A 62,556-nucleotide genomic window follows, 5' to 3' on the forward strand; every position below is an offset into this window, starting at 1 on the left:
ACTGTAATTAGCATTAGTAAAGGGGGCCTCCCATTGTAATGAAAAATGTCTTTCTCGATTTTACTGGCGGAAAGCAAGGGAGCATGCAATTTTGGTCAAATCTCCCCATCTCGATTGTGTCTGTCAGTAGGCAAGTGTGCCCGCCATTATAAACATAATTCCCCAACTAGATTATGGCATGCAGTACGCAAAGTGGTCAGCTATTATAATCGAAACTCCCCAACTCGACTGTAACTGGCAATAGGAAAGATGACCAGTCGTTATAAAGAGTACTCCCAACTCGACTGTTAATAACAGTAGGAAAGTGTGCCTCTCATTATAATGAAGACACCCAAATTCGATTGTCACTTGTAGTACGCAAGGGCCCTGCTATGATAATGGAAGCACCTCAACTCGATTGTGACTTGCAGTATGCAAGGAGGCCTGCCATTACAATTAAAACTCCCAATCTGGATTGTAACTGTCAGTAGGCAAGTGTGCCTCCTATTAAATCAAAACTCCCAACTCGATTGTTGCAGCCATTAGGAAAAGGGACGTGTCATAATGATCAACACCACAACTGGAATGTGTGTGGAAGTAGGGAAAGGGCCCTGTCATTGTAATGAACACTCCCCACCTCGATTGTGAATGGCAGTAGGCAAGTAATCCTTCCGTTATAATTGAAACTGCCGAACTCAATTGAATAGCTACGTGCAGAAAAGATATAAGTCCAAAAGAGCATTTTTCTGGAAAACATAAAAATAATATTTTGGAATAATATATCACCCAAATCACATTTAAAACAAGTGCGTTAGGTAGGTTACACCTCAGTTATAGATTGTTTAAAAAAGTGTCGATGTTCAGCTACGTCATTTTCCATTTAGAGGCCTCTTCTGAACAAATCACAAACAAAAGTGAAAATATAACAAAAATGTGAAGGTTAATACAATCATGAATTTTAAAATGTTAATCAGATACAATCAATATGTTTCAGAGTTACAATTATTGATTATTGTAAGATCTCAACTTTTCTGAGTCTCTGGACTAAGGCCCCTTCTGCAAAAGTCACCTATGGATAGCAGCACCTTGACTTTATTGGGAAGAGGCCAGAGTCTGTGACTGAGGGCCTTTTACCTTGAATAGTGTTAGTTGACTCCTCGTTTACTGACTACCATGAAGCCGGACTGAAGCCATTTCAGCATGAATACATGCATGTACTGTAGGATTGTTCAGAACGTCAATATAAAAAATTTATTTTCGTAAAAAGTGGACTGAGGCCCTTTCTGCATACAACGATTTAATTGTGAATGGCAGTAGAAAAGTTGGCTTGCCATTATCATGACAACTTCACAACTCACAGGTTACATGGGAAACAACGTATGGGGACCTTCCCGTGACGTTTCTCAGATAACGCTAAGAGACATGCAATGTAGTAAAATCTTACTCATTGCGTGTACAGTAATTTACGGAGAAATCCGTATACAATGTAGAATACCATAGTGAAGCACGGGTATATTTGCTAGTTAGTTGATAAATCAGATAGCTTGCCTACATTTGTATAATGTTTAACTTATTGGCTCTTGTGGGATACCAGGTAGTACGGGGAACGAACGGATCGGAGCTGGAGATTCCCGCGCATTCAGACGGAGGCACCGAGTACAACCGCAAGTGAAATCGCGTTTCCTCCGAAACCTCCATTTCACTCACCGTTTCCTTTATCTAAGTAGTAGAGTTGCTGCATTGTCACTTGAACGTTACGTACGTGCTGTACAACGTTTTAGAATGCAATTCTGATGAATGGGTGTGGGCTGTAGGGCCTATTAGCAAATTATAAGAAATGAGGTTACAACTTGCAGTGATGTGACAACACATATTTGATGTTCCGAGTACTGACTTTTCTTCATTAATGTCTGTCTCCTTGCTGGCCCTTGATCACAGGGGTCCCGGGTTCGATTCCAGGCAGAGTCGGGAATTTTAATCATCATTGGTTAATTCCGCTGGCACAGGGGCTGGGTGTATGTGTCGTAATCATCATTTCATCCTCATCACGACTCGTAGGTCACTTGCGGGAGTCAAATCAAAAGACCTACACCTAGAGAGCCGAACAAGTCCACGGACACTCCCGGCACTTTAAAAGCCATACGCCAATTCACTTCATCATTTTTTCATGAAATACTAATAATATAATTTATTGACTGAAGGCAGATGGTTACCGGTAAAAGAAATTACAGTTTGAGGAACATAAAAACATAAATAATAAAACTCTATTCCGCAGATGCACCAAGTGATAGGCCGACGTACGGGATTAACAAATGAATAATAATAATAATAATGGTAATAATAATAATAATAATAATAATAATAATAATAATAATTGTTACCGAGTTTTGTGGATGTGCAGAGGTGAAAGAAGGTGCGGGGGTGAACAGGTCTCAAAATACGAAATTAAAGTTAAGATAAAGTTTAACAAGGTTATATTTTCTTTGCAAAATCAAGAAATAACAAGAATGGCAGGTACAGAGTAGCAAAGCAAACAATCGGGAATGTACAATTACAGAGTTACAGGATTTGGGCTCCGAGAGCCAGACACATAATTCTTGAGCAATAAGCTCAGCCTTACGCTATACAAGATTCAACCAAGGGGCAGAAGACCCCAATCATGCCCAGGAGCTCTTGCTCCCAATTACACAGTAAAGCCTCCTCGAGGCACGCAGAAACAAATTTTAAGAAAGAGCGACCCGCTCTTAAGTTCGAGCCTATCAAAGGCCACACCAAACTCCACTTTCAAGCTGTCCTCCAAGGACACATACACAGGGTTAAAAATACCCAACCTACTGAGGCCTATTCAGAGAAGAAACAGAAATATTACATGGCCTCTAAAATACCAACTTGAGAGGAGGCGTTTTTGCAATCCTAATATACTTTATTTAAAACCTACTTGGCGCTAGGCCTCTAATGCAAGGGCTAATCCCATACATAAAGAGGTGACTTATAGAAGGAGACAATTTACATTACATTAAGGAAGAAACGGTTGTGAAAATAAGTTCACCTCAACGCAATATGAGTAGGAGCTCGAGAGGGTTAAGCACTCTCTATCCCAATATGTAGTTTAAAAAGATAGAATTGGTACCAAGTGTCTTTACATTTTAGGGAAAATTACATGGTAAAAGGCTTCGGACCTGCCCCGAGAGTTAAACTGCTGAGCTAGCAAGAGACGAAGTTATTAAACGGCCATTACCTGGTGGTTGAACTGCTGCCCGAAGAAAAGAGGCGCTTCCCGCCCCCTGCTACGTACTTTACACACTGATAGATGTTACTGAAGTGGCGCGGAGACCCGAAAATCAGCAGTTTATATACCCTCGTGGAAAGTTCGAGGCGTTTCAGGAATGAGAACACCCTCCCACAAGAATTTTATTGGCTAACAACGAAAACCCCTACACAAGATGAAGAAGAAACACATTATTGGTGGAAAATTAATTACAGAAATTCCTTATTGGTCAAATTCAAAACTGGCGGAAAGAAAGGGTTAATATTGCCAACTTAAACAATAACTGAAAGAAATTTAACAAAGAACAAACTTATGAATTCAAAATTTCTCCAAAAAACACAGTTCTTTCACTTCGCACTAGGGTGCATAATTGTAGTTCTTCAGTAGTGCCATCTGGAAGAGAATGTCCACACTTCTTACTACAGGCAAACCAAAAATACATCGAAAACGACCCAGTTCAGAAACTTCAAAATTTACAAGTAGGGACATCTTCTGAGAAACTTGAGAATTAACACAGTAGATAAAGTTCAGACTTCCTCCAGTAGACGAGTTTCAACTGGCGCAAAGTTTGAATTAGCGGCGTGGAGGTGTACCGCCCGGTACAATAATAATAATAATAATAATAATAATAATAATAATAATAATAATAATAATAATAATAATAATAATAATAATAATAATAATAATAATAATAACGAAAACCTAAAACCTGTTTTCCAGTCATTGACCGGGTCAGGGATGTAATGAATGAATGAATAGGCTATTAGTACGATAGGGTTGCCATTCCCAAAGTGATTTATTAATGACTGATAGATACTATGAAATCAGAATGGAGAATGTTGCTGGAATGAAAGATGACAGGGAAAACCGGAGTACCCGGAGAAAAACCTGCCTCGCCTCCGCTTTGTCCAGCACAAATCTCAAATGGAGTGACCGGGATTTGAACCGCGGTATCCAGCGGTGGGATGCCGACGCGCTGCCGTCTGAATCACGGAGGCTAATAATAATAATAATAATAATAATAATAATAATAATAATAATAATAATAATAATAATAATAATTTTACCGGAGGTACACCAACTCTGTATATTCAAACTAAGCGCCTTTTGGAAGGCCATCTGTTATAAGAACAGTGAAACTTATTTCTGAAGAAGTTTCGAACTTTCTCCAGATAACTCTACCATCAATTTGTGTGCTGCCTCTGGTGAGAGGATGGACAATTAAATTCAAGATAATTTTGTATTCATAGGTTTTCAAAACTGAATAGTTTTTGGGGTGCTTTTGGTGTTCTAAGGTTACTAGTTCTTCTATCTCTTCCCGCCTGCTTAAAATTTTAGCCAATCGGGAATTTTTGATATTTATGGAATCAACCAATAAAAACTGTGGGGGTGGACAGGGCTTCGGCCCAGAGAATTCTGGAACCTTCCTCTCCACTATAAAAGCTGGGACCTTTGGGCCATATTGTCTTTCGATCGCTCCAGTCAAAAGGCATAGAGTGTGTTTATGGAGGAGGCAGATGGCTTGCCTCGTCCACCTCCAGAAGGCCCACCAGCTCAAGGTAATGGCACATACCTTTTAATCATGTAATAGTCTCAGAAAGCTAATTCGAGAGGAAGGTTTCAAAAATCCTATCTTAATGTAATCTTTCAATGTAACTTTTCAATCAGGTCTAAAGGCCTTAGTCTAAAGGAATAAAGTCTGTGAACCCTTTGTATTCCCTTTCAACTTAGTATTGAGGTGACTATGACTTCGTAAAAAAACAAAATAAAGGCAAAGTCACCTCCATACAGGCCATGAAGGCCCTTGGGGGAGTGAAATGTAAAGGCTTCCACCATTGTTAACCTCAGCACGTGATGGGGTAGAGTGGTTAGCTCTACGCCCGGCCGCTTTTGCCCCCAGGAATTAACCTGGTACTCATTTTTGGTGTAGGCTGAGTGAACGTCAGGGCCATATGCACCTCCGGAAGTGGAAATCTCGTTTTTTAAATTTTACGACTTCCTGACTGGGATTCGAACCCACGTCCTTCCGGGCGAACCAAGCACACCTTTACCGCCTCGGCCAGGCAGCCCCTATGACTTCGTAGACATTAACATTTTTCTTTTGTAATTTAAAGCCTTTTTAATATGCTATTTGTTCGGGGAGTCGACCCATGTGGATCTTTTGCCCCTAATTTAAAGCTTTCTCTCCATCAAGTCACCTCCGTAGTATAGGCTTAGCCTCCGTAACTTACTTACTTACTTACTTAATCTGTTTATTGTCCAGGGTTGGCTTTTCCCTCGGACTTAGCGAGGGATCCCACCTCTACCGCCTCAAGGGCAGTGTCCTGGAGCTTCAGACATCGGATCGGGGGATACAACTGGGGAGAATGATCAGTACCTCTCCCAGGTGGCATCACCTGCTATACTGAACAGGGGCCTTGGTGGGGGATGGGAAGATTGGAAGGGATAGACAAGGAAGAGGGAAGGAAGCGGCCGTGGCCTTAAGTTAGGTACCATCCCGGCATTTGCCTGGAGGGGAAGTGGGAAACCACGGAAAACCACTCCCAGGATGGCTGAGGTGGGAATCGAACCCACCTCTACTCAGTTGACCTCCCGAGGCTGAGTCGACCCCGTTCCAGCCCTCGTACCACTTTTCAAATTTCGTGGCAGAGCCGGGAATCGAACCCGGGCCTCCGGGGGTGGCAGCTAATCACACTAACCACTACACCACAGAGGCGGACAGCCTCCGTAACTTCGGGCCAAAAGATTTTCAAGTGAATTTCAAAGGGTGCAAGTATTCGCCTCCTAACAATTTGATTTACAGCCAATAACATCAACCTTTTCTTTTTCACTAAGGCCATGTAGAATGAGCACTTATTGCCTCTGTTAAAGTTAACTTCTCTTATTTAATTTCCTATGTAAATGTAACTTAGACTGTTGAGCGGGTAAGACAATGGAAACTGTTTGTATTGATCTTATGTTAAAGTTAAATTGTGCCTTGGAGATGCTTGAATCTTGTAAATTTTTTCGAAAGTAGCCTCCTAGAAATTTAAGTATATGGAGCGAAGACGTTCTTTCGGATGTGCAGGTAGTAAATTTTGGAACTCAGTCTCCTAGAGGAGTAATTGAATGGAGTAGTGGTGCTCTTGTAAAAATTGTAACTTGGGAGCTTCAAGCTCATTCTGTTAAATCGTTGTTGCTTGAATGTTCTAGGTTTTTCTAAGATTGTTTCTCGATCTCAGGAGCTAACCTTTATCTATCCTATTGTTATTTATTATTGCTTAGCAAAGTTTAAAATCTGAAAAGAAAGAAAAATATCAAGGAAAAAAATAACATTTCAGATTTTAGAGTTTTAAATTAAGATTTGATCTTTTCTCTGTCCACCCATACATGCCCGCAACTTCTTACACCTGTGCGTTTTACAGAATCTCCGGAATAATAATAATAATAATAATAATAATAATAATAATAATAATAATAATAATAATAATAATAATTGTTCCGGGGTATCTGTGGAACGCAGAGGTGAAAGAAGGTGTCGGGGTGAATGGGTCTAACTACAACATCAAAGTTAATTTAAAACTGTAACAAAGGTGATATTTTTTCTCTTTTAAAACAAAAGCAACAAGTAACAATGTCACAGGTACCGGTAGCAAAATAAGTCTAGTAAAGACAAGATTGGTGGTATAAACAGAACTTGGGCTTCAAGTCCTCACTTAACAATTCCTGAGCTACACACTTAGCTTTACAAAGATCACAATTTTATGCCAGGGCAGAACACCCCTCAATACATGGAGCACTTGCAACCAATTTTTAACATCAAGCCTCCCAGAGGCACTTTTACAACACTAGAAAAGAGCTGATACGCTCCCAGTTTTTCAAACCTATTCAAGGCGATATCAGAACCTTACAATTACTGTCCATCAAGGCACAACTTACACAAACGAAACGGGGGTATCTCGTACCCAACCTACAGGGCCTTCGCAGAAAAAGAACAGGTTAAGTAAATGGCCCGAAACACCAAGTTAAATGGAGGCACTCCTAAACCTAAAAGGCACTAGGCCGATGAAACAGGGGCTATTCCCAAACTATGGAGGTGACCCGTATAAGAAAGAAATTTAAAACATTAAGGGAGAGAAAAAAATCAGTTACCAAAACGTAGTCACCTCAAACCAAAATGAAGGGGAGCTCGAGAGGGTGCATCACTCTCTATCCCAAAATTTTATGAAGTTTTTACCTAAGCCGGCAGGAAATTACATGTTTAGAAGAGTAGGTTACATGGAAAAAGTTTCGGACCTTTCCCGCGGGTTAAACTGCTGAGCTAGCAAGAAATAAAGATGTTAAACGGCCATTACCTTGCTGAAGAACTGCTGCCTGATGAAAGAGGCACCACCCGCCTCCTGCTTCACATACACACACTCATATGTTGATCATATGGCCAAGAGCCGTGAAAATCCGCATTTTATAAACCCTGGGGGAAAGTTCGAGACCTTTCGTGAATAATCAAGCCACACCCTCTCACTTTTATTGGCTAGCTTAAAGTTACACACCAAATCGAAGAAGAAGCCTGTGATAGGCCAAAAATTAATTACAGAAATTGGGGATTGGCTGAATTCAAAACTGGTGGAAAGAAAAGATCAATATTGCCAACCCAAAAATGAATGAACATAATTTAGTAAAGAACAAACTTATGAATACAAAATTTATTCAAATAAAGTTCCTTCACTTCGCACCAGGGTGCATGATCATAGTTTTTGTAGTGACATCTGTTGCAGTAGTCCAAACTTCTTGCTAAATGGTAAACAAAAACAAGTTGAAATTCATACAGTACTGGCAACTTCATAATCACAAAATTACGGTAGTGACATCTTCTGAGGAAACGTTTAAGTAGGTCTAGTTCCAAGTTCTGTATTTCTCCTGTAGGGGAGTTCTAATTGGCGCAAGATTTAAATGTGCGGCGTAGAGGTGTACCGCCCGGTACAATAATAATAATAATAATAATAATAATAATAATAATAATAATAATAATAATAATAATAATAATAATCATTCTCTTAAAGAATTAACCAAGTATTATATATAAATTAAACGGCGTTAAAATGAAAGTTTCCAATATTTTAGGTGTCTCGAAATATTAAAAAAAAGTCTAATAAACATGAGTTCTGCAACACAAGTTCTGAGATCTGAACACATGTTTATTGGAGGTATCTAATGTGCTGTCATTCATGGTAATGTATTTATCAGCCCTACAATAACACCAAACTACCAGATAATCATAGTTGACTTCCTGAAATGGAATGAAAACAATCTGATTTCTTACCAATGCGGGCGCTGTTCGAATACCGGCCAAGGTGTTTGGGTTTTGTTATGTATTTAGTTTAATAATATAAACAAGTAATAAGAAATACAGTATTGGATTATAAGCTGTTACCTAGGTCAAGTTTTTTACAAAAAGAACATCGCGTATGTAACATATCGAACGGTGGGTGCTACAATAAAATCGATGGTAAAATCCAAAGAGATCCCTTCTCTTCTGAGGTTAAGAGGGAGAGAGAAGGCAGATATTAAAATTCTAAATCTCCTCTGCCTTCCTAGTCCTAATAGAGTGCCGCAGGCTGCAGGCCACAGTCGGAATCGGCTGAAGTGGGAATCAAGATCTGGTTGTCGGTGTCGCTGGTAGAGTTATTATTATTATTATGGTTGGTCTTCTTTTCTGGATGATGTAAATGTAAGAGCACGAAAACTGTAGGCGTGTCTCTTGAACTGAAGGACCGCATGATTTCATCTGGTCGATATATCTTCGCCACAATCGGCCATTGACAGATATCGTGTAGTTCAGTGCTCTACCCTTATTTAGGACTGTACCTATGGCCCATTTTTATCGGGAGACCTGTAGTCACGAACGGCTACCCTTTCGCCTTCGGAGAAATATCTATCGTAGAATGATTTTGTTTTTCTTATTTTTCAATCACGTCCTTAACGGGATCCGGTTCAGGATGTCCAGTCTGGACCTTATCTCACCTTTCAAAAACCGTTAATAGACGGGTACATCTTCTTTCTTGTCCAGATTGAGCTGGTTGGTGTGAACACGTTTCAAATTACATGTTCCTCAGCCTGTTGCAAAATGAACACACACACTTTACATTTGGCCCATTTTTTGTCTGTCCCTCGTACGAAGAACAACCAAACTACAGATTCATATCGCGGCATTTAGTCGAAAAATGCCGTCACCGGACAGGGCTCACTTGCGTACTAACCGCTCGATTCCTCCTAACTTCCTCCCTCAAAAAAGTAATTGTTTCCTTTAATTGATTGAAAGAATTAGCTGCATGTGAGTTGCTTTTATTCACAGCATTTTAATCTTTTTTTACCTATTTCTGATATTGATTGAAGCAAACATAGAAAGGTGGAATGAACCCAGCCCTCTTTGATTATTCTATCTGAAATACACAGTGTCGGTGACATGGTAGCTATCAAATGCTTTGCGTGTAAGCAAATCACATATTCCTTCTTAAGTCGCATTTTAATATATGATAGTAAAGTAACCTAAATTAAATCCCCTTGTGGGTGGGGATAGTGGGATAACACTCATGGTACACCCTGCCTGTCGTACGAGGTGACCTTGGCAATGCACTGGATTACGGCTATAGAATTGTGAATTGTACCCCGTGTGGTGGGGGAAGGTTAAATAATCGACAGGTAATCCCTGCTTATCGTAGAAAGCGACTAAAAGGGCCATGTGGCCATCGGTTCTCTCTCGAGGGTTAGCTGTAGACCGGTCCAAAATTTAATGTGCGTGCTGCGTTGAGAAGGATCTATTACATGTGCAACTACGCCCAAAATACCCTTCTACCCGTCCTAAATTATGCATGGCTAAGCCCTTTTGTATCAGGGTCGTGGAGTGTCTGAATGAAGTTTTGAATCTAACTAAAACTCATTCTATAAGGACAGGTTCAAAGCAAATAACTGTGAATGAGAACTATATCGAAGTAAGGGATAAAAATTTAGTTTGTTATTCTAAGAAAAAGAAATCAAACTCACGCAATAAAAGAAATATAAATCACTGTACAAGGGCCAAAATCATGTCAAAATAGTATGGCATTAGGCCCCCTCTCTCATTCCTACATTAACTCTTACTTCTTGGAGACTAGGATACGTTATCACATGGACGCGGAAAACAAATACGTCTTTCAAGTTTTGTCCGGAGACTAGTAATGAACGATATGTTTATATAAGAAAAAGGAATAATATTTCGCATCCAAAAGAAATTCTCCCGCCGTACACGGTCATAGCAAATTACATAAGTAAATACACCCTAGATGTTGTAACCAAGGTTGAGATTTACAAAACACAACTTTATTATTCGCTTCAAATGCAAAATACACTATTTACACAAATAAAAATGAAATTTAACTTGAAGCAAATGAATTAGGAATTTTGAGAAAGAGTCTATCTTTTGTACACTATATACAAGTTTACAGTATTTACATCCACTTCTATCTCGAAAAGATAGTCCTTGATATGAAAGTCGATAGTCGAAAACTATCAGAAGTACTGACATAAATGTTTTGGAAAGTCCTTCCTTGTTGAGTTCATAAAGGCAAGTTCAATGTTGGAAGAATTCTTACTTGGCGAAACCAAGGGAGCTTGCATTAATTAGGGAAATATAACGGTATGTAATAGTATGACTGGATATGGGCAGCGGAAGAGGAGCGGTGACCAGAGGTGAGACCTCGTACTGCCAGAAATTCAGTCCACCTGGTCGAAGCACATTTTCAAGAGGAGTAGCCTCCGTGCTCGACGTAGGGTGTATTCTGGAGCTGGACACCGGGGCAAGTGGGCCTCAGGACAGGCTGGGAGTTCCTCTTTATAGTACACACACGACTGTTCAGGCACGCGCACTGAGGGCTGCGCGTCGAGGCTAGAAGAATGACACTTGGCGCGCGTGTAGCTGGCTGGCGGAGCGAGAAGGGAGCGCCGGACATACAACACCCTCCCCTCCTAAATACGCCGGTACGGCGTGAAACGGCGGCTGCGCTGGCGGCGGCGCTGGCGGCGGCTGCGATGCTGTGCCGGAGCTGCTGATGTCTCTGGTGGATTGTCCGGAGCTGGGACCGGGCGGAGTGGCGCTGTCTCGTCCTGAAAGGAACCCATTGTTATTAAATGGTCTAAAGCTCGTTCAGCAATAGATTTATCTGGCTGAGCAATAGAATCAATAGCTGGACATGGGCGGTAGCGCAGACGTATCTGGTCTTGATGGCGGCAGATACGTTTCTCCGTAGTCTGTATTTCGTAGAGACGATGACCCAAAGATCTGCAGATGACTCCAGGTATCCAGAGTGGGTTTGACCTGAATGTCCGGGTGTAGACCTTGTCATTGACTGAGAACTTCGTTGGTGAGATCTGAGACTGGGCCGGAAGAGGCTGCAACAGAGAAAGCAAAGTTCTGTGAGGTCGTCCATGGAGCTTCTGTGCAGGAGTGATATTATCAGCGCCGGGCAGAGTTCTGTAGTTGCTTAAGAGTTGGAGCAATGCTTGGTCTTTAGTTAAGCCTGAAGAGACAGCTTTTTTCATACTTCTCTTAAATGTTTGTACAAAGCGTTCAGCTTCACCATTAGATTGAGGGTGAAAAGGCGGTGCTAGGATATGACGAATGCCATTATATGTACAAAATTTCTTAAAAGCAGTAGCTGTAAATTGAGGTCCGTTGTCCGAAATGAGTACTTGAGGTAAGCCTTCTGTAGTAAATATTTTCTGTAGAGCACGAATGGTAGCTTCGGTCGTAGTAGTCGAATGCATATCCACTACATATGGAAAGTGCGATAGTGAGTCGATGACTATTAACCACATGGAATTGAGGAAAGGACCTGCGAAATCGATGTGAACTCGTTCCCATGGAGTAGTAGCAGGAGGCCATGAAGCTAGATCAGAAGACGGGGCGTTCTGATTCAGTTGACATTGTTCACAATGACGGATGAGCTTTTTGATGGCGGCATCAATACCGGGCCAGTAGCAGTGTTGACGTGCTAGTTGCTTCGTTCGGGATATACCCCAATGGCTTTGGTGTAATAATTCGAGAACTTGTTTCTGTAGGCTAAGTGGGATAACCACTCGGAAGATGGTGCCTGCTTCTAGGAGTACGACTCCAGCACGAGTCGTGAGACGATGCTGCATACGATGATAAGGTGCAAGGTGGGCGGGAAGATTGCTCTGAAGAGGCCAACCGTTGCGGATGTAAGTACGCACAGTAGCAAGTGTACTATCCTTATCCGTAGCTTGAGCTATGCAGGTAGCATCAATAGGAAAACTGGAGACAGTATCTTCAAGTTCTATGTCCAACTGAAGACATTCAGATTCTTGAGAATCGAAGGCAGTATCAGGACCAACTGGTAAGCGTGAGAGGGCATCAGCATTACAATGCTGGGATGTGGCTCGATAGACAATCTGATAGGAATAATCAGAAAGGAACATGGACCATCTTTGAAGCTTTCTGAGGGAATTCTCAGGGATCTTATTACCAGGATGGAATAAGTGTACGAGAGGCTTATGATCAGTAATGATCAGGAAATGGTTGCCATAGAGATATTCATTGAAACGGCGAATACCAAAGATGATGGCTAAAGCTTCTTTCTCTATCTGTGAGTATCGACGTTGATGGTCATTAAGTGTTTTCGAAGCGAAAGCGATGGGGCGTTCCCGTCCATGACGATCTTTCTGGGAGAGAACGGCACCGACACCGTAGGCTGAAGCGTCAGCAGCTAGCGTGAGGAGCTTGTCGGGCTGAAAATGAGTGAGTTGTATAGCTTGAATTAAGGCGTTGTTGATGGTTTTCCATGCCTGTTGGCATTGCGGAGTCCATTGAAATTTAACACCTTTTTTACGTAGAGCGTTTAATGGAGCTGCCACTGTAGCGAAGCGGGGAATGAACTTGTTATAGTAGTTCGCTTTGCCTATGAAGGACTGGAGCTGCTTGAGGTTTTGAGGTGCTGGCATGTTGACGATAGCTGAGACATTCTGTGCACTAGGGCGAATTCCAGTCTTATCAAGTATATGTCCTAGGTAGTGAACTTGAGGCTGAAAGAATGTACATTTAGCGAGATTCGCTCGTAGGCCATTGTCTTTCAATTTCTGTAGAAGGAGGCGTAGATTGTTTAGATGTTCCTGATGATCTTTTCCCGTAGCAATAATATCATCCAGGTAGTTAGCACAACCGGGAATGGAGGCAGTGAGTTGAGCTAAATAGCGCTGAAAAATAGCCGCTGAGGATGAAACACCGAATGGGAGCCGCTGGAGCTGGAGCAGTCCGAGAGGAGTGTTGAATGTTAGAAATTTCTTAGAGTCTTCGTCTAAAAGTAGCTGGAGATATGCTTCTTTAAGATCAACTCGAGAGAAGAATTGTCCACCAGCGAGACGACGGAATAAGTCTTCTGGACGTGGAATAGGAAAGATATCTGTGTCGAGTTGTGCGTTGACTGTAGATCTAAAATCGCCACAAAGTCGAACATTACCAGCAGGTTTCTTGATTACCACTAGTGGAGTAGCCCATTGACTAGAAGTAACTGGTACCACAATTCCAGTTTGTATCCATCTGTCTAATTCTTTCGTGACCAGGTCTTGAAGTGCTAGGGGTACTGGACGTGCTTTGAGGAAGCGAGGCTTAGCTCCGGATTTCAGCTGTATGTGAGCTGTATAGTCTTTTGCTGTTCCGAGCTGAGAGTCGAAGACTTCAGGAAACTGCTGTAGGAGATCGGTAACGTCAGAAGTAGGATGCAATGTAGATACAACGTTAATGTTGTCATGTATCTGGAAACCAAATAAGTTAAATAGATCCATGCCCATAATGTTGGATGCAGTGTAGTTGTTAACTACGAGAAGAGGAATGGCCTTCTGAATTCCTTTATAACTAGCCTGAAGCTGGATTTGACCTTTAATGTCAATTTTCCTTTTGTTAAACGTCACAAGCTGGATGTCAGCTGGAGAGCATGAAGGGGAACCTAAGTCATGGTAGGTAGCCAGGTTAATAATAGAGACAGGTGATCCAGTGTCTAATTGAAAATCGACAGATCGAGTAGAGAATGAGAGAGGAACGATGATCTTGTGAGAATTCCTTGTGGGAAGAATAAGATTGATCTGATCAACTTCCATGTCTTGGCGGGGCTGTATATGCTTCGGGCGTGCTGCAGGAGTCTTAGCAGGGCGGAGCGAACTCCGACATACAGTCTTAATGTGTCCAAGTTTATTACATCGTTCACAAGTGGCTTTGAAAAAACGACAGTCACGACGTTCATGATGCTTGAAACAGCCTCGGCAGGAAGGCAGGAGTTTCGAGGTGCTTTTAGAATTGGGCTTCCTTGTAGCATTACGAGAGGGAACCTGGCGAGAATGCTTGGTAGAGAGCGCCTTATCTGGACGGTTCACTGTAGCAGAGGACTTGCGGGCCTGAGTCGAGACTTGAGCAACTTCGTGTGGAGAAGCTATGGCTGCGGCAGTCTTGGTAGTAAGCTCATAAACCGTAGCAATACGCTGGACGTCTTCTAAAGAAGGGTTACTCTGCTTGACAGCGTCAAAACGTATCTTGTCTTCAGGAGTATGTAAAATTACCATGTCCCGAATGAGAGAATCAGTGTAGGGTGAACCACAACCGTCCTTGGAGCATATGAACTGGCAGGGTTTAGCGAGACCACGCAATTCAGTTATCCATTCAGTATGTGTCTGATGGGGTTGCTTTCTGCTCTGAAAAAATTTATAGCGAGCAGCCACTATGTGAGGAGCTTTGGCATAATGTTCAGTGAGACGGGCCAGGAGCTGTGCGAATGGTACCTCAGAAAGGTTTTCTTCTGGACCTAATTTACGTAGTAATTCACACGTAGCATTGCCAACTGAACTAAGAAATAGTGCTCGGCGGCGTTGATCATCTGTGACAGAATGGCAGATGAAATGCTGTTGTAAGCGTGCTAAATAAACTGACCATTCTTCCTTAGCCGGATCAAAAGCAGAGAACGGAGGAATAGCTGATGGCTGTGTAGTGACAGAAATAGCTTGAATAGCCTGAATTAATGCTGCCTGTTGTTGTTGCATAAACTGTTGTTGTTGCTGCTGTAAGGCTTGGAATACCGTAGCGAGTTGCTCAGCTGTAGCCATTGCGAGATGCGTGCAATAAAGAGCAAGGAGAGCTGTGTGTCAGAACTGGTTGTAGGCGCGACCTTGACCGGTATATGCTGGGAGTGAGAGAGAGAGCAAGCAAACACGCTGGAGCGTGCCACACAGGTGGAGCGCACGTCAGAGAGCTGTGGAATGTCTGTTGAGTGGGCGACACACTGGGCACTGTCCGGCTCCATGGCTAAATGGTTAGCGTGCTGGCCTTTGGTCGCAAGGGTCCCGGGTTCGATTCCCGGCAGGGTCGGGAATTTTAACCATAACAGGTTAATTCCGCTGACACTGGGGCCGGGTGTATGTGTTGTCTTCATCATCATTTCATCCTCATCATGACGCGCGGGTCACCTACGGGTGTCAAATCAAAAGACCTGCATCTGGCGAGCCGAACTTGTCCTTGGGCACTCCCGGCACTAAAAGCCATACGCCATTTCATTTTCACTGGGCACTGATTGACTTCGTCGCCAATGTCTAAGGGCCTGTACTACGACTGTCAGATAAACAGCCAGATACGTAGGCTGCAGTTTTGCAAACTAGAAGTTAAATATTTTCTTGCGTACTACCAACGGATTTTAACGGCGGGATTGTAATGCGGAAGATGTAGTAACATTTTTATTGGGTTGGTAATAAGGTTACTGAAAATATAGTGAAATTTAGCACGGTGGTATACGTGTTCCCTGGTGTTTTCGTTTGTTTAGCTCTATTCCTTTTGAAATCGTATTACTAGAATCCAATATCAGACTCTTATTAAGCTATAATGTGGAAGTCCAGGTCAAAAACAGAATTAGGACTGAAATATACACATACGAAGAAATGTTAAAATTAATTAACTGTATAACGAAACTGAAACTGTTATAGAAAATAAAAAGACTGAAAATGTAACCTGGACGCAAAAGTTAAGATTCAGGTTATGTATCTTTTTTGTCTAGTACTATTTACGAGGTTGCGCGTTACGACGAAAGTAAAGTTTATATTCGTAATTAATGCCACTGATGCAACGTGGCATCATTAATTTTATTATTAATTCAATGTATTGTTTGCTCATTGAATAAGTAGTTAGTTTCTTTCTTTTCAATACAATGTGAGAATAGTAACTGGCAAGCATTTATCTCACTTTAGCGTAAATACTTTTGTAGCAAGTTGTTATGAAGTAAAAGAAATATAATTTCCTTAACATCCTCATTCGACGGACGAATCGCCATCAACAACGTCGTATACCTTTACTCCATATGTGCGTCGCGGATAGATTTGGAATAGAACCCACGCTTTTGACACGCATTTTAATGATTAGGAAATGTGTACTATCACCTCTAGTAACCTACCGACTACCATTTACAATGGTAAAAAAATGTTTGACTATTGGGACTCGAACGCACGAAAAACTACTTAACAGCAAACTTCGATGCCCTAACGACCACGGCTACCGATGAAACTTACGGTTGACTGCTTGTGTACTACTCATACTCTCAGTAGCAACAACTTACTAGCTTGGGAAATTTTTAAGAATTCTGTGATAGCTGGACAGGAAGCATGACATACTTTATAAATATATACATAAATTACATTGTAACAACTTAATTTCGCACAGCATCATGCAGATGTAGATTCATCTTCATGAGTAGCCATCTTGATTCTTTACAGCAGCGTCCCCGATAAGAGCTAAGTCCCAGATAAGAACGTTAACAGCCTCTCCAACTTCGGCATAGCTATACTCGAGAATATTTTCCCAGATTGCACATAAACGAAAGTCGTAGTACGCGGATTCAACCGAACTTCCAGATAAATGTCCAAACTGCCAAATAAATTTATACCGCACTTTTATCTGGCTGTCGTAGTACAGGCCCTAAGTGTATGAGGGCACTGAGTTTGCTATACCTCGTTGTGAAGGAGTGGATGAATAGCAAGTTATTATCTTGTCGCCACAGAGTTGGTGACTGGGGCCGATGAATTGGAGTGTTTTTTGCGTTCCTTTTTTTTTTTTTTTTACCTCGTCGCCATAGAGTTGTGTTGTAACCAAGGTTGAGATTTAAAAAACACAACTTTATTATTCGCTTCAAATGCAAAATACACTATTTACACAAATAAAAATGAAATTTAACTTGAAGCAAATGAATTAGGAATTTTGAGAAAGAGTCTATCTTTTGTACACTATATACAAGTTTACAGTATTTACATCCACTTCTATCTCGAAAAGATAGTCCTTGATATGAAAGTCGATAGTCGAAAACTATCAGAAGTACTGACATAAATGTTTTGGAAAGTCCTTCCTTGTTGAGTTCATAAAGGCAAGTTCAATGTTGGAAGAATTCTTACTTGGCGAAACCAAGGGAGCTTGCATTAATTAGGGAAATATAACGGTATGTAATAGTATGACTGAATATGGGCAGCGGAAGAGGAGCGGTGACCAGAGGTGAGACCTCGTACTGCCAGAAATTCAGTCCACCTGGTCGAAGCACATTTTCAAGAGGAGTAGCCTCCGTGCTCGACGTAGGGTGTATTCTGGAGCTGGACACCGGGGCAAGTGGGCCTCAGGACAGGCTGGGAGTTCCTCTTTATAGTACACACACGACTGTTCAGGCACGCGCACTGAGGGCTGCGCGTCGAGGCTAGAAGAATGACACTTGGCGCGCGTGTAGCTGGCTGGCGGAGCGAGAAGGGAGCGCCGGACATACAACACTAGATGTGGGGCCGTACCTGTAACCCCCACAAAGACTCATAAAAGCACAGAAGGGACAAAACACAAGACTTTCAAATTCGCATGGCGCTCTCAACCAAACCATGAACAACTCGAATAAATTAACAAATACACCACACAAGCAACACATAAATGAGATGAAAATTACCGAACTCAACACCAAATCCATACCAACACCTGCAATAAAAATACATATATGGAAAATTACATCATCTTGAGAATAGGCGCATGGGTCACGAACCCTTGTCCTCTTGTTCGTTAGCTGGGCTTCGTCCTCGGTCCAAGCAATGACTCTTATAGTTACGACATCCCTTTTAATTAATCAAGCTGCTGTTAGGTTCAGTAACTCAGATTCCTTTCTGCCAACCGGCGTGGCAAGGTTAGGTTAAATTCCTTCCGCTGGCATTTAAGGGCCGGTATTATAATGAAGGTTTAAACTGAAGATTGAGTTAAACTGTAACTTGAGTTTAAACCGATGTTGAGTCTTATAATGGCCGGCTTAAGTTAAACTGAGGTGAAGAAGGAAATATACGGTCTTGGTAGCAGTGACTTGCGAGAAAAGATTACTGTCGATAATGTTTTGCAGTGACTTGCAAGAAAATATAACTATCGATAATGTTTTGTTTACTTCTTGTAGGTAAAATGGCGAATAAAAACAATAAACGTTGTCCTAATTTTACTTGTAAGGAAATAGAATTGCTTGTGCAATTAGTACAGAAATATTTACTATATAAAGGAAATTACTTTATTTTCTAAAATTTACACTTTTGACATTCAAACAGTTCAAAAAGTCATGTTTACACTCTTACCTTTTCGTTGCATATTTTATTCTAGCACCTATTTGCTGAAATAGGGTTATGATAATCTGTTTTGTAAGCCTAAACCTATTTAAAAACTCTGTTTCGTTCCATGTATGAAAGTGACGTGCTCTTGCTCGAAACACTCATGGTGCCCGTGGTTGTTCAATAATTCGAACCACTTCTTCATCATCGCTTAGTATTTTTTCAAACATCTCAAAAATATCTTCGACGTCCATTCGTTCTGCCATGTTGTAAGGTTATTATTATTCTTAAACTTCAGTTTAAACGGTAGATGAGTGGCAGTAAAATGAATCTCTAGTTAAACTTACGTTTTATAACACGCGACTAACAGATAAACAGTTGTTTAAACTGAACCAACAGTTTAAACCTCTAGTATAATACCGGCCCTAAATCATTCAACTCATCTGGAGTCTCCCCTCAGCCAAACACGCCCCACAAAAAGCACACACACATTTAACATGTCATCAGCAGTATTTCAACCTGTGTATTTTTCTTTACTTCCTCAACCGATTCTCAGCAATTTATTATTCCCATTAACTCTATTCATGGCGAGTGCGTCAATACTCGATTCGCTATCTCGGCAATGGCCGGCATTTATATATCTCATGGAAACATCTAATATTCACTCCACCAAACATCATGGCCTTATATTACTTGCCATGGCTTTATCTCATCTGGACCTCAACATCTACTCTGACTCTTTCTGGTTCGACCACAGATTCCATCATTGGACTATTCACCCCTTGGAATTCAAGAAGACCCTCATTATTCATAGATGTATGATAGTAACAGTTCGTTTCCAACAATACCTGCAAATCTCATGCACTACAAAAGATACGAAATACACATGCACGCACTGAAGTGAAATGGATGCGTGTTCTATTCCCTGTACGCAAGATGACTCTGTAACTGTACGCAAGTAAACATTTTACTATTATCTATGACAAACTAGAATCCAGTGATCTCACATAAAACAATCCTTATTTAACTTTGAATACCCGCATAAGGCAAACCATAAAAAAGAAAATCACCCTCTCTAAAAACATGTATTTCCGGCTCAGTTCCGGTTAATGATCAAAAGACTTCGCTGTGATGCGTCCTGAACACTTTATAACTACATATTTACAAAACTGGCTGCGGAAAACAAATCTCTTACTTGTTTGGCCGTCTGTCAGTAACGTTGATCCGTCTGCCGCCACAGTACAAGAAACATAGAATGCCACTGTCTCTCAACACACCTCTTCGGTAAGTTCTGCGTCATTGGGCAAGTACTATGTGTGAATTTTTCTAAGGCATTATCCGTCCCTACCGAAGGAATCGTAGTTCTACTCCTGAGCGTCGCTAAAGTACCCTACCGAATTTGATCGGCTTCTTTCTTTCTCCACTATATTCAAATGATCTGTTAATTATTATTTTAGTAATTATTGTTCTATTTCAGTACATATAGTGACACGTACAGCTCGCAACTTTTTCCCATACAAGACCAGTAGTTGATTCAAACCCCACTATCGGCTACCCCGAAGATGGTTTTCCGTGGTTTCCCATAGTCATACCAAGCAAATGCTAGGGTTGTGCCTTAATTAAGGCCAGGGCCGCTTCCTTCCTACTCCTAGGCCTTTCCTGTCCATTCCTATCCCATTGTCGCCATAGACCTATCTGTGCCGGGGCGACGTAAAACACATTGTTTTAAAAAACACGTGAAATTTGTCTCTATGTCCATTTATTTTTTCCAGTGCCAGTGATCCTCCTTCGAAACTTATGATGTTTTTACTTTAATGTCCTTCCAATTGTTATAGATTTTAAGAGACGCCAGGTCTCAGAATTGGGTCTTACACGAGTACTTTAACGTGCCAGAAGACAGCGACACGGAGCAGTTATATTAAACACCCTCAAATACTACGATCTCTGCTATTCTAGACGATGGAGTGCAGACTGAGCTCAATTTCATGGGTCCGATCCCTGCTCACTCCGGTGGTATTTGAAAGTGTCCAAATTACTCAGCCTCGTGAAGGTAGATTTACTGGCACGTAAAAGAACTCCTCTAGGACAACATTCCGGCACCTCGCAATCTTTGAAGACCGTAAAAGTTGCTAGCGGGACGTAAATAATAATAATAATAATAATAATAATAATAATAATAATAATTATTATTATTATTATTATTATTATTATTATTATTATTATTATTATTCGTTTCGGCCGGCTGTGGGCCACGTTATTTCAATCGTTTGCATCCTTGAGCTTTAATTCTTTGCCAGTATTCCCGCATTCGCTTTTTGTGAGCCTCCTTTCTTTCATCAGTCCACTTCTTGCCTATTTTCAACTTCAGCTTTTCTTGGAATCGCTGGTATGCTCGAACTTTCTTCTGGAGAGGAACACGTTCTTGGATGTCTTTATATGTGATCCCTATTTCTTGAAGGTCTTTTTCAACTTCGGTGAACCAGGGTCCGTTGATTTTCTTGTTTACAAAGTAGAATAAGATCCGGTTGGTCAATCTCTGCGAGTTCATACGTGTTATTTGGCCATAAAAATGAATCCTCCGTTTCCGAATGGTGTCCGTTGTCCTTTCCACATGCAGGTACACTTCTTTGTTATGCCGTCTCCTGTACTCACCATTTTCTCTGATTGGTCTTAGGATCTTTCTCAGGATTTTTCTTTCTTTGGCTTCTAACTTTTCAATTAAACCCTTCCTGTTCAATACAAGGCATTCTGCTGCATAAAGGGCCTCTGGACGATTGACTTTAACAATAATGCCTAAGCTTGGCCTTGATGGACACTGATCTTTTGTTGTAGATATTTCTAGTTAGTTGGTATGCGACTTCCATCTTGTTGACTCTAGATGTGATTGCTAGTTTCTCAGAGTTGTTAGGTGTTATCCACTCGCCTAAATATTTAAACTTTTCTGCTCGTTTTATTTTACCCTGTTCTAAAATTAACTCTCTAGGAGCTGACTTGATATTCGTTATAAACTCTGTTTTTTCAGTGGAGATCTGAAGGCCAGCCTTTGCTCCTTGGGTTTTAAGTAGGTTGATTTGTTTTGCAGCGGTATGTAGGGAATCAATGCCGGCCCCGTGGTGTAGGGGTAGTGTGCCTGTCTCTCACCCGGAGGCCCCGGGTTCGATTCCCGGCCAGGTCAGGGATTTTTATCTGGACCTGAGGGCTGGTTCGAGGTCCACTCAGCCTACGTGATGAGAATTGAGGAGCTATCTGACGGTGAGGTAGCGGCCCCGGTCTAGAAAGCCAAGAATAACGGCCGAGAGGATTCGTCGTGCTGACCACACGACACCTCGTAATCTGCAGGCCTTCGGGCTGAGCAGCGGTCGCTTGGTAGGCCAAGGCCCTTCAAGGGCTGTAGTGCCATGGGGTTTGGTTTGGTTTATGTAGGGAATCAGAGAATATTGCAAGATCATATGTAAAAGCTAGGCAATCTATCATCAAGCCAGTTCTCTTGTATCCTATTTGAAGTCCTATCCCGACCTCTTCCTTGGACATCTCTTTGCGCCATTCGTGAATTATTTTCTCCAGTACACAGTTGAAGAGTAGGGGCGATAATCCGTCTCCCTGCCTTACATCTGTCGAAGATGTCCGAAATCTCTCCCCTGAATTTCACTCTAGAGGTTGTGTTGGTTAGAGTCTGTTGGATAATTGCTCTCGATTTGTTGTCTAAACCCACCTCCTTTAGAATTTGGAGGAGTGAATGTCGATCTATAGAATCATAGGCTTTCTTGAAGTCGACGAAGGTAACCACAAACTTCTTATTTCTGAGACTCATATAGGAAAGAACAGACTTAAGATTCATGATCTGCTCTGCGCATAATCGACTTTTTCTAAACCCTCCTTGATATTCACCCAACTGTGAATCGAGCTGCTCTTCTCCCCGGGTCTGAAGGGCTTTCGAGAGAATTTTGTACGTTATCGAAAGGAGGGAGATGCCAAGGTAGTTGTTTACATCTGCTTTGTCACCTTTCTTATGAAGGGGATTAATCAGGGCTGTTGTCCAGTCACTTGGAATTCTCTCTGTTTCCTAGATCTCGTGAATGATCTCTATTAGTTTGTCGATCGCCTTGTCACCTGCGGTCTTCCAGAGTTCAGCAATTATTGCATCTTCGCCAGGTGCTTTGTTGTTCTTTAATGACTTGATGATCTGGTTGATTTCCTCTTTTGTAGGTGGAGAAGAGTCTGGGTTGGGACAAGTGGTTTCTTCAAAGACAAATTGTGATTCTGGTTCTTCACAGTTGAGAAGAGATGCAAAATATTTTGCCAAGATCTGACAGTTGTCCTTGTCGTTGTAGGCAAGTTTACCTTTGTGGTCACTGAAATGTAGACTTGGAGGGGTGTGTTTTGTGAGGTTGTGCTTGAACGTTCTATAGAAATCCCTGGTGTTGTTATTGAAATCCTGTTCGATCTGTGTCAGTTGGCTCTTGTCAAATGAGCGCTTTGCCCCACGGATGACCTTTGCTACATATTTTCTCACTACCAGGAAATCCTCATATCTATCTTGATTCTTCTGTGAAGTCCATCTTTGCCAGGCGAGTTGCCTTTGTGCTATTGCTTCATCACATTCACGAGTCCACCACGAGTGTTTCTTTAGTTTTGTTAGTACGACCGTCTCCTCAGCTGTTTTAACAATGGCGTTTTTCAGTTGATCCCAGTTCTCTGGATCCTAGGACTCATGGTTATGAGTGCACTTCGCTGATAACGAAGAATTAATCCAACGCCCTATATAAACCGACAAACAGAGCATGATGGCCGTGCGGTTAGGGGTGCTCAGCTGTGAGCTTGCATCCAGGAGTTCGAACCACACTGTCGGCAGCACTGAAGATGGTTTACCGTGGTTTCCCATTTTCACACCAGGCAAATTAATTAAGGCCACGGCCGCTTCCTTTCCACTCCTTACACTTTCCTATCCCATTGTCGCCGTCACACCTATCTGTGTCGATGCGACGCAAAGCAACCTGTAAAAAAAAAAAAAAAAAAAAAAAAAAAAGTCAACTACTATAAATGCACAAGGAAACAGTGAATGATGTCTCTTGGTACTAAAATAAATTACAACAACAACAACAACAGCAAAAACAATAATATCAACTCGTAAATAAGGAGTTATTATCGCTTGACCTCAGTAACACACTTCTGTACTGGGAGTGAGTAACTTTTTCTTACTAGTCACAGTCAGTCATTTGGAGTGCTGATAACCACATTTTGATTCAAGCACGCTGAAGATCTGGCACGTTTATTCTCGTTTCTTGTCCCACCCAGGTATATAAAGTGACCTGAATTCAGAAAGGAACCATAATCAGCTGAATAGACCAACAACAACCACCAGGATGAACAAACTGTTTGTAATTGCAGGTATGATTTTGAAGTACCGGTACCCAATATTAGACTTAAGTTCTTTCTTGCAAATCTCAATAAAGGGACAGTTAACACAGCGCAGAGTTTAAAGTGCTGAGTTCAAGGCTATTTTAATCGAAATAACAACCACTTTTGTTCTTAATTCTTATTTTTGAATCAGAAAATATGCCCGAAGAGTTTCTTCAAGACCGAGCTCGATAGCTGCAGTCACTTAAGTGCGGCCAGTATCCAGTAATCGGGAGATAGTGGGTTTGAGCCCCATTGTCGGCAGCCCTGAAGATGGTTTTCCGTGGTTTCCCATTTTCACACCAGGCAAATGCCGGGGCTGTACCTTAATTAAGGCCACGGCCGCTTCCTTCCAGTTCCTAGGCCTTTCCTATCCCATTGTCGCCGTAAGACATATCTGTGTCGGTGCAACGTAAAGCAAATAGCAAAACAAAAAAAACAAAAAAAGTTTCTTCAAGGGAAAGCTGGACAGAGTGGCTCAGGCGATTGAGGCGCTGGCCTTCTGACCCCAATTTGACAGGTTCGATCCTGGCTCAGTTCGGTGGTATTTCAAAGGGCTCAAATAGTGTACGTTGGCCTCATGTCGGTACATTTACTGGCACGTAAAAGAACTCCTGCGGTACTAAATTCGGGCACGTCAGCGTGTCCGAAAACCGTAAAAGTAGTCACTGGGACGTAAAGCCAATAACATTATTATTAGTTTCTTCGTGCAATGTTGTAAGGCAGGGCCTCTCAAACGCCCAAAATCTCACGCGTGCAAATCGAGGCGGAAGAGCTCCGTGCACTGTGCATCAGTCCCGCTCGGCTCGGACCAACGCTTCGTCTCTGGGCTACTCGGCTAAGCTCGGCTCAACTCGGCTATGATTTGGAGCGCTACGGAGCAATTCAGGAAGAGGAAGACAGGGGGAGCGAGCGAGACAGGCGTGTGGAAAGAGAGAGAGAGAGAGCGCTATTGCTCCAAATCGAGGAGTGGGGTTCTGCACTCTGGTTAACCAAGCGAAGTCGTCTTTTGCACCGTGCGCAGTGCATGCGCTTGTAAGGTGTTAAAATGTTTACATCCTATCTTTATTTTCAGAGATATTATTTTCAGTGTATTTATTTATTTATTTATTTATTTATTTATTTATTTATTTATTTATTTACTTATTTATTTGTTTATTTATTTATTTAATTATATCTATGTAATTTATTTCGTTTTATAATTTACTAGATATTTCACCGAGCGGAGTGGCCATGCCAAGCTCTGCATTCGGGAGACGTGTGGATTCGAAACCCACGGTCGGCTATCCTGAGAATGGTTTCCTATGGTTTCACGTTTTCACATCCAGGAAAATACCAGGACAGTTCCTATTCATGGGCCACAGTCGATTCCTTCCACGCCCTCATCATCACTCATTTTATCTTCATTAGCTCAACTGAGGCTGGCGTCAGGAGGGGCATCCGGGCGTAAAACATGCCTTGTGAATTCATCTCACCTCATCCCCGATCCCGCATCAAGAAACGGGACTATGGGTTAGACGTACATGCAACTGACTACATCGTTCGAAAAGAACGATCACTTACATCAAAATATGTTAAGAATAGTTTCAAAAGATAAAAAAATATTTGTTGGCACCCTACAATTTTAACTCATTTCTGTTTAAAGATGAGCGTCTGTGGCTCAGGCGGCAGCGCGCTGGCCTCATATCGCTGGGTTCCGTGGTTCAAATTCCGGTCACTCCATGCGAGATTTGTGCTGAACAAAGTGGAGGCGAGAGAGGTTATTCTCCTGGACTCCTGTTCTACCTATCATCTTTCATTCCAGCGACACTCTCCAATATCATTTCACTTCATCTCTCAATCATTAATCATTGCCCCCAGAGGAGTGCGACAGGCTTCGGCAGCCGGCGCAATTTCCTATCCTCGCCGCTAAACGGGGACTTCATTCATTCCATTCCTGACCCGTTCGAATGACTGGAAACAGGCTGAGGATTGTCCTGTTTTCCTGTTTAAATATATAACAAGATATTCAGGGTGAAAAGACTGAAAATGTGATTAACTCGCGATTCAAACTCGAATTTCCCATTCTCCCGACGGATTGGGATAAATGATGTGTGTGAGGGGAGGGGGGTTGAGTTTTAATGGCTAGTCCACACCAAAGTTAAGCGTTTAGAATTAAGTTTGGATAGAGCACTTATGTCAGAACTTTTAATTTATGATGTAGCAGGCTTTCAAAATTTTCTTCAGAATGTCCCCACATGACTTTCAGTTCTTGTTGGCAGTAATTGGGTCCGAAATTACAAGAAATGATACAGGTTATCGGAAGCCGGCTCCATTAATGAGGCTAGTTTTTCTTATTATTATTCTTTTTTTTTGCTAGGGGCTTTACGTCGCACCGACACAGATAGGTCTTATGGCGACGATGGGATAGGAAAGGCCTAGGAGTTGGAAGGAAGCGGCCGTGGCCTTAATTAAGGTACAGCCCCTGCATGTGCCTGGTGTGAAAATGGGAAACCACCGAAAACCATTTTCAGGGTTGCCGATAGTGGGATTCGAACCTACTATCTCCCGGATGCAAGCTCACAGCCGCGCGCCTCTACACGCACGGCCAACTCGCCCGGTATTATTCTTCTTCTTCTTAATCTGTTTACCCTCCAGGGTCGGCTTTTCCCTCGAACTCAGCGAGGGATCCCACCTCTACCGCCTCAAGGGCAGTGTCCTGGAGCTTCAGACTTTGGGTCGGGGGATACAACTGGGGAGAATGACATGTATCTCGCCCATGCGGCCTCACCTGCTAGACAGTAATTTGCACTCCGAATACTGCCGATCTCTATACGAAACTGTTGGTTACTGGGCGTAAATAATTATTTTTCGTTAAGCTGTGCTTATAATGTGAAGGAAGATGAGACAGCTTCTATCTGTGTTTCGTCTCAAACTACATCAGTCACCGCCAACCTTGACCGACATATACTCAGTGGTCAAGATAGCTTAGGTAAGCACGTGTACATACAGTAGTTACAATACATTCAACTTGGAACTGTTTTATTGTTGTTTATTATTCCTTTTAGAGCGTCAATACAGTTTAGGTTATTAGACATAAATGGTTGTGTGTTTAGTAACTGTTTTAGTTGTGGTGTTGTGGGATCTACTAAAGTGTTTGCAAAACGTAGGCCTACAATTGAGGACCATTTCTGCAAACCATGCTTTGTGAATTTTTTCATGAGACACAGAAAACTATTTTCGGCCATTATACTTGGCTTTAGACCGGGACCCAAAATATTAGTACGACATTTTTTTAAATAATTTTGGCACTGCAAGAATTATCTTGGTTTTGTCATCAATTAAACATAGTAATTTTGCAATTAAACTATTACAGTACATCATTCTTGCAGGTGTTGGCATGTACTGGTACACTCCTTACGAATATGAAAGAAACCAAGAAATGAAAGAAAATATGATTCTTGTTTTATAGAGTTGGAGACACCAATACTTATCCACTTTTTACGCCATTTCTCCTACATCAGAGTCTTCAAAAAATTGAAACATTGCTTTTGTTACATACTTCATCGCTCTTTTGCACATTTTCATAGATATATTTGGCATCATCTAAAACCTCAAAAATTCTCATCCATTCTACACCTCCCTTGCTTTTCATGATTACTAGCAGTTTCCCGCAGGCTCCGCCCACAATGTACAAAGTATGGCGCTGTTCGTTACTATCCTCACGGATGTATTTGCAAAGTTTCGAGTTAATGAAATAAAGCACGTGATCTGTTGTGGGAATAGAACGTAATATTATGTCAACAAAACACTTGGGAATACTTCACACAAATAAATTGAATTAAACATTCCTTGGAACAGCACTACGCGCCGAACTGTTAAAAAGTCCTTCAAAGATCTTCGTCATGGAGACAAATGTACTCATAACTTTTCTCAGAATGTACCAATTTAAGTAATTGTTGCCTTAAAAGAATGCGCTTGATCCACTGGTGTTTTAGACCAAAAAGAATTGCGTACCTCAATTAGAACGAAAGATATGATTGCTTCAATGAGAAAAAATGTTGAAGAAATGAGACGTCAAATTGAATGTGCACTCATAACTTTCCTCATAATCAACCAATTTGAATAGTTAAGAGCTGAAATGAAACAGCTTGATCCACTGAGTGTTCTTAGGCCACAACGAACTCCGTACCTTAATTAGAACCAAAGATATGACTTCTTCAAAGAGACAAAAAAATTGATAAAATCAAATAAATTGAGGAAGGCGGAAGTTAAGTGATTTATAGTACCTGATGACAAATCTGTGCATAAATCATTCAATTAAAAATGAATGAAGGAAATCGACCGGATAGAATGGCCGGGCTGTCTGACTTTAGTTTTCATAAAAAAATTAATATATAGACTAGCAGATTCCCCGCTAGCTCCGCCCGCAGTGTACAAAGTATGGTGTTGTTCGTTACTTTTTCTTTTTTTGCTTTACGTCGCACCGACACAGATAGGTCTTATGGGGACGATGGGAAAGGAAAGGTCTAGGAGTTAGAAGGAAGCGGCCGTGGCCTTAATTAAGGTACAGCCCCAGCCAGCATTTGCCTGATGTGAAAATGGGAAACCACGGAAAACCATCTTCAGGGCTGCCGACAGTGGGATTCGAACCCACTATCTCCCGGATGCAAGCTCACAGCCGCGCGCCTCAAACCGCACGGCGAACTCGCCTGGTTTGTTGGTTACTGTCCTCACGGATGTATTTGCAAAGTTTCGAGTTAATGAAATAAAGCACATGATCTGCTGTGGTAATAGAATGTAATATAATGTCAACAAAACACTTGAAAATACATCACACAAAGAAATTGAATTAAAACGTTCCTTGGAACAACACTACGCGCCGGACTGTTAAAACATCCGTCAAATATCTTCGTCATGCAGACAAATGTACTCATAACTTTTCTCAGAATCTAGAAATTTAAGTAGTTACTACCTCAAAAGAAAGCGCTTGATCCACTGAGTGTTTTTAGACCAAAACGTACCTTAATTAGGACGAAAGATTTAATTACTTTAACGGGAAAAAATGTTGAAGAAATGGGACGTCAAATTGAATGTGCACTATAACTTTCCTCAGAATCAACCAGTTTGAATAGTTAAGAGCTGAAATGAAGGATTTTGATCCACTGAGTGTTCTTAGGTCAAAACGAACTCCGTACCTCAATTAGAGCCAAGGATATGATAGCTTCAAAGAGACAAAACATTGAAAAATCAAATAATTTGAGGAAGGCGAAAGTTAAATTATTTATAGTGCCTGATGACAAATCTGTGCACGAATACCTTTCAGTTAAAAAAAATGAAGGAAATCGACGGCATAGAATGGCCGTACTGACTGACTTCAGTTTTCATCAATATTTTTAATATATAGACTAGCAGTTTCCCGCTGGCTCCGCCCGCAATGTACAATGTATGGTGTTGTTCGTTACTATCCTCACGGATGTATTTGCACAGTTTCGAGTTAATGAAATAAAGCACATGATCCGGTGGTAAGGGAATGTATTATTATGTCAACAAAACACTTGAAAATACATCACACAAAGAATTTGAATTAAACGTTCCTCGGAAGCACTGTTAAAAAGTACTTCAAAGATCTTTGTCGTGGAGACAAATATACTCATAACTTTTCTCAGAATCTACCAATTTAAGTAGTTATTACCTCGAAAGAAAGAGCTTGATCCACTGAGCGTGTTTAGGCCAAAACGAATGGCGTACCTCAATTACAACGAAAGATATGGTTGCTTCAAAGAGAAAAAATGTTGAAGAAAAGAGACATCAAATTGAATGTGCACTCATAACTTTCCTCAGAATCAACAAATTTGAATAGTTAAGAGCTGAAATGAAATAGCTTGATCCACTGAGTGTTCTTAGGCCAAAACTAACTCTGTACCTCAATTAAAACCAAAGATATGATTGCTTCAAAAATACAAAAAATTGATAAAATCAAATAATTTGAGGAAGGCGGAAGTTAAGTCATTTATAGTACCGGATGACAAATTTGTGCATGAATACCTTTTAGTTTAAAAAAATATGAAGGAAATCGACCGGATAGAATGGCCGGACTGACTGACTTAAGTTTTCATAAATTCTTTTAATATATAGGCTAGATTTCTGCGTGGTGGCACCGTCCATGGGTTTGAAGTCGTTATTTACCTTCTTCGTTACACTCACTTTTGATTTTAGTCCTGAGAATGTATTTTTTTTACTGAATTTGACACAAGTTGTATCAGGGGTAGATTATACTGGCAACCAAATCGGGCCACAGCGAGAATTGATAGTAGAACGAATTCTTGGTTCAAAGTGCTGTAGTTACAGTAGGTCTTATGGAGATGATGGGAGCGACAGTGGTCTTGATTAAGGAACAACGCCATCATTTGCCTGGTGTAAATATGGGAAAACACGGAAAGCCATCTTCAGGGCTGCCGACAGTGGGGTAAGAACCCACTATCTCCCGAATACAAGCTGGCAGCTAAGTGACCCAGACTGGTTATACGTATATATGCAGGTCGAATCACCTAAAACTTGCACCCCAAATATTTCTGATATGGAAGATGCTACTGACGTGCTTTTTTTCACAGAAATGGAATGTAACCAAGGGCTCATAATTGTAGCCCATACACAAATGTATTAGAATATGTATTTATTTTAGAAAGTTTCATTTTTCAAATGAAACAGTGCTTATTGACATTAGTAATATAAAACTAGAATAAATTATAATATCAATGGTGATTTTTCAGGATTCTAGTACAAATAGTTTACGGGCTATCGTAGATTGAAAATTGTTGATACTGGCAGTGGTCTGCTCAATGTGTCAGCACGAAATTAAGAAAAAATGTATTTTGAAGAAGAAAAATAATTTACCTACAAAGGTTGTATTCAAAATGATGACCACTAGCTTCAATACAAGCTTCCAGTCTGCCATGAAAAGATTGACGCATACATTCCAACATTTCATCAGAATTTTCAGCGCAGTCATCAGTAATATGTAGTTTAATATCATCTGGTGTACTCGGTATGTTCTTGTAAACAGTGTCTTTTATCTTTCCCCAGAGAAAAAAGCTAAAGGGGTCAAATCTAGTGAACAGGCCGGCCAAGGTACTATCTGCGCACTTTTTAGCAATAGATTTGTGTACGGGTTTGATGAGTAAGGAGGGAGCACTTCCGATTCCGTTAGTACTGCCAACTGAATGGAAATGAAATCTGAATTGAATCGATAATATGATCGATCGATAAGAATTTTCTGAATCTTTGTTATTTTAGGCCAACAACTGTGTCACACACACACATTATATAACATTTCTCGACGCAAATCTTATTCCTAGAGTGAATTCTATAGTTTGGCTTTGCTGTGTAAATAACAACAGTACTAGTACGTAAAGTGTACGCCAGATGTCGCACAGCGATTTATAGTTTGTGTTTCAAAGATTGCCAGTACGAATCTCGAAGATTGCCGAGGTCGACCGCTTCAGCACTAGGGTGTAAATCTATCGCTAAAAAGTGCGCAGATAGTATAGTACACCCTACCGGGCTTCGAATGGATGACCCACGCATAAGAATGCCTCCACGTAATGGGGTAAACACCCACGGATGAGATTTGATTGAAGAGCGGGTCGAATTGCTTAACGAGCTTCGAACCGCTCCCCTTCCTACTTTCTGTGCCGGCCCGGCAGCCTGAGCACTTGGGGAAGTGGTACGTTCAAAGAAAAACAAAAACAACAAATACTTAAGATGGAGTCTTATGTCTATAATATGAAAGTAGGATCTCTGGGTTCAAATGCCTATTGGATACTGCTTAACACTGCTACAAATGACAAGAATCATAAAGTAGGGGTTACGAATACAAATTTATTCAAAATGACAATTAAAAAAAAAAGTTGACACAGCTCTATACAATGACTCTCCACATATGGGAGGAAAAGAAAATAATAATCATTTTAAAGTACGAATCGCCCATGGGCGTCGTTTGCCCAACGGTATGATTGAGGTTTCGCGACTTGCTATCGTTCATTTTTCCTCGTTAATTCATACCGTTCATGAATTTTGTACATTCTTCTGTCGATCACACCGTGAGATGAACTGATGTCCCTATACACAAATATTACTAGCTGTTCTAAGCACGAACATAACCGGGGCCTACACTACATAATATCATATTAAAAGACACATTTGCATAATGCACAAACAAACACAAATACCATTTTTGCTAAACCCCGGACTACTCATCTATCACCAAGACCACACAACGTGCACATAGGTTCTGTTTGAACTCAAAAATATGTGCACATAATTACGAAACATACACAAAATATATGGATATATACAATTCATGCACACAGGAGAACCATTCCTAGAAAAGAAACAGCATGGTTATCACTGTCTCCGGCCCACAGCGCAAGCTTGGAGCAGCTCGCCCAAGGCGCCACCATAATCCGGAGTCGAACTGGCAGACTCCCGACCGAGAGGTACTGTGGGTTTCTGTAGATCCCTAGAATAGTTACTCTCATATCGCCGGATATCGGGGGGATCCCTACTCATGTATTAAATACCTTTAAAAGAAGTTACCGTGATATTATCATTATACAAGTATTCTTAGCTAAGCCATTTAACCCAAACAAAAGAACGCGGGCAGACCCGGGCTCCAAGCCCTAACACAATGGGATACGGGACCCTATTGTCACGAGGGCGAGAGCTAGACATTCACAACAAGGAAGGCCGGCCATTCACTTCGCCCGGCCATTCAGATTCTTCTCTCCCTCAAACGTTCACCCTCTCGTCTCGGGGACACATCCTTGGCCCCTTTCATTTGCTTATTTATATTATCGTGGAATTCCCATAAAATACTCTTTTATTCTCTCTCATTATTATCACTGAGACTGGGGCACGATCACTTCTCAATCATCTCATCGTAAATTCCTATTCGGCCTTCTCACTACGTCTCATATCGCGTATCTTCTTCCCTTGGGCCTCTGGCTCTCATGGCTCCTCGTTCATACCACATCAATACATTTATATCTAAACCTTCTGACCAAAGATTAGGGACTCCCGCCTCTGGGCCTTACCCCGGCTATAGATTAAAAGAAAACACTCCAAACCATTATGGCCAATTAATCAAAAATCACGGGAGACTTGCACATGGTCCCTCACACTTATCTAAATCACACAATATGTACCTCTCCCGGTCGGGATTTTCTTCTTTCTTGCAGTCCATGCACTGATTATATCTGTAAGCTAGGCATGCATTGTCTGACTGACCCATGAGTTTCCCTGGCATATTTGACAACCTCGTGGGACAGTGACTACCAATATTTCGACATGTTTCCCTGCTTGCCAGCACTATTTTTCCAACCGCCCCTACGGGAAACTCAAATATTCTCCTAACCTTGTTCCCATATTTGCTAGGACATTCTACATATTACTAAAAATATAACCCTCACGATAAGCTAATCATTAAGAAAGAAATATGAGTCGTCCGGGAATTTAGCTTCCTTGAATTTTACTTCAACATTATAAAAATCAATAAAATTTCCATCTAGGACATGCATTAACTTACAACATTTTGATATTTACAAAAGAACGCTAATCCTATCCCCGGGTTATGTCATGCTTAGAAATTAAATTTGGACATCACTCATCTGTTTGGTGGCCGTTGTTTATCCTTCCACGGGAGACCCATGGTGAAGTTCTTAGTACTCCATGACCACTCGGTAGGTGGCGGGCGTGCAGTCCTTCATCCCTGGTCCATACAAGTCCGACATCCTGGGGGACTCGTCACAGCTGAAATCTTACAGTAATCCAAGATGGGTACACTTTTACACTCGTCACACGTCCTCTATTTCAGAGTTTACACCCACGAATAAGACGGTCTTTCAAACCACAGCGGGCGCGTTCACAGTAAGAATCGGGTGGCTCACAAGACTCGAGCCCCTGATTCAAAGTAACACTTTGGGTGATACCTAATTATGAATTTCACTGACTCATTAAACCGGCAGTTTCTCAGCCGAATTCTAATACTTGTTCGAAAATTATGCTCGCGGTTTTTACTAGTTTGACACGCAGCACAGAAACAATTCACCTAGGCTCGTTTGGCCTCCCGTTCACTACACAAAGGCTTTTGTACAAGGGTTTCTGACTGTAACTGGAGCACCGCGGGACGCAGTGTCCGTCTCACGACCCGTGAAAGAATAACTGTCTCTCCAATGGCCTGCTCGGCCTATATCATCTTGCCCGCCGGAAGCTTGGGGGCGTCAACGTTCACGGTTCATTAAGAACAAGAGCTCCTTTCGTACCAAGAATTGACGATATTTAAATATTGCATCTTGTAGCCCTCTGTCTCCTCTTTCATTTGAGCCAGGCGTGCTGGACCTACGATCAGCAGTTTTTATGTAATTTGCTTCCCGCCTTTGATTAATTCATAGCGTCCCTCGGGAGGTGGAGTTAACTTTGAGCGCGAATCTTGGCTTGGGTGACGCCGCTGTATCCACATGTGTTAGCGATATGTTACATCTTGACAGCTGGTGACCTCATTTCTTCCCCTGCATAAGTTATTACATATTTTTAGTCTGGGGAACGCAGAAAATTCCGCTCTATTCAATGGTGTGTCTCACATAATTTTCCCATGTCTGGATTAAAATATCATTCCATTGTTTACGCGCCAAAGTCCGATGTTGGCACCCGTGACACGTGCATAAAAAACCGGAAGTTCCTTATGTTCGTTTGGAACTCTGGGAAGCTAGGCCACACCTCGGGGCGTATCTGACTACTCCAGCATCGCGTCCCCTTCTATCTCTCTCTCTAAGTTGAGAGCGTATTTCCGCGGGGGCTTGGCTGTTGCTTTGTCCTCCCTTTGTTCGCAGGCGCTCTTTTCGCGGGTTCCATTCTGGCAGAACGCCGCTCGATCCCCTTCGCCCATACTGCTACCAATGACGCGACCTTTAGGAGTAATTTTAATGGAGTATAAAGGCCCATATTATTCCCATGAGCTGTACAGGACACTGTACGGTTTCAATAGGTCACATCATCCAACAATCAGTAAGGACAAGCTGTAGTACATTGTGCACTATGCGCTCGACAGCCATCATGCTAATCCTCCTACTCTGCAGTGGAACGTCTCCTAACATCTGTGGAAGTTGGCCTATTAGGAGGATGAGATACATTTTAGAATCTAGTGTTCCTTCTATTAAAAAATGGCCCATGAACTGATGGTTCACTATCCCACACCACAAATTTAAACTCCATGGACCCTGACGTTCCACCTGACGAAGCCAATGGGGATTGTTTAAGGACCAATAGCGTATGTTCTGGGGCTATCACTGATCTCTATACATGGATCGCTGATGGCAGGTCTCCGCTGCAGGAGAAAGTACACCATGTTGAGCGCGCGGTTCGCCATGTTGGCGTACCCAACCTAGAGCTCTCCTTATGGGGAAGCAATGATAATATAGTCAATTTTAAGTCACAATTAATGGCGCATTGGAATATTTAAAAATATAGAGACATGTTCACTCAAAGCATAAGGACATTGGGATCACTGACACGTCATTCCGAACTCAGTAAATCTCCGGGATAGCAATAAACATGAGTGTATAGTAACGGCCGACAAATATTAACTTAGGTGCTGAATACATGCAATTAGCGATCGGTAACACAATACGAGTGAAAATCAGTTTCTGGAAACATTGCTGTAAATTGTATACATGTATGCCACGAAATTATGCATTCTTAAAATGATGTACCTACAAACGTAGCTCACTATACAGGCCTATATTCGACATATCGTAATCGGTGCTTGATAATGAATTTCTGTTTCCTGTTTCCATGAAATAACGCGCATATTATCAAATTAAAATATCATTGAAGCAAATGTACACATTTATAAAACCAGCAAATATTCAAAACTAGTCAATATATCATATTACATGCAGCTTAATTTACTATTAGAGACCTCTTTAATTAAATTCAGCTAGCAAAGCGATATTGATAGTCATCATCAGAAATATGTAACACCAGTTAAAAGAGTCCCAAATACCACGAATAGTATAATGGGATAGCCCCAAACACCCACCACACTTTCCCTTCTCCCACCACTCCAGTGTCTGAAACCCATAATTATTACTGATGTAAATAAGGTCTAGAATTCCTCCACACTTAATTTTATAAGATTGTTATAAGGTCACGTCAATTATTTCATCGAAACCGTCAGTTTAATTATGAGAAATAAAAAATATAAGTAAATCTTTACTTGCAGTTAATGTTCAGTAAAATTGAAAACAGTTGGCTGTACATCACTTCTAAGGTGTACAATTTGTCCATTTCTATCAAAACAGTCTTCATCTAAGTGATCCGAGCAGAGAACAGCTCTTTTAGAAGGCTCCCAATTCTCCCGCCTGATACTCCTAATCGATGATCTTAAATGTTCGGGTCTCGAGAAAGGAAACCTACAAAAATTAATTGCCATTTTGCTCCCAGAATATGCGAAATAAGATACAATAAACCTAAAACTCAAAACACTACCCTAGGGAGATTCTTATGTACAGTATAAAACTCCCCGATGAAATGATTTCTCCTTCTCCTGATCGGTTCTGTTTGTACATCCATAAGCTGAACACTGCGGTATGTTAATACCCCGTAGAATGTTTCTTCATTCATATTTCAGATAAACACGTACATATTTAAATTGAATCTTGTAATCCACAAGTATACTACAAGGCAACGAACCTAGATTCGTAAAATACACTACTATTTACTCTGCAATAACAAAGCACAGAACACTCGTGGAACTACAATCAAGAGGCCTGGTGTCACTGAACTAAGCATAAACAAAGCAAGCGCGCTCCTCGTGATCTATTGCACCATGCACTCGCTGCCATCTTACTACGCCAGTCATCTTCTATTCGGCTTACTGCTACCCAAGCTACCAGCCATCCAGGTATAGAGATCAGTGGGGCTATACTTGGCCATGACTTGTAAATGTTGCTTCATCACTAAATAAAATATATGATAAATTTAGTGTATCTTGTCTTAATGCCCATGTACAAAAGTTAACAAGATTCTCAAAATCGTTTCCATGCAGTTTCTGCTGGAGAGACATGATACGGATGGAACTTACGGCGGTGGAGAACGCGTAGTATACATGCCTGACTCGTGCCACTTCCTCGTGCGGTTGTACGGGAACTAAAGTGCGGATGTACAGCAACTACGACATTAATTTCACCTTCTTCTCCAGTCAGTTGTTTGTTTCTGTTATGTTTTATGGGTGTTATATTTCCAGTATCACGTAATTGGTTGAAAAGTTTCACAAATAATTGTCGAGATGGGTGACATCATTTGGGATATCGTTCCGCTTACAGAGCACTAGAACGAACGGCATTCTCCATACACCATCAACAAGTCGGCATATTCAGCATTGGTAAATACCATTTTCCACCACGTCGTACTACTGAGTAGGAAGTCGTAATGAAATCAGTGTGCTGTGAAGGAAACAAACATAAGAACGCCATAGCCTCGTAACTAAGCAGTAGAATGGAGCAGACAATATTGCCGGAATTTTCCGTTTTCAAACTACGATAAACTCTAGTTTATTTTTTAATGTGAATAGGCACTGTTCCACTTGAAAACGTAATTTTCTATAATAATATACACTCAAATAATTGTTAAAATCTGTGAATGGGCTACAATTAATATGATCACTTGGTTACACTTAATTTCTGTGAAAACAGCACATCAATGGCACCTTTCATTTTAAAAATTTTGGGTTGCAAATTTTAGGTGACTCATCATGTATGCACACCTCATAAGATTTGGAATATCGAGGGATTAAGCACATTAAGGCGTGAGTACTCCTGTTGTAAGTGGTAGAGAGCACTGTATACACACAAGTAATTCAGTTTCTTGTATTACAATACAGCAGATGTCGCTTCTTACGGTCTGTCTTGAGTCTGAGGTAAACTATATACAATTTCAGATGAAGACTGCTAGTACCGGTAGTGTATACAATACAGTACGGACTTTAGTTAGTGTTTGTGTTTCATTTTCAATGCGTATTTCCCACTTTGACCGAGACCCAATTGTGATACTGATTCACAGTGTACATACACAACCACCAGTGAAACTCGTGCCCTCATCCCGAGGTGGTGCAGCTCTTTTGTGGCACACCCCCAATGGAGGTGAGCTGCGTGTACCATTCGAACCACATACCAGCCCTCCTACGACAGTTAATAACACTAACCGTTACGCTACGGAGGCAATCAGCAGTATCAGGCATCGTAGGGGTTACACAAAGTACAGTGTCAAAAGCGTGAAAAAGCGTGAATGATAGACCGAGGGAAGGTCGACCGAAAGCGACAACGCCACGTCAAGATCGGTATACCCGCGTAACAGCGCAGAGAACAACTTCGACTGCTCAACGAAATCACTTTTCGATGACAAACCGTAGCCCGTGTAACTGCAAAAGCTGTACGCAGTCGGAATCGACTGCTCAGTGCCCAGTTAAAGTCATTTCGACCGATTTGACGTGTTCCACTAGATAATCGTCGTCATGTTGAGAAGATAAGTTGAACCATAAAACATCGTATTTGAGGGTTCGACGAATGGCGTAATGTCATGTTTGTAGCCCAGATAAACGACGGCAATGGGTGTGGAGACGTAAAAATCGTGGTGGAAAGTACCAGCATGTTCAAGACGAGCATGTATTTGGAGGTAGTGGTGTAATGTCTTGGGGTGAAATTATGCATGGAGGGGCGTTAACTGCCCAGCGGTATACTGATGAAGCTCTTCGACAACGTGTACTGTCCTTTAGGGATGAACGTGGTGCTGAATTAATTTCCGTCGACGACAATGCTCACCCAAATCGAGGTGCATGCATGATTGAGGAACTCTATGAGAGTGGCGGGTACCATCCATATGAACTGGCGAGCTTATTCACTGGATAGGAGTCTGACTCATTGACTGAATGGTCAGCGTTCAGCCCTTCGGTTTAGAAGATCCCGGGTTCGATTACCGTTTGGATCGGGGATTTTAATCGCGACTGATTAATTCTTCTGGCTGAGATTTTGTGTTTGTTCCAACACTCTCCCCGTGATATTCAGAAAACACACCACACTACCAGCCACCGCAGAAACACGTAATCGTGAATACATCTCTCCACATAGGGATGGTGTCAGGAAGGACATCCGGCCGAAAAACAGGGTCAAATTCGCATTCACATCCATGACCCCACAGGTGTGGGAAGAGCGGTAAAAAAATAAGAAGAAGATTCACCGAATATGAACTCCATTGAGCACGAATTTATCAAGTTGAAAACGGCTGTATTTGATCGTCCACAACTTCCACAAATACTCCCAGACCTCATTAGATTTTCCCAGATGGAATGGAGCATTCTTGCTCAAGATGACGTCAGTGTACTGATTGCTAGCATGCCACAGCGTTTTAGAGACCTGAACAGTGCTTAAGGAGGCCACACACGATAAAGAGTGAAGAAGGGACAACCTTCAGAAGGGAGAAAAAAAGGGAAAAAAAGATTGTCTTTCTTTCTTTCTTTCTTAATCCGTTTACCCTCCAGGGTTGGTTTTCCCCCCCGGACTCAGCGATGGATCCCAACTCTACAGCCTCAAGGGCAGTGTTCTGGAGCGTGAGACTTTGGGACGCAGGATACAACTGGGGTGGAGGGCCAGTACCTCGCCCAGGCAGCCTCATCTGATATGATGAACAGGGACTTTGTGGGGGGATGGGAATATTGGAAGGGATAGACAAGGAAGAGGGAAGGAAACGGCCTTGTCCTTAAGTAGGTACCATCCCGACATTCGTCTGGAAGAGAAGTAGAATTACTGGAAACCACTTCGAGGATGGCTGTGGCAGGGGGGGTGGGCATCGAACCTCCTCTACTCAGTTGAACTTCCGAGGCTGAGTGGACCCCGTTCCAGTCCTCGTACCACGTTTCAAATTTCGTGGCAAAACCAAGAATCGAACCCGGGCCTCTGGAGGTGGCAGCTGATCACACTAACCAGTACACCGTATAGGGAGACCCGAACTTCTTTTGAGGTGTATAAACATACATGATATGAGTAAAGAAATGAAATCACAGATAACGCTTTTTGGTCCGAACCGAGCCGAGCGGGACCGATGCACTGTGCACAGGAACTCTGCACGCTGTTTGCACGCGTGATATTTTGGGCGTTTGAGAGGCCCTGATGTAAAGGAAAATCTTCTTTGAAATAATCGCATTCTCCTTTACATCAGGGCCTCTCAAACGCCCAGAATCTTCATTGAAATAAACGCATTGGGGCCGATGACCTTCGATGTTAGGCCCTTTAAAACAACAAGCATCATCATCAAGCAAATAATCGCATTAAACGGGATTGTAAATAAAGGTTACAGATCACTTTGTATGGTTATGAATGTATGTAGGGGTTGTAGTAACGATGTGAAGGAGGGGAAGTATAAGTCACTGGTAAGACCCCAATTAAAGTAGGGTTATTTGATTCGTGAACAGGAAAAGATCCAAAGAAAAACAGCACGAGATATTTTCTGGGTGGTTTTCGTTGAAAGAGTAGTATTAAGAATATGTTGCAAATTTTGGGCTAGGAAGACTTGGGAGCACGAAGATGAGACAGTCGACTAAGAAGTATGTTCCAGGCTGTCAAAGGAGATGTGATATTTGTAGACGTAGTATAAACTCGAATGGTTTTTAAAAGTAGGGAAGATCATATATATGTAGATAAATTTGTAATTCAAAAGGACAAACTGGAGCAAAAATTCGTTTATATTGGAAAAATTTACTATGGGGGTTATTCGATAAAATTCCATTTTTTTAAAATAATTTGAGACTAGGTAAACAATTGGTACATAAGTCCTAAATGCATTTCAATGATGAGTAAGCGCGTCATGAGGGAGAACTGGCATGACTCTTTCCCGAGATCCCAAGATGACCTTTAGGGTCTAGTCCTTGATGTTTGGGAGGAGGTTGTCAAGAACCAGCAATACCCGTCTCATAGTTTCCATTCCTCACAGACTTCAAGAGGCATTGGAAATGGAAGGCCTTTATACGAGTTACTTGACGAGCTCGTGGGGTGGTTCGGATATACGTAAAAATATACAGTATGTTCCAACAGGAGTAAAAGTCGTTAACTCACTACGGTGAGATATTCTTATCCCATTAGGGGTCAGTTGGCGAACTAATCCACAACATCTTGCGACGGCTAGTAATGCTAAAAATAATGTTGAACACATTTAGAAACTGAGATCCAAACCTCAATGTACAACTACAGTGTCTGACATTAATCATCCGTTGTACATGCTGAGCTTTTATTACACTCACCAGCCCGTCCGATAAACTGACGTACTTCTACTTTTAAAAAATTCCTTGTTATCTCTCTATTGCCTGCAGTTATAGGAATTAAAGACGAGGCCATTTATATTACGCTTAACCTCCTGAGGCCTGGTGTCCTTTTAAAAGTGCACTATTTAAAAATGGAATATCCCGAGGAAAAGTATTTTAAAAATAAAATAAATAAAAATTGGGCATATGTTTGTGTTTCAGTTTTTTGGAAATTCGTTTACCTCGATGTGGTATGCTTTTCAATTCACTGTCTCCCACCAAGACATGTTAGAGAAGTACAAAATTTTATGAGATATGAGAAAAAGAGAATAACATGTTTTGTCATTTAGATAGAAATCTGTACATAACTTCATCCATTTCTCCAAATTTCTGCAAAGAATTGTTCCCTGATATCTGTGGTTTGTTTCAGTTGTAATTGGCACTATCGCCCTCCTTCGAACCGTCGACGCTGGAGTAGTGCCAATCGCCGATCATCCAGCAGGAGAGCCTCGAAGCAGTTCCATACTAATCGCCGATCTGCGTGCAGGAGAGCCTCGAAACAGTTCCATACCAACCGCCGCTCTGCCTCAGAGGGCTACTACCTGTGATACGGTGTACACGGAATACCAGCCAATCTGCGCTGTTTACCAGCGAAACACCAAGATTTTCAGGAATGTGTGTGCTCTCAGAAGATTTAATCACGCCAAGAGGACTCGTAAGTTAACAAATTCCACAGATACTTGATATACAGTATTGGCTACTGATTTCAGTACACCCTAATATATTTCATTGATAGTAAGTTCTTGTAACCAGAATTGCTCGGGAGATGTCATGAGTCGTAGAAGAGAGACCGAATCTGTCTTAATCTGTTTACCCTCCAGGGTTGGTTTTTACCTCGGCCTCGGGGAGGGATACCACCTCTACCGCCTCAAGTACAGTGTCCTGGAGCATGAGACTTTGGGTCAGGGATACAACTGGGGAGGATGACCTGTACCTCGCCGACGCAGCCTCAACTGCTATGCTGAACAGGGGCCTTGTTGGGGGGGGGGGATGGGAATATTGGAAGAGATAGACAAGGGGAAGGAAAGGAAGCGGCCGTGGCCTGAAATTAGGTACCATCCGGCATTTGCTTGGAGGAGAATTGAGAAACCACGCAAAAACACTTCGAGGATGGCTGAGGTGGGAATCGAGCCCACCTATACTCAGTTGACTTCCCGAGGTTGAGTGGACCCGGTTCCAGCCCTCGTACCACTTTGCAAATTTCGTGGCAGAGCCGGGAATCTAACCCGGCCTCTGGGGGTAGCAGCTAATCACGCTAACCACTACACCACAGAGGCGGACAGAGACCAAATCCTACAAACGAAAATAATCTAGTATTTAGATTTTGTATGTTAGACGACCTAAAACATTATTTACCATACGGTGTTGTAGGCACCCTGAATTTTCGGCGTCCATTAAGCATTCATGCACAAAGCATTAGCTAAAAACTTACACAGAAACGTAAATTACTCATAATATTTTAAATATTATAAACACATTTAGTTTCGAATGGCCAACACTGTCCACGTTTCTCGTATGTTCTGCCTATACTGAATGACGCTGTCTTCCTTCTGTAAGGAAATGCGGGACTGGGGTCGGGCCATTAAAAACGTTTGGTATCGAGAGAGTGACTACCCAGTGTGAGTCATGTAGATATCAGCTTGCATTCGGGAAATAGCAGGTTCGGACCCTACTGCGGCAGCCCTGAAGATGGTTTTCCCATTTTTAAACCAGGCTGTAGCTTAATTAAGGCTACGGCGGATTCCTTCTCATCTAGCCCTTCCCTATCCCAACATTGCCTTAAGACTTGTCTGTTTCGGTGCGACGTAAAGCGAAATGTAAAAAAGAAAGTTTGGGTGAAAAGGTAACTCCAATAATCAGAAGAAAACTAAAGTGTGATTTCAGAGAGTCACCCCTTGTGGTACACATCGATTTTCTTTGGGACACTGGATGAGTTAATGAACATATTTTAATAGGAATGAAAGGTAAAATTAAGATCCTCATCCCTTGCTATATCGTAAAGGGGTTATTTGCGTGAACGCTACACGAAGAGTTTTAAATGATATGCCGTGTAGCAGAGTTCTATTAAAAAGTCCTCCTAGGACCACTAGCCCAATTTTTAAATATGAAATGTAAGATGATGACACGAAAATAAACAAATCGAAAATGTATACACATTTTCTTCTGTGATCTGGAAATTGTGAAATAACGGAAATAGAAAAGGCACTGTGCACGGTGCAAAAGACGACTTCGCTTGGTTGCCCAGAGTGCAGACCCCCACTCCTCGATTTGGAGCAATAGCGCTGTCTCTCTCTTTCCCCACGCCTGTCTCGCTCGCTCCCCCTGTCACCCCCTTTCTTCACTTACTCCGTAGCGCTCCAAATCCGAGCCGAGTTGAGCTGAGCTTAGCCGAGTAGCCCAGAGACGAAGCGTTGGTCCGAGCCGAGCCGAGTAGAACTGATGCACAGAGCACGGAGCTCTTGCGCCTTGATTTTCACGCGTGAGATTTTGGGCGTTTGAGAGGCCCTGGGCGAGATGGAAGGAATCGACCGTAGCCTCAATTAAGCTACAGCCTTGGTATTCGCGTGGTATGTTGATTGATCCCACTATAAGATTCGAAAATGAAAAGCAGCCTCGATCAGTGTGTGAGAAGAAAAATGCCATATACACTGACTGACAGAGCCAATGCAACACCAAGAAGGAGTGGTTCGAAAGGGATGAAAGTTGGGGAAAAAACAGAGACGGCACGGACGAATAATTGATGTTTATTTCAAACCGATATGCAGGTTACACAATGCGCACGGCATCGACACAGTAGGATGTAGGACCACCGCGAGCGGCGATGCACGCAGAAACACGTCGAGGTACAGAGTCAATAAGAGTGCGGATGGTGTCCTGAGGGATGGTTCTCCATTCTCTGTCAACCATTTGCCACAGTTGGTCGTCCGTACGAGGCTGGGGCAGAGTTTGCAAACGGCGTCTAATGAGATCCCACACGTGTTCGATTGGTGAGAGATCCGGAGAGTACGCTGGCCACGGAAGCATCTGTACACCTCGTAGAGCCTGTTGGGAAATGCGAGCAGTGTGTGGGCGGGCATTATCCTGCTGAAACAGAGCATTGGGCAGCCCCTGAAGGTACGGGAGTGCCACCGGCCGCAGCACATGCTGCACGTAGCGGTGGGCATTTAACGTGCCTTGAATACGCACTAGAGGTGACGTGGAATCATACGCAATAGCGCCCCAAACCATGATGCCGCGTTGTCTAGCGGTAGGGAGCTCCACAGTTACTGCCGGATTTGACCTTTCTCCACGCCGACGCCACACTCGTCTGCGGTGACTGTCACTGACAGAACAGAAGCGTGACTCATCGGAGAACACGACGTTCCGCCATTCCCTCATCCAAGTCGCTCTAGCCCGGCACCATGCCAGGCGTGCACGTCTATGCTGTGGAGTCAATGGTAGTCTTCTGAGCGGCGCCGCGGACGCCGGGAGTGCAGGCCTCCTTCAACCAATCGACGGGAAATTGTTCTGGTCGATATTGGAACAGCCAGGGTGTCTTGCACATGCTGAAGAATGGCGGTTGACGTGGCGTGCGGGGCTGCCACCGCTTGGCGGCGGATGCGCCGATCCTCGCGTGCCGACGTCACTCGGGCTGCGCCTGGACCCCTCGCACGTGCCACATGTCCCTGCGCCAACCATCTTCGCCACAGGCGCTGCACCGTGGACACATCCCTATTGTTATCGGCTGCGATTTGACGAAGCGACCAACCTGCCCTTCTCAGCCCGATCACCATACCCCTCGTAAAGTCGTCTGTCTGCTGGAAATGCCTCCGTTGACGGCGGCCTGGCATTCTTAGCGATACACGTGTCCTGTGGCACACGACAACACGTTCTACAATGACTGTCGGCTGAGAAATCACGGTACGAAGTGGGCCATTCGCCAACGCCGTGTCCCATTTATCGTTCGCTACGTGCGCAGCACAGCGGCGCATTTCATATCATGAGCATACCTCAGTGACGTCAGTCTACCCTGCAATTGGCATAAAGTTCTGACCACTCCTTCTTGGTGTTGCATTTGCTCTGTCAGTCAGTGTATGAACGATAGGGGCTGCCTGGCCGAGGCGGTAAAGGCGTGTTCGGTTCGCCCGAAAGGACGTGGGTTCGAATCCCCGTCAGGAAGTCGTAAAATTTAAGAAACGAGATTTCCACTTCCGGAAGTGCATAGTGCCCTGAGGTTCACTTAGCCTACACCAAAAATGAGTACCAGGTTAATTTCTGGGGGCAAAGGCGGCCGGGCGTAGTGCTAACCACTCTACCCCATCACGTGCCGAGGTTAACAATGGTGGAAGCCTTTACCTTCCACTCCTCTAAGGGCCTTCATGGCGTGTACGGAGGTGACTTTGCTTTGCTTTGCTTTGCTTTGCCTTGCATATATGAACGATGCACTGAGGATCTCAAAAGAAATACTATATATTACAAAATTGAAAGTCATTGGCGTTATGATTGGTGCTAAAGGGACAATTCCGAAGGAGACGCTGAACCCCCTGACCGTATCATCCAGACTATAGCGGACTCTGAAAAATTCATTGGCAATTGTTAGACCCCATTTGACTAGAAATACAACACCATGTACTGGATTTCCTTTTCCAATAAAATCTGAAAGAGAAAATCCACCTACAGGTGGATAATTTCGAATTTTAACTCAAGCCCCACTTACATCCAAACATCAGATAAAAGAAATATTGTTGGCATAAACTGATTTAGAGGCCGATTTTTCGATTCCCTAATAGGGGCCACTATCAGGTGCATTGTCTCTTTCTTGTATTTTTTAAGATATTCTGCCCCTGCAGTAAAAATGTTTAGAAAATTAAAATAATATTTTCTCCCGTGGACAACCTCGTAGTGTAGGAATTATACACAGTTCAAAAAATTAGGAGAGCATGGTTTGTAACGCCTGGTATGTGAACGTTAATTTGGTAGGTGGAGTTCCAATTGTCGTATAGAATACCTTGAGACCTTAGCTACTCAGGGTATGTCAAATCGAAGTTAGACTCCATCTGTAGGCGTAGCTATCAGGCGCGGCTCCATAATACGATCTGCAGAGCTGCAGAACCACCACAATGAAAGATATACAGTAATGTAATATATAGCGATTAGAGATCCCATCCTTCATATTGAGTGTGTATATCGAGCCAAAGATCGATACCCACACAACTGCTGGTGATCTGGCAACCCTGTTTAGATCTGTGAACGACAGAATATTAGGAGAGCACACTTAACTAAAGCTTTCTTCCGTTAGGTGGCTAAGAGTCGCCCATAAGGTTCTGTATGAACTGCACGCCTTGCAGTACGTCTGGCCTATTCCCGTGACCATAGAGTTAGTAAATAATACACTAGACAGTGCCACCGTCCGTGAGAGAGTCGCTGTAGCGAGTGAGCCTGTTGAAATATCAGTTGTTTGGGAATAGCTCCCTCCATTGTACTCACCAGTGTAAATAGAGAACTTTTAAACTTTTAAAATTGTGTAGATATTGATATGGTTTAAAATTCTTACATGTCAACATTCTCACATACTACAGTAGAGTTGTGATGCTTCTGTTCAGTAGAAAGAAAGCCCCAAAAGTTTAAATACAGGATAAATGCGTGATAAAAGAGGATGGTTGTGATTAAGTAACACAAAATCAATTTACTGTCCATGTTAAGTCTTCAAACAACGTACCTTATGATTGGGGTACGCATATTTTTCTATCTTTTGTGTAAATGACCAGGACTTCAGCAAAATTCTATCCAACGACCGAAAACATTCTCTCTCGTACGAAGCGAATGAGCTAGTTCTTAGGCTTACAAGTAGTCATGACTATGTTTCTCCGTAATGGTAATGAATTCTTCCGAGTTAGGTAGTCATGAAAATGAAAACAGAAACGCTAGTGTATTCAGATGATGTTCCCCCTCCATTAAGAAAGCCGGCTGTCAAAGATGTATGCAGGTCTCGGAACCTTTGTAAATATGAATGTGTCGAGAAGTCAACATTTTTTTCCGATAAGCGGAAGGGGGATTTATTTTTTGTAAATTTTTATTGTTGTTTTTGTACAAGTCAGTTTTATATTTATATTCGGTATATTTTCGTGAACTTCACACTGACAGGACATGGAGAAAAGCGTTTCCGCGGGATTGGAGGACGTATTCACACGAGCTCAGCTGACACTTCCTGTATGCAATACGAATTTAGGTTTGTCTATTACACTTACTGCAATGGACTGGGCGTCGCAGAGCAGAACCACCAACATTATTCAGCACGAGCCGCCACTGGTAGCCATGCATTAAACTGTCAGGTGACAACTCATAACAAAGTGAATAGCGGTGCGTCCGCGTGTCGTTGTGCGGTTCACAGACTACTGCGATCATATGAGCACGTTCTACGTAATCCTGCACATCCCAAGAGACATCTCAACGAGGTTGAAGTCGTAAGGGCCGTCACTTTGATCCAGGAAGGATGGACTTTTCGTCGTTATGCTGTGGATCTCAGTGTATCTCCGTCAGTTATTCACCGCTTGTGGAATCGCTGCAATGAGACACACCAGTTCACAAGGAGGGATGGACAAGGTCGTGGACGCATGACAACCCTACAATATGACCAATATCTGACCATCTGTGCGCTGCGGCGTCGTTGAGCAACTACCAGAGAACTGCAAAAAGACCTCAGGAAGGTCACTGGAGTCACGGTGTCTGACCAGACAGTAAGAAACAGATTAATAGAAGTGTCTTTACGACCCAGACGTCATGTTCGAGTGCCCCGTTTAACGCAGCAACATCGCGCAGCTCGCCTTCTGTCTGCCGGTACCCATGTCAACTGGCATCTTCGCCAATGGAGACCTGTGTTGTCTACAGACGAGTCCATATTTCCCTTATATAGCGTGATGGACGTCAAAGTGTATGGAGACGCCGTGGTAAGCAATATGGTAAGCAATACATGCCAAATGTTGTCCAGGAAGGCGACCGATTCGGACAAGGTTCTGTGATGGTGTGGGGTGGCATCAGTATTGTTGGCCGTACTGATCTTGTCGTCGTCCGTGGTAATTTTACCGCTGCGGGGTACATCGAGCAGATACTGCTACAGCATGTGTTGGTTGCTCCATACGGTGTTGGCCCTGAATTCGTACTCATGCACGACAATGCCAGGGCTCATGTAGAGCGCATCACCAGAGCTGTCTTGCGAGAACTGGACATTCAAGAAATGGAATGGCCAGCAATGAGTCCCAACCTTAATCCCATCCAGCATGTGTGGGATAGGCTTGACAGAAGTGTTCGTGGGTGCCCTGTACCACCACAGACTCTCCAAGACCTTGAACTGGCTCTCATGGAAGAATGGGACCTGATAACACAACGTGAGCTTCGTCGACTTACAAGGAGCATACCACGTAGGTGCCAAGCTGTGATAAATACTCTTGAAGGACATACACCATAGTAAAGCTCTCCAACTGTGATAAAAATCCATCCTGAAGGACTGTTATCACTCGTTTTTCGCCCCTGTTTGGACATTTCCGTTTGCGTTCTGAAAATGAACGCGAATTCATCGATATTCCTTTGTATACTTCAATGGTAAAGAAATTAGGTTTGGTTGGTAATATACATGGGTGTGAGGTATTGTTTTGTGGAGCATGGCATACGTTCAAAAATATGTTCCCCTAATTTTTGAACTGTATATATTTATCTTTTGTCTTAGGTTTAAGTTCAACTCACGCCTCATCGTACGATCGTAATTAGGCCTATCTAGTGTTTAGAAATGGTCTCATTCAGCCTTAAGAGTACAAGAATCTATCTGATATAAAAGTAACGAAACTCATCTTGAACGCCAAGAAATATAACTGACTAAGCGCGCATCCCTCCGATATTCGCACACCTTTCTTCTTTCTTTCTTAATCAGTTTACCCTCCAGGGTTGGTTTTTCCCACGAACTCAGTGAGGGATCCCGCCTCTACCGCCTCAAGGTCAGTGTCCTGGAGCGTGAGACTTTGGGTCGGGAATACACCTGGGAAGGAGGAAAAGTACAAGGTCGTGGACGCATGACAACTCCACAATATGACCAATATCTGACCATCTGTGCGCTGCGGCTCACCTGCTATGCTGAAAAGGGGCCTTGTGGGGGGATGGGAAGATTGGAAGGAAGAGAGAAGAGAGGGCCGTGGCCTTAAGTTATGTACCATCCCAGCATTTGCCTGGAGGAGAAGTGGGGAAACCACTTCCAGGATGACTGAGGTGGGAATCGAACCCACCTCTACTCAGTTGACTTCCCGAGGCTGAGTGTACTCATTTCCAGCCTTCGTACCACCTTTCAAATTTCGTGGCAGAGCCGGGAATCGAACCCGGGACTCCGGGGGTGGCAGATAGTCACGCTAACCACTGCATCACAGAGACGGACACACGCCTTTTTTGCAGGCCCTAAATTGTCTTCGCAGGCCTATGGCCCTTCTAGGCGGCAGTAACGGGTATTCGATATGCTTTTCATCATCAAACAACTTTGTAATATCCCACGAAAAAAGTGTTGGTCTATTATTGTAATAAATGTCTCATAAAATGTAATTTGTTAATTTGTTAGCTTAACCTTTACCAGAATGGAGTGTATTAATTCCTTACTGAATGAGCTGAAATACTTTCTTCCTTAATCCGTTTACCCTCCGGGGTTGGTTACGCCCTCGGACTCAGCGACGAATCCCGTCTCTACCGCCTCAAGGGCAGTGTGCTGGAGCGTGAGACTTTGGGTCGGGGATACACCTGGGAAGGAGGACCAGTACCACGCCCAGGCGGCCTCACCTCACCTCGGGGAAGATTGGAAAGGATAGACAAGGAAGAGGGAAGAAAGCGGCCGTGGCCTTAAGTTAGGTACCATCCAGGCATTTGCCAGGAGGAGAAGTGGGAAACCACGGAAAACCACTTCGAGGATGGCTGAGGTGAGAATCGAAACCCCCTCTACTCAGTTGATCTCCCGAGGCTGAGTGGACCCCGTTCCAGCCCTCATCCCACTTTTCAAATGCCGTGGCAGTGCCGGGAATCAAAACCGGACCTCCGGGGTAACAGTTAAACACACTAACCACTACACCACAGAGGTAGGCACGCTTAAAAACACTGCTCGAAAATGAATTTAGTCACTTCTTAATTTGCTCAATATTTTGATACTATTTCATTTTGAAGGAAAAACAGTAGCAATATTAAACACAGTCTTTTTGTTTGAACAATGAATGAATTTGAAAATAGTCTTAGGGTACTAAGTATATGGCTTTGTTTAACAAATTGTCTTACATTAAAATGGTAAAAAATAAATTGTGTCCTCTTACTGGAGTAGTGCAGCTCTTTTCACGCTCACCCGCCAATGGAGGTTAGCTACTTGTAAAATTTTAACAACATAGCAGTCCAGCCATTTCTAAAGTTCTGGCTGTATTGGGAATCGAACCCGAGCATCCGAGAACGGCAGCTAACAGTGCTAACCGTTATGCTATGGAGGCGGACATTAAAGTAGAGACGAGACCTGCGTTTTTAGGGAAGCTTGTTAAGAAAACACTTTAGTACGGTGCATTCCCTCTGCTACTGTGAGTTACAGCCTCACTACACCTTTTCAAGCATCTGACAAAACTCTGTAAATTCAATTGACAAGGGCTTCTTCACTGAGTTGTAACGTTTGAGCAGGTTGCACTCGACATCGAATGTGTTGTTCCAGTTGGTCCCGGACTTGTTAGATTGTATTCAAGTCTGAGCTGCTGGATGGCCTCTCCATTCTTGGCAAATTGTGCTCCTTTAGGAATCGACGAAAGGCATTGGCATCGTGAGGGTCAACACAGTCGTGCATGAAGAGCGCATTATCTCCCATTCCGAACGATAAAGAGATCAGTTTTGTGGCAATACTTATACATGCGTATACCTTACACTGCCTCCGAAAGCAACTGTGGATCGAATTATTTTGGGTTGGAATGGTTCTTCTTGTCTTCTCCAAACACGTAGACGACCATCTGAACCATATACTCGTAGAGTGAATAGTATCGCAACTCTTCAGTAAAAGTGCCACGTCATAGCCGCCTTTCAATATGGTCTCTTAGAAAGTGCAGTCTCAGGCTATGATGTCTATGATGAGCCTTAGCAGGTCGTGGGAACCTTAAACCAGGCTGTCTGAGTCCATTTCTGATGGTTTGATCACTGTTGTAGGTTTGTCTGTAGTGCTGTGTATTCACTTGGCAGTTTAACAAAGATTGTAGCCGCACAAAAAGGCCCTAGGCTGGGGTATTTTCCCTTCGTCGACCAGTGTTAGGGCGCCTAACAACACATCCAGTCTCTTGGAAACGTTTCCAAAGATGCCTTATGGCTGCCACCGCTGTCACTCTAGTCAGCTGCCTCTGAGAATAGACTTCTTGAAGATCAACGAAATGAGAGTGGATTCATTTGACGAGAGCTGCTTCCCTCTTTCCTTGCCATGATCCTGACCATCTCCCATGACTCATGTACAATTCCATGCACTCTAACCAAACTTTCCACACACTTTGATTTGTGTTAGGTGAAACTTCCAATTACTACTCAAGTACCGCAAACGAACAACAGTATCGCCATTTGTAGACAAATAAGAAACGTGATTTTACTATTATCTTCATTCCCTGCCCAATGTGTATAAGTACATTGCTGTTGTGAGCATGCAAGAAAGGGACTAAAATTTATTTCTTGAACATTGCATATTAATTAATTCACCCAACAATTGTTATATGTACACTTGTCGAGACAGAAAGTGAGCGCGCTTGAAAATCCTATCCAATTATACAGTAACGAACAATGTCACGTGCAAACATGATGTGGTTCCTCGTTCGATACTCAGGGGCAATTAAACATTACTCATATAGAAGTTGCCATCATAACTGGGAGTATCTACGAGTGTGGGAAGCAATTAGATAGCTCCGTTTCCTGTAAACGGCCTTAAATTCGAGCGAGGTGTAAGATAGCAGCTAGACATTTGTTATGCGTAATTGTCCGTGAAGTGCCGTGGCCCAGTGGGTACTGACTCAGGTTCACAGCGGACAGGTGGCTTGTTCAAGTCTGCTTGGGATGGTTTTGTATTTATTTATTTATTTATTTATGTATTTATTTATTTATTTGTTTGTTTGTTTATTTATTCACTCCGCTTCAGCAACAGCGGACAAATCAGTCAGATTGCAAGATCTCCTATCACGTTTATTACACACAGGTGGTTCATTCTACCGGAAACTATGGCACACCTAAGACCTCACATCCATGAGCGGGTACTTGCTTTCGTTGAAAAAGACATTTTTGGGAATCGAGAGACGTAAGCCGACATGCTGGCTCAGGTTCGTGGCGGGTCTCAGCCTAGGAACAGGACGATCGCTCATCGCTGAGGCCTATTCATCCCGTTCATGAACTCCGTGCAACTATGCCAGGCCACACATTTTCCGGACAGCTCGAAGACGGCCTTGAAACGCCTGAATGAGGCAAGGTTACAATCCCGGCGAGGGGTTAAGAAACAAAAGCTCACTGAAAATTCACCCCCTTACGTTTGCCGAGGACAACGTGCTACGTGATTGTTCGAATGTCATATTCTCCAAAAGAGCACGTTTCCCTCCACGAACGATGCGCCGGTAGGCGTGTTTCTCACTTTCGGCCGAACATCGGCGCTCTGGCCAGTATCAAGTGTCTGTTTCGTGTTGGGGTTGGATGAGTTCTCGCGTGGTACAGAATCGGGCAACGTCGCACCGCCGGACAATATATGCACATTTTAGAGAATATTGTGATCCCTTCCGTGATGATGCTTCATCCCGCCGATTTTGTACAATTTCAGCAAGACCTACGTCCGATCTACAAGTACTGATCAGTTCAGGAATGGTTCGCAAGGCAAGGTCAGGTCGATTGACCTCCTTGTGGATCAGACATGAATCCCATCGAGAACATGTGAGCTGAGACGAAGAGCGTAACGGTTGAGAACTTGCCTGATCCTGTGTCAGATACGAACGACGCCCTCTGAGATAATGCCACTGCGGTCTGAGACGAGGTTGCAGATGACAACACGTATGTTTCTGTCTTAATCGATTCCATGACCACACGCCTGGAAGAGGTCATGCACAAGGGCGGTGTGTGGTCCTCTTACTGAGAAGACACCGAGCGCATCTTCAACGCTTTTCGATGGCTATCCCTGTGCTATTTCGTTTGGATTTCGATAGGAGAAAGCTTCCCAGTCAGACTCTGATATTTATGTCATATAATTATCATCTGCAATAGTGTTATGGCACGTTGGATTCACGTTAAGCTTACAGTGGGCGATTCTATTTTAAAATCTTCTGCAGGAAGTCTATATGCCTCCGCGAGGACTCGCCGCTTCCTTGATGTTTAATGAGTACCGTCTACTTACACTCACCTGTGAAAGGTGATTATTGGTTTTACGGCCTATCTCGTGGCTCCCGGTTCGATTCCCGACCAGTTCAGACCATGTGGCTAAGGATTTCGTCACGCTGACAACGTGGCACTCCAGTATCTGCAGGTCATCTAGCTGGGCAGTGATCGTCTTGACATTGTTGAATGCGTTGTAGCGCCACGGGTTGGATTTCTTTTCTTGTATTTGTCATTGATTTTTAGGGGAAACAGTGCATGATAATTAACGCTAATCAGACAGGTAGAGAGGGATGATGAGGAAGATGTCCGACCCCTTCAATAATAAAAGTATCGGCAAAGGGAAGAGCCATGAAAATCTGAAAACGAAAATCCTTGAAACCTAGCAAACGTAATACAGTTGGGGTTGGAAGAGAACAAGAAATGGCCAAAGGTGGTCAGATATAGAAGGTGAAAGTAAAAATGTAGTGCAATATTAAATGAGCAGGACACTTGGTTGGCATTCTGCGCTCCCAGATAGAGATCAGGTGGACAGCATATTTACCTTGAAGTCATGAAATGCCGTGTCTGACGAACACATCTTAGGTATCCATGTTATTCTACCCTTTACGACCGTATTTACTGTATTTGTCTTCTTAGTCAACTACCCAGCATTCTTTCCCTCACCACACTGTTCCTCCTTCTAAGTCGAATCATACCACAATTTAATCCCATAAGCTCAATCTTACCTTGGTCGTTGTTCGTACTGATCATTATTTTCGTCATTGCTGTATGTTCCTTTAAGTGAATTTGATATCTTCAGTTTATGAATAAGCAGGGGCGGCCCTACCGAATGTGCTGAAGTGCTGCACCACACCACACAAATAAATTAGTTTAAAATATTATCTACAATGAAATACAGTGCATTGAAAATGACGTCAGCCAAAGAATAGGAAATTATTCAACTCCCCTCACAACCAGGTAACTACTGGTGCGCTCCACGCCGGGTGCTGTGCCATCACAGCTCAGCGAGCTTTTAGCCAGAAACCAGGAGCTCTGCCTTTTGCGCATGCGTGCCGAACTTCTCCGATTCAAAGAGAATGTGTTCCGATAGGCTGTGGGAACAACAGCCAAGACATCACTTCTCAGCGATTCTTCGTTCGACCACAGAGAGGCAGCACTAGCACTAGTCACACTTGCGTTACGATCGATATGAGAACGTGGCAGCTGGCACCTTCTTGACTCAGCGGTAGTATTTGATAGGGAATCGCTCAAAGCAAACGGGAAAACAAAATACTGTAGAGCTGTTCCCGCCAGGTCTTTTAATATCAAAGAGGACAGAATACTACCAACTTGCTTATTCTATAGCCACATTGGTAAATCGATGAACTATAAAAATTGTACTTTTTATGTTGTCAAAATAAGGACATGATATTGTGATTTTCTTTAATTAAAAATGTCTAGTTTATAAATGTCATTATAAAAACATAACATGTAATTCTTCATTACGATGTTGCTGGTTTCATTTTAATGATGTCGGTAACATTCGGAAGTTCTGTTTCGGCGCGCTCACACCAAGTGTTTGAGTTCGTGAATATTTTGCCATTGCAGGTGTTATTGTGTGTCTAATTATATATTTTTATAGTTTCCTTTTATGAGGAATGTGTATATGTGTTGGGATTGTTTGCGTTTTTGTTCAGTGTGGAAAACTAAGTGGAGAGCCCCTTGAAAACCACATACCGGTATGTTTCTAAATATTTTTATTTTTTGGAGTGGGGATGGGTTACAGCACACAACTGATTTTCTGCACCAGCCGCCACTGTGAATAAGGTAAACTTAGTCGGCCTGAAAACTGGATGATGGAAGGATATATTTTGCCTGTAAACTGACTTTCATCTTTCAAATATCATACGTTACAACTAATATGTTTTTCTTTTGTTTATTTTCACAGGATACTACAAGGTGAAAGACGGAGTATGCTAAGCAACATATTACAACTTTATAAACTCATCGTCTAGGATATCACGGTCAATTTCCAAAACAATTAATTATACTAAACCGACAGGAAAACACTGATCGATTATTATTATTATTATTATTATTATTTTTATTATTATTATTATTATTATTATGTATACAACGAAGTTTCAATAGTTTCTCTTCCTAAGATAACTACGTAGTCAAAGAACACATTTGCCTGGGTACAAAGAATGTATCTTCATTGGCGTAGCTACAGCCTAAGTGGAGATTAACGCACCGCACTTTCTCCTCTCCCATGTCGATACGGAAATAAGGTACGAGCTCAACACGCATCGATCATCTTTCAAACTTCACGAGAACACCATGCTACTGATTTAATGAACATAGGAACCTTAAGTCTCTTCGTACTCTACGGCAATTGTGATTTGGCAAAAAGACTGACGTGAAGGGAGCACTCAAATTTGCAAGTTAAATAAGAGAAAATAATTTGAAAATTGGCCCGCATCTGCAAACGTTCCATTCATAATAAAAACGGATACATTTAAGCATACTTCATATCAGTAGGAGATTATAAGAAAATTTAAAGCAATTACCCTACTTGTACTGAACTTGCTTCGTTCCAGCATTTTGTTATAAGATACCGGTAATGCATATGCAAGTCATAGTATAAATACCAATTTAAATGATCCCATGTCCAATGTTACAACTCTACAACTAGCCTACATCTGCAAACGTTCCATTTATAATAAAAACAGATGTACATTTAAGCATACATTATAGCAATATGAGATTATAAGAAAATGAATAAACGTTCAGTCTCTAGACAACAGCGAAATACAGCGTGTACTTTCATACGAAAATCACTGACATAGCTTTTGTTTCATTGTACAATGCCAGTCCTGATAGTTTCAGTGAATCTCGCGGCTTACATAAGAAATATATAGGCCTACATAATTGGGGGTGGAAGTTATGTTTGAGTGAGGAGATTACTTGGTTAGAAGAAATGATATTTTCTTTTTGAAACAAATATTACCAGGTAACGTATATTTCATTTTTGTAAATAACCAGCTAAGGAGATATTAACTCCTCACGGTGAATCTCATTTAATGACTAACAAGTGTCCCAGTTTATATTTAAGGAGTAACGTACTTATTTCTATACGTACGTTATTCCATATTCATTTCGTAATAGATTACATGACTTATTTAGTAACTAAACTTTAGTAGTAACCTCATTAAATCATTAGTTACCCACCAAAAATCGATTATCTGTAAGAACTACAATATTTTAACTAACCAAACGTGAAAGTCATTAAGACATTATTTTGAAATATTTTTAAATTACGAGGATAATTTTTATTGACTTTTCATTTCTTAATTCTAAATGTATAGGACCCAAATTTCCTCTTTTGTAATGACCACAGGTTAAAGGAAACACCCCTACGATGTGAAATTATTTTCTTCTTCTTTCTTAGGTAAACGTATTAAAATAATCTGTGAAAACACACTGAAATTTTGAAGGAACAACTGACGTAATGATTTGTGAAGAAATTATACATGATAATATTTTCCATTATATAATAAATTTAACAAATAAATATAAAATAAATATAACATTTTCAAAATTTCGGACAGATCTCTTGAAATTGTCCTTTTCTTCTTCTAAGGATGTCTACTTTTTTAAGACAAATCTTGCTACCCTCACGTTATTTACGCAAGTGTACAGTTGCATGACAAGGAAATGTATTAATATTATGCACTTTGGTATTTATAAAATATAATTCATTTCATCATTAAATATATAGCATAAATTATGTTTATAAATTTTGTTTTTCCCATAAATTATCCTAATTAAATTGTTCTCCAATATATCCTAGATTATCAGTTTAATGCTTTTTCCTACAAGTCCTCTTTCATACAATTGATAATAATCTCGTTAACATTAAATGAATGTTGTATGTTTTATGTGATGAAGGATTAATTAGTAAAAAATATTTTCCGTGTTAGACAACTATTTATTCAATGACATGCATAACAATGCACATCTACAGTACGTGATTCTGTTATCAGTAAAAGGTGTAGTTATGTTTGTATGTAAATGACACATCTGAAGTGCTTCCCGTTACCTATTTTACATTTCTATATTACCTATGACTGTTGTCTTTTCAGAATTCTGTGTATTCAGTTCAGTCCAATTATACTCAATATGTTCAATGTCTATGGCATTATTTTAAAGGATATGTACTAGTAATTACTTGCCTGATCACTGTAAATACATGTAATTACAAGTTATCAATAAATTGTACATTTGGGATTAGAGTGTTGATATTTATTACCTAACTTCGAAGTCCTTGAACATTCCTTATTGCAGTGACATTATTTTAAAAGCATATTAAAAGAAGATACACAATGTCAGTGGGAGGTTAATGCTTTTCATGTAACATAGATATTATTTTTGGCGTGTGCTCTCATGACAGTTCACTACGCTCAGCTGAGACATTAAATATCGACGATATCGACACTAAGACATCATTATACTGAACACTCCAGAATTACGAGCTGGAACGTTGGAATACTGATGACTATTTAATTTTTTATAACCACACAATGACATATAAAACTGACATTGACTTCTCAATCCTCTATTTCAAATAAATCGCACAACTCTAAACTCAACCTCAAAGCTCGTACATGAAAATCACACAAGTCTACACGAGACATTAGCGAAAGTCAAATTACTTTGATACGTTTACTTGGTTAAATAACTTGCATGCTGCAATTGACATAACTTTGCTCACTTCCGAAAACAAAATGATACAACTATTTACACTAAATTTAGTATCTCATATGCACTTCCTAATGTTATACTAACAAAATACAGTTCATCTGCTTCTTTCCCAGAATCATCTTCAGGTCAAGTCGAATGACCGCTCCAATTTAGCCTTCCATGGTGGTGTCCAGGATAATGTAGGTTATCTCCATTCTTCTTCTGCTGCTCTTGAGTTTCAATACCTTATTGACCATACCAAAATTCCAGTTGTCTCTCACGTCGAATGTGGGCGTATTGCGAAGGTCTGGAACTTCTTACACGTCTGAATATTGGCATATTCACCACTCCACACTTACTTAAACCTTTCCATTTCATTTGCAAATTTTATTATCACCATTATACCGCACGGATAAATGCCACCCAGTACCCTTAAACTCGGCACTAACCCGTGTCGAAAATTGCACATTGAAAATGGGTGTTCCCATATTTAATTCTTGTACAATTTTCCTGCTTTTTGGTTCCCCACAAATACACATGGTTCAGATACCCTTAATTTCATTAACGGCACTATTACTGCACATTGTAACGTACAATTTAACACACAACGGATGTGCAGGTGGATGGCAGAATATAAATTGCAGCACCTTGTGACTTCAAGTGCATGTAACGATATTAAAATTAAATAACATATTAAAATATTCATGAAACAAAATAATCATCGGACTATGTACTCACACTTAGTACTTACCTGATCACTTACACATGTTGTTGATGGGCGCCAGCTACAAACAGATGTAACGATAATAGAATGAGAGTCCTGAATATCTCTAGAGTGTGGGGTAATAAGCTTACTTTGACAGCATAACATACAGGTTCTGGGAAAAGGAGATTGGTGTTCGGTTTCCCCATTAAAATGTGAGGTTATCTGATCTACAATAGAAATGAAACCATCAATTTTGTTATTACTAAACAAAATACATTCTTTAAACATTGATTTTAACAAGTGAGATTTACTGCGATAATTCAAAAGACAATGTAAAACTCTGACATTATAACTGAAGGAAAATATAGGCAAAAATTTGAAATCTTCTTGACCGGACATTTAAAAGTTACACAAGAAATCTATCCCTCACTCTTCACTTGACTGTACCTCGAACACTTTGCGTGTTGTTACGACGTATTTCTTTGAGTTGGTATCAGCTGTAGGTATTTCAAACCAAACTTGGTGATGTATCCTTTTAGTTTCACAAACGAGATGTAGCATGGCTTGAAATTATATTCACACTCCCCCGATGGCACTACAGCCCTTGAAGGGCATTAGCCTACCAAGCGACCGTTGCTCAGCCCGAAGGCCTACAGATTACGAGTTGTCGTGTGGTCTTGGCTTTCGAGACAGGGGCCGCTATCTCACCGTCAGATAGCTCCTCACTTCTGATCACGTAGGCTGAGTAAACCTCGAAACAGCTCTCAGATCTAGGTAAAAATGCCTGACCTCGCCGGGAATATATTCACACTTCACAATCAAATTTACAAGTAATTCACTGATAACTGTTAGTGTGCATTACGATGACTCAATATTCGGCTGACACAAGAACTCGACTGAACAGATGCACGAAACACACTCCATTTTGTCACTGACGATTACGTATCCATATCACGGTTCTCCACTCTTCTCCTTCCAACTGACTTCAATTGACTTAATGGCAAGTCTCTCCATTCATCTCCTTCCAGCCAACTGCTTCTAACCAACTGAACTATCCAAGTGACTCCCCACTACCATCTCACTACAACACTCCATGGCAAGGCTCTCCATTCAAATGACTGCCGCTATAGTATAGAGCCCATATATACTGTATATAGCCATTAGTTGACACATGGTATAACACCCACTTCAGAGCTCAAAATAGATATGATGTCACTTCCACCCAGCCACAAATGTTACATACTATGTTGAAATAGCCTAAGGCACATACGGAACTCCCTAAATATGATCTCATCGCTAAATGCATACAACGACAGAGCGATGACTCGACAGTTACAGTAACAGTATTGCACCATGTGTTTCAATGTCAAAAGTTTTCAAAAAACATATCCATATCTGATATTGGGTTGTTAGTCTCGCTTTACATTATTTTGATGCTAACATATACACACACACACATATATATATAATTTAACTACAATGAAGTGAGCGATAATTAATTAATACATAGCGAAATCAGATTATCGAATTGAATCAAGCAATAATAATAGTTACGATAATAATAATAATAATAATAATAATAATAATAATAATAATAATAATAATAATAATAATAATAATACAGATGGATGCTTGTAACGGGATTTGAACCGTTACAATTCGCCTCCCTCATAAATAAATCGAAGAACGAAGAATCGATTGATATATGAACAACATAATATATATAACACTAACATTGACATACAGTATATAAACACTTTTAAATGAGTATGCAACAATTATTTTTTAACAAATCAATACATTTTATAAAATATCACTTATATGAGAACTTTTCTCGCACATTGTCATCATAGATAACTCTTAAGGGTCCTGTTCTCTCCTCATCACACAATTCACAACAATATAGCACTTATTTTTCCATGTACTGGAGTTCACTGCACCAATACGACACTTGATTCACACGCAAATTCACAGATGTTATATTTACTGTATTTTGCCAGCTTCTTACAAAAAATAATCTTACTAATATCTCAACAAATCTCTGTTGACTTACTTCTTAAAATTGTTGATGTTATAAGTACCGACAATATTCCCTTTCTGATATGCACACTTCCCGATCCGGTTCACAATCGTGAAATACCCCTGATACAAAAGAAAGAATTTATACATAATTCCCGCCTCTGTAGATGATGGAAATAGAACTCTGAGTAGCACCTTGTCAACTAAACTGAATTCGTCCAATTTTGCCCTTTCTGAACTTACATATCTTAATCGATCACTTCTTACGTCTAACTTACTACTACCAATAATTACTATATTAACTATATTAACTGTGTTAACTAGGACTACGTCATTACGTGAAATGTCTCACTTAACAATACTTAGGTCACAATCACACTGTTCTCTTAAATCTACTGTCAATACACAACTACTTATACTACTTACCTGTTCAACTTCTAATAATAATGTTATTTGTTTTACGTCCCACTAACTACTCTTTTACGGTTTTCGGAGACGCCGAGGTGCCGGAATTTTGTCCCGCAGGAGTTCTTTTACGTGCAAGTAAATCTACCGACACGAGGCTGACGTATTTGAGCACCTTCAAATACCACCGGACTGAGCCAGGATCGAACCTGCCAAGTTGGGGTCAGAAGGCCAGCGCCTCAACCGTCTGAGCCACTCAGCCCGGCTGTTCAACTTCTACCTTCGGCCTGTCCATGTGACCTACTTTTTCCGATCCCCTGCGAGTTTAAAATAATCTGGCTCGATGACGACTCCTGAATAACATTCATATTCGGCCTATCATTATCTCTCTGATAACTCAAGTCTTCACGCCTTCCATTTTCGGATTGTCTCTGGTAACTCTGCTGACCCCTATCACTATTGAACTTTCTATTAATCTTCTGCTGATCATGATTATTACCTCTCCTCTGATAATTATCCAATATGTTTGCCCTTCCCTCTACTGCTCTACTTTTACCAAACATAATGCATTCTCTCTCACGACCTTGTACATTTCCAGCTCAAGAATTGTCAGTGAACTTATCTTTAAATCCTCCTAAGTTAGACATATTATTCCGATACACTTGAAACCATATTTTACTTTTACCGATAACAACATTCGACAAGATCTCC

At 41.7% G+C, this 62,556-nt stretch overlaps 1 protein-coding gene across 1 annotated transcript; it reads left to right on the forward strand.

Annotated features, from left to right (window-relative positions):
* The first annotated feature begins 24,147 nt into the window (after positions 1-24,147).
* LOC136871879 (uncharacterized) lies at positions 24,148-58,265 on the forward strand. The gene is made up of 3 exons (XM_067145538.2): positions 24,148-24,244; positions 42,010-42,294; positions 55,921-58,265. The coding sequence occupies exons 1-3, from the start codon at positions 24,220-24,222 to the stop codon at positions 55,950-55,952; spliced, it is 342 nt and encodes a 113-aa protein (XP_067001639.2). The 5' UTR covers positions 24,148-24,219; the 3' UTR covers positions 55,953-58,265.
* The last annotated feature ends 4,291 nt before the right edge of the window (positions 58,266-62,556 follow it).

The sequence above is a fragment of the Anabrus simplex genome, chromosome 4, assembly GCF_040414725.1.
Source record: "Anabrus simplex isolate iqAnaSimp1 chromosome 4, ASM4041472v1, whole genome shotgun sequence".
NCBI lineage: Eukaryota > Metazoa > Arthropoda > Insecta > Orthoptera > Tettigoniidae > Anabrus > Anabrus simplex.

Excerpts from the sequence above, each read along its gene's own strand:
- LOC136871879 (XM_067145538.2), top strand. The coding sequence starts at position 24,220 with ATGAACAAACTGTTTGTAATTGCAG. Across the intron at positions 24,245-42,009 it reads CAAACTGTTTGTAATTGCAG|TTGTAATTGGCACTATCGCC; the intron begins GTATGATTTTGA and ends GGTTTGTTTCAG. Across the intron at positions 42,295-55,920 it reads TAATCACGCCAAGAGGACTC|GATACTACAAGGTGAAAGAC; the intron begins GTAAGTTAACAA and ends TTATTTTCACAG.